The sequence below is a fragment of the Lycorma delicatula genome, chromosome 1 (genome assembly GCF_047948215.1).
Source record: "Lycorma delicatula isolate Av1 chromosome 1, ASM4794821v1, whole genome shotgun sequence".
In the NCBI taxonomy this organism is placed as follows: Eukaryota; Metazoa; Arthropoda; class Insecta; order Hemiptera; family Fulgoridae; genus Lycorma; species Lycorma delicatula.
In genome coordinates, this window is record NC_134455.1 from 95,793,313 (window position 1) to 95,865,401 (window position 72,089).

Consider the following 72,089-nt stretch of genomic DNA (forward strand, 5'->3'; position numbering starts at 1 on the left):
AATCATTTATATCCAGTTTATACTAAATGTGAATTATTGGTCCTGCCAATTTCCAGACCAGAAAAGGGAAATATTTTATCACTATTACCTCAGACATTTATGAGCAACATTTTTGCGTTGTAATGTTTCTGAAAATTTAGTTTTTAGAATTTTATGAATTCTTTTCGGGATTATATCTGTGATTGTAATTAATAAGGAATTTAATGAAAATTACAAAAATATATTTTTATCTTTCTAAACGTATTCGTTCGCAACACGCAGTATCCTTATAAATATATGCTTTTGACCTTGGAAAATATTTAGATGATAAAGTATAAAACTGGTACAATGAATACGGTATTATCTGAATAAAAACGCACTAATCTATTTTAAATGTATAATCTACTGTTCATACGGTTATCATCCTTTACATAAGTTTTTTCATAGAAAGCCACTTCTACGTTCTATCTCACGATGAGATGGGCATTTTATTTCTAGAATTATGTTGTGACAAGCTTACCCTCAGAATGGTGTAAGTAAATAATATTTTGTAAGTAAATAATATTTTTTAATGTAGTGCAATAATAAATAGTTCATCCATCTCAAGTCGTTGTCTAAATTCTATCTTTATATAGTTTACGTTTTTATATTAATAAATAAATTAAATATAACTACTAGTCATGTTGCACCAGAACTTTATAACCTTCTATTCGAAGTTGATTGAGTATCTTTGTTATTGCAAGACCACTCTGTACTTTTCAACAATTACCTGGTTTACATTAAAGGATTGTTGATTTTTTATGTAGAAAATATTTTTACATAGGATAGCTAATATTTAACTAAATTATCATATAAGTAAGCAGATATAAGTAATTTATTAAATAATACTCATTATAATACATTAATGAGTAATCTGTTAAAATAATTAAATTTATAATTTTGTTCCATTAAAGTAAACGAGCTTTTACTATTATCAGTTTAAAAAAAATAAATTCTCATGTGTCTATTTTACGTAGATGTAATGCCGATATTGTTAATTTCCGTTTTTTCACATTTCTTTTTTCATAATTCGTTAATTTCACGTATACGTCAAAACTCAAAATATATCTCCACTTTTTGTTACATAAAAATAGATCAATTAATTTTAAAAATAATTTTTAAATTAACTAAAATTACTATCAAAGTCTTAGTGAAATACAGGTCGTTTCTTAATACTAATATAAACAAATTTTATTCATGTTTTTAATGCAATTTTAGTGCTTTTTTATGTTTTTACAGTTATTACGAATATTATTCTATTTTATTTTATTAAAATATTTATTTATCAATATTTGCCTATTTATTATTAAAATGCTTTTAACATTTTAAAAGCAATTCAGTAACAGCGTATAAAATTAATCAAATTAGATGGTGATGAATTAAATACGACACCGTTAGTTATTAAAGCGGGAAAAAAATATAAAAATTTAAAAACATATTTTATAACTGTCAGATTTAAGTATAAAAATGTATTTTTGTCGTAAAAGTCCCCTTTTGAGAAAGGAACAAGTAAAAAGAATAGAACAGGAAAACGGAGGGATTTCCGTAGTTACTGGTTGTTTGTTGGTAGTTCCGTTTACAACCCATTTGGTGGAAGGAATGAACGGAGAGGCGAGGTACCGATGAGTAGTAGTAGTATACCATTGAAAGGAGAAATTATAGAGAGGGGGGAGATAGGATCAAAACAATAATTGAAACGTTATGACGTATTGGCAGGAGAGAAGAGGAGATTTATCAAGGAGAGCCAGTCGGACAGATGTTCAGGGTGCCCGCGCCACAGTGGGCCTCGGCCCTCTATTTGCCCTAGCAGGACAAAGGAATCACTGGTGCGGCTAATGCGATGAAATGTGACGCCCCGTCCTCGATACAACGCGCGATTTATCGATCGGCAGATATCGGAATTAACCCGCCACGCCGCTCTGGGATATGCAAGATTTGCACTGTTCCACTTTGGCTCATTTTTTTAAGTAATGCATTTTGTCGGTACTGGCGAATCAAATTCCACCTGCCAATTCTGCAACGATTAATCCAGGATTAATCGATCTGGATTAAATTCTACCTGAATTATATAGAAAACAAGAATGGACCATTAATACCTCTTTTCCTGTACGAACATAAACACAATACATAACGCAGTTTTCAACTAAACATTAAGCCATACATTTGCTTATGAGATAAGTTTTATTTTATCATACTCCATATAAAGGCAATTTTTAAAAAAAAATTATAGGATCACACTAGAGCGTTAATTTTGGATAATGAATTGAATAGGTTTTGCAAAAAAAAAAAATTATCTAATATTAAATATTTATATACTAATCGAGGAAGATCATCGTTTTTGACTTCCCTGCACGAAGTAAAAAAAGTATTTCGGTTTCAGATTTCAACGGAAATATCTATTTTGACCATCCCTGAATCCATTTTGACTAGTTTCAGCGAGACATCTGTATCTCATATAACTCAAAAACGATTAGCCGTAGGATATTGAAATTTTGTATTTGGAACTGTTTTAACGTCTAGTTGTGCATTTTCCTTTTTGATTGCAGTCGACTGGACCAAAACTGTCCAAAATAGTTTGGATTTTTTACTTTTTCTTAACTGTAGTAATAAGCCTTTAATAAGAGCTTTTCAGCGATATATAATGGTACTTATTTTCATTGGTTCCAGAGTTATAGCCAAATGAAATCTTAGGGTTTTAAAAGGGGAAGGCACATCGGTTCGAATCAGACTTCATCTCATTTTTCTTTTTTAACTTTTTTTTTAAATTTAAATTTATTAATAATTATTAACCTCTTATTGTAAAACAAGTTTACGATAAATAATAATTCAATAACAATAAAAAAAATACCAGAAGTTATTAACGAAATAAAATTTTGTACTTTTCATTTTTAAAAAATGTGCAAATGTAATTTAATAGGCGTACAAGGAAGTCATGTGCATGACTTCCTTGTCAAAAAAAAAACATAATTTTTCTGATGTTTTACAAGTAAAAGATTTGTTTACTTCAAAACAGGTCCACCAATTACCATAAAGTCGGTCTCAGATTTGATTTTAAAAGGTTCGTCACATAGTTGTGACATTTAATTTTATTTGACGATATAATTTTCTGTAATTCATAAAACCACTGTTTTTCGAAATATAAAATATTAAATCATAAAACTGGGTAAAGCAGTCAACAGATAACAGATTAGATGTCCACATGTCTGTTCTGTAATTCAGAGAAACTTCAGTAAATTGAAGTAAATTTAAGATCTTTAATATGAAAATTGTGTGAGTTTTATTTAAAATGAGTTTATATTGAAATACTGAATACTTTTTATGAAAACAAAGCCAAATATGTACTAAAAAAAATTAAATTTTATAAATTTAAATAAGAAATATGGTTTGAACATTTATTTTAAAAATCTGAATTTTCATTAATAAGATACTCCATCAAATGCTTCATTAAGATCCTTTAATTACCATTCGTATATAATTTTCAGTGAACAAGTTTGAAAAAAAAAACTTTAAAATATTACGACTAATTAATGTTTTTGAAGAACGTATGGTGGTTTTCGTTCCAGAGTCATCCGTCAGCAGAAATCACATATTTACTTATTTTGTATGTAACTCGGTTATAATATGAAGTTTTTTCAGGGACAAACTTTAAAAAAAAGTTGTATTACATTTTTTAAATCTATAACTAAACAATTTATGAAAAAAAAAGAATTGAAGATTATTATAATTTTATTTTAGAAATTATATAATTGTAACTATCTTTAAAGTTTATGGTAATTAAATTAACAACACTGAATCAAAAACGTCCAATTGCGGTTACATAAGATCAAATAATGAACTAATGAGGTTGGTCTTTGTTTTCAAGAATATAATATAGACTAAATAAAAGTTTTCTGGTAAGATAGAGGATCGTTAAATTTTATTTTAAACGTCAGGGGATTAATAGCTTTTATAAAAACATTAGTGTTGTGTAAAATTCTTTCTTTATTTACTTTCAGTCAAGTGAATAAATATTAAAGAGCTGGAACTTTAGTTTTAGAAATATGATATCCTGATTACCATACATAGAACCAAATACTATAATTACACATGTTATTAGGAATTAATAAATTAATAATAGCATATGGAATTAAGAATATTAATAATTATCTATATGAATAATCCTTTACTAATACGCGTAATCTGATCAGATTAGGACTATTAGTTAATCATAATTATTTATGTTGATTTTATTGAATAATAGTTTTTCTTTTGGTAGCAACAAACCTCCAGTATAACGCGGCAAAGTTTAATACCATTGAAATGAGTTGTTAATGTAATTTTATTCAAATTAGTGCAGGTTGGCTGATCGGTATAGCGGTCAGTTACTGATTTCTTCTTCAACTGCTCTTTGGTTCAATTCCCAGTAAAAAACTAGGCTTTTTGTCTTATCAAAAACAAGATGTAATTAAAGGAATTTATGTTAAGTAAGAAATAAATAAAAATATATTAATATTAGATAAATTAACATGCCGGCCTCCGTGAGGGGAGTGGTTTCGTCTCGGTCTTTCATCCGGAGATCCCGGGTTCGAATCCCGAGTAGGCATGACATTTTCACTTGCTACAAAAATTGTCATTTCATCTCATTCTCTGAAGCAATATTTAACGGTGATCCCGGAAGCTAAAAAATATATATCAATTTTAATTATATTGTTAATATGTATCATAAAGGTAAAGTTAAATAAAAATATGGAAAGTATTAACAAAATAATAAGTAAGCCACATTTTTATCAATAATAGAAGAAAATTACTAGCATATACCAAATAATGAGTACGAATGTAACTTAAAATATAAATAATTTAAGTAAATCTTAAATAATTACGTCAACTACTGAATAGAATCTAATGGATTAAAGTAATGAATTTTAAGCCGGGTAAAGTAATTAGCCATTTTTTTTATATAAATCATTTATTTATCTACATATTTTATTTTTATAAATAATTAATATACTTTAATATGCATTCCGTACAGTTACAAAATTTTCTTTTACGTTAAAGAAAATTAGTTTTTTCACATTCTATATAGTTCACAATATACATAACTTTAAATAATTAATGTAACAAAATTAGTATCTTTTAATGGATATTTTTGTTTAATGAAGTAAAATTAAAGTTTGAACCTTTTTTATATTTGTTAAAATGTTAAGGCTGCAACGTTATGGTAGCATAATAACTTCATCCATAAATATTAATTTACATGTAATAATTTTTTTCTTATTTAAAACTTATCCATTACCTCAATTACATTAAAATTATTGGGTAATAGTTATAATTACTACGGTTAATACAGAAAAAATTATGAAGTAGATGGTTAGAATTTTGAAAAAAAAGGAAATAAAATCTTTGACAAATCTTTCCATCTCTAAACTACACAGAAAATACACCGACTTAAGAGATTTTTCTCTAAGTACACGGAGATTAGTTTTATAAATAATTGTATTTTATTTCACTGGAATCAATCTGTTAAGACTATTTATTAATTTATTTAGACTTAGGTTTATGTATGAAAAAATATATTAATCAATAAAAATAAATTAATGATTTCTTACGGAAGATGTTTGCCATTATATGAAACTGCATAAATAGTAAAGAAAAAAAAAATAAACCAAAATTAATTATTTAGTATAAATAATAATTCTTCATATTAATAAACATATAAAATATTAATTGTTAGCTAGCTTTATAGGCCTGTCAAAGGACTGGGACTGAAACTATGAATAAATTATATCAATTAAAAAAATCTGTAGGTGTAGGAAGTAAGGATAAAGAGAAAATATATTAAAGATTTTGGCTTCTGAATTTTTTTTATAATTTTAAAAAATTATCTAATTTAGAAGTCATTATCAAACTAAATTAAAAATCTGTTTTATGCACTTTTTTTAATTGAATTTGATAGTTTCAGGATTAACAATTGAGAAAATAGTTTTTATTTGCCAGCCAGCCGGAAACTGATATCGCTGCATAATTTTTATAGTACACTGATTTCAGCACATAAAATATGTTAAATCCTATTTCATTTGACATATTCTTCAACAGTAAAGAAAAAATTTGTCAAATTTTTCATATTTTGAAACCATAATATTCCTTCTGTTTTTATGAGAAAAAGTAAATTAAATTGTCAAACTTTTAAACACATAACTGTTTACAGAACTGTTTTAATAGAACTCACACTTATGTATACATATATTTCTTTCAGGTTTTATTTACTTATAAATACATTGATAAACTAATTAAGCCACATACGTACTGGATTGTGTACTGCTCTGCAGTTTTACCAATTCACTTCTTGCTAGTCAAGATTCTTTGATCTAATCTTAAGGGAACACAAAATTACGTGAAAAATAATTATTCCCCACAGTAATATATTTAATTAATGAAAAAATGAATTATCATGTTAAATTAAGATAAAACACTGAAAAATTAAAATAAATTTACAATTTCAATCGATACAAAATTTTATATTCATTTTATTATTTTTGAAGAAATTGTAAACATCCCTCATGAATTTTAATTTTTTGGCATTTAATCTACACATACAATTGTTTACGTTCTTAGAAGAAATTTTTGCGACTATGAAAAAAAAGAAAAACAAAAAGCAGTAAGTACTCGAAGATTAGTTTTATAAATAATTATATTTTATTTCACTGGAAGCAATCAGTTAAGACTATTTATTAATTTATTTAGACTTAGGTTTATGTATGAAAAAATAAATTAATCAATAAAAATAAATTAATGATTTCTCACGGAAGTTTGCCATTGTATCAAACTGCATAAATAGTAAAGTAATTTCAGCGTTCAAAAATCACTCAACGATGATTTCATTGTTTCGTATCGGTATAGTACTCTGATAACACCTTTTGAATGTATTGTGTAGTATACAATAATATTTTTTAAGAATTATATTAAAGCTAAATGTGCCGTTTGCTCTAGTAATTAATTCGGTTTTCAAATTAGAAATGATAAGAGTGCAATTACATTACTAATCAAATTGCTCGTTTTAATAAATTTATTATGTAACAAACTTAACGACCTTTCATTAAACATTTGGAATAAGCTTAATGAAATTTCAGTAACTTACTATATTTTTACATACCTAATATTTATTATTTTTAAAAACTTTAAAAAAAATGATTCAAGGTCTACTGAATTTAAAATTAAAAGTACATTTTTAAATTTAGTTTTGACACTACATCTTGCAAACTCATTTTGCAAACAAAACAATTTTTACATAATTTTTTTGTAAGATACCCCTTTTTGTACAGATTATACTTACGATTAATCTGTACAAAATTAATCGTATATATTAGATCTTATTGTATATTAGATTAATCTTATGATTATTTATGTATATTTATGAAGTATATTTATTAAATTTCTTCTATTCTGAAGAGATCAATATTTTTAATTATAAATAATAGAAAATTAAGAAAAAATCAAAATAAATTCATAAAAAATTCAATACATTAATAAACGGATGTTTACAACATATTTACCAGAATAAAACTGATTAACTCTTTTAGTAATATTTCTTATTAGAGTAATATTTTTATAATTATTATACTTTTTATATTATCTTTAATTATTACTGTGCATCGTAAATTTAAGTGTCCATTCGTCACAAGACGATTTCTTCTGCTGTTGGAGATAGCATATACAAATACAATAAAGAGATGATTTAGATTGTATTAAGATATATAAAACATAAAAATAAATTATATTTTTTCAGGTTATCTATCTCCTAAAATAAACATTAAAAAAAGAATTTAGAATAATATAATTTGTTATAACCTGTTATAAATAACAATGCTAAATATTATAAAGTAAAAAAAAAAAAAATTGTTAATTATTAGCTTTATACAGGATTTTAGAAAACAGATGAACAATATGTGATAGAATTATATACATAAAAATAAATATAACCTTCGCACGTAAACGAAGCAATATATGAACATTGGCTGCAATTATTCTCTACTAAAAAAAAAATTAAAAGGGTTTACCTTATTAATTTTTAAAAAATGTTGAACTTATTAAAAATAAATGTTTAAATATTTTTTCCTAATTGTAAGAGTTAAAAAAAAGATAACCAAATTAAAAATTAAAACTAGGTAATTTGTTAGGAATTACTGTAGTAGAAATGCATATTAGTATAAAATATATTTGATTAACAAACAGTTTATATCACGTGAAATGACTGCCCTAAAATATCTATAAATTTATAACTTAATATACCTTCTTTATTCATTCATTTTTTAAAAACATTTCATACATTATCTTATACAATTTATACATCGAATACTCATTTTGTAATATTATTATAGCTATTTCTTTTTTTGTTTTATTTACAACATATTAATGTACAATTTAGTATATTTAAATAATAAATAAGCTCTTTATATTTACAAAATTTACATAGAATACACAGTTCGATATATATATTGTAAAATACGCTTTTACACTTGTATATATGCGATTCCACAATAACGTAGGTCACGAAAAAATGTTACATCATTTAATAAATTGTCACACTTTAACTATTTATTATTCGTCTACTAACAAATTTTTTTTTTTGTTACATTTATTCCACTAAAAACCACAAAACAACTTTTTACACCGTATTTATAGAGAGCTAAGCTTAGATTAAACAGTGGAAAGTAAGCTGCTTCAGTTGATTTCTTAAAGATATTTTTTTAAGTTTATTTTTTTTCAAGAATAAGTAATTTTCCAGTTTATTACAAAATAAAAAATTATTCCAGTATAGCCATTGAAGATTTATAAAAACATTCCCGAGTATTTTCAAATTAAATATCCAAATTTTCTAGTTCTTTATAACCACAACAATAGTAAGGATTACTTACTATTTTTCTGGTTATAAATAGTGATTACTTTTTATTAACAACTGAAATAACAATCTGGTGTTACAATATTTGCGGACAAATAATTTTTAGTTTCTGTTACGAAGAGTTTACAAAGTATAAAATAAAGAACAGATTTATTAACAGAAAAAAATTTCGATGTTAAACTAGTTTATTTAATTTTTACTCTAAAACAAAATTTACAGCCGGTTTCTCGTGACGAAACCATAAATAAATAATATGTTAAAAATATTACACTGAGGACAGTGACCCAATCGTATTCGTTCGTCAGGAATTCTGAAATACATAAATACCTGGGGGTCCCGTTTATTCAGGATGAGATTGTCTGTTTCAGTTCTAAACACATGGTGAGACTAAATAAACATGTAAATCCCCTTGCTTTGAACCTACTAGACAACGGTGTTGACATCAGACGATTGAAAAGTTGGATGGAGACGATCATGCGTTGGATTTTAGTGATGTTCGTTGAAGACGCTGTATTTTCCGGTACTATTTTTAAAAAATTTTACTTACTATTGTCTATTGTTTAATGCTTATTTTTGTTGTTTAAAGGCTATTACCGTTTAACGCTGTTTTTATTGGTTCGTTTATATACTTATTATTTTCTTTTTGATAAAAAACATTGCGTGCGAACTGAATGTGTTGGACACATGTCGGTCCATAAATTGGACAAGTTATTTAAAACCCAGTGATATAAGGCCTTTGACGTAATGAGTGTTTATTGGATCTTACTTGTGACTATAAATATGTTTATTAACCTAACGTTTCTGTTATAAACTACCTTATGAAAAAATATTTTTTTCTTTCCTTATATTCAAATAAAAATATAAATATTACAACCAGTTCAGGTTTTCAGGTCACTATTTATTTATACCCCAGAAAACAAATCGAGAATATTCCACGTAATACCGATTAAAATACTTAAAATATTAAGTATAAGGTAATAATAATAAGTATAGTAAGTAATAATAAGTATAATACTTATAGGGTAATAAGGTAATAGGGTTATTACTTACAGGATAATAAGTATAAGATATAGGGTAATATTAAGTTAAGGATTTAGAGATGAATCGGCTAATTATTTTCAATAATGTTTTACAATAACCTAGAAAATAACGCTTGCGTTGACTAGGATAATTGCCCACGATCTTGTTCAAAATATTTGTTTAAATTTGAAATCAAGTATCTTAAGTAAATTCTTGTTGTAACAATGCAACGGTCATTTTAATATTGCACAATAAAGGTTTCTAAATATTTTATTTTTTAATAATGACCAGTACTGAAATTAATTTTTTTACTAGATTTACCTGAACCCATTAAACGAGATAAAATTAATCTGAAACAATAAATCTTTTTTTACGATTGTCAAAGTATATCAAAATAACTGAAATTTGATTCTTAAATTTTTATTGTTTCTGGTTTTTCCTCTAACATTATTTAGTTGTATTGTAAATACATATAATTATCAAAAAACATTCTGTCGCAGTTAGTAAAATGTATTACAGTAGTGTTACAAATATTTATTTGTACATGTAAGTATATTTAGTAAATAAAAATTAATACAATTATTTAATTGACTAATTAATTAAATAAATAAGCTGATGAAATTGGTTATGGTTCTATCCGTAACTCAACCATATAATAATAAAAATTGTTTGGAATTTGAAACCATATAACATAAAATGTTAGTAAGGTTCCTAAATAATTTTGTGAAATTTTTTAAAGAATTTTTAAACCGAGTGGTTTGACCGACAAGAAGGAGTAAAGAAGTTCATTTCATACATATTAGCCTGTTTAATATGTAATTTGAAGATACGATAAAAAATAGTCTAGAGGATGAAGGAATAAATATTGGAAGAATATATAAATAAATTGTGTTAAGGATCGCCGATGACTGAATTTTTAGAAGGTGTACACAGGATATTTTGATAGAACAAGGAAAGAAAATTAATGTAAAAAATACAAAATTAATGAATGTAGAAGGTAATCACAAAAAGAAATATATATATATACATAAAAGAAGGAAGAATTAAACAGGAAAAACACTTAACTACCTCGGTACCATTTTATTACAAAATATTGTAAAAATTAAAATTATACACAAAAATTAGAATTTCAGTGGCTATAGTGGAATTTAAGAAAGCAATAGACACATTTTAATGGAGTTACTTGCCTAAGGGAAGATAACCATGTGATGATGTAGATAAAGTTTAAAGAATGCAGGTTGTAACTCATACATCTACTAGAATAAAAAATCAAACTCACTAAAATAGAAATTACAAGATTAAGTTGTTTGAAATCTTCATTAATGGAATCGATTAATCGATGGAATATACTTATCAAATAGGAGCGCGTCTATCTTGTTTTCCGAATTCTATACGCCGAGTCATTGTACTGTACTGTAGTAAATGATACAATATTAATAAACAACTATTTCTTAAATTTTCTAATATTTGTAGCTTTTTTTATCTCGACAGGCCAAATTAAAAATGTTTTAAAATTGTAAATGATTAATATTTGAATGTTAGGTAAAATAGTACATATATAAGTAAAGATTATGAGTGTTCATTATTATTCTTTTAACAACGATAGAATTAACGGGGTGGTTGCTAGCCACCACGTCCGATATTATTCCAGATTTTATCTTGTAAAACATTTTAAATCAATGGCTACCCTGATACTTATATAAATATAATATCTATTTTCCGAAGTGGGCTTATGTTATTATGAAAAACAGAGACGTATAAAAATAATTCAATATGATTTTTAAACATTTACGGACATATATAAATATACCGGCACGTAGGCGGCTTATACCGGTACTATTTAGATATCACACACATGTAAGATATTCACAAAAATATTCGTTTGAAATAATTGTTTTCTATTTTTATCATAAGAACATTAATGACACTGGGATATTATATGCAACAAAATTAATAGACCAGAATTACAGTCTTTTTAGATACATATTTATCCAATACCACCATAATTTTTAGTAACTGTTCTTTTTTATTTTATTTACGTAAGTCTGTTTGAACTAGGCACTGAGTAACTCTTTGGTATGTTAAGCTCAGGTCAAATCGTATCGTAGTGAAATAACGTGAAAACGTTAGTGTCCAGACCGATCGCTAATACACTTACTTCTCAACAGGCTGCGCACTGTTCTCACTTATAATCGTTTGCGACTAGTTGAAAATTTAACAAAGGATGTCGATTAGAAAACAGCGCATTGATTATACATGACCTAGAGACCTATAATATACCTGTTCACACTTATTATTGTTACGCTACATCGTCTTTATTTATTTATTTTAATAAGGTCTCCATACGAGACTTTTGTTTTGTTGATGAGCTGGTTTAACTGCAACTTTTCCTGTCGTAGATTTAGTTATAACGTTTGTTGGACTCGAGGTTGTTGTTATTGTTTCTTTATTAACATCTGTTTCATCGGTGGGTGCGGGTGATGTGACGTTGATTTCGGGACTGGGTGATCTTTTTAACGTGATCGGGCGGACCTGTTGAAACGCCGATCGTACTTTAGGACTAGGTGTACTTGATGGGAGTTCTTCACTTTCACTGTTATCTGTCGTACTCAGAGGAGGTGAATGTTTTTGCGGAGGCGAACCAATCGGTAATGCTGGTGACGTCGTAAGTAAATCTGCTACTGTTGTAGGCGGGTAATGTAACAACGTATGGGGATATATCGGTGTTAATCCCAGACCAGGTGGAGGAAACAAAAATTCTGGAGGTCCTGGGCTCGTCGTACTTCCTGAAAAAAAAATAAAGAAAAGATGTACAAAAATTATAATAGTTACAACTAAGATAAAATATTTGTGAGAGTAAAAAATCAAAAAGATAAAAGTAAGTGATTTTACGTTTGAAGTAAAATTCTTTGATTACCCCAAAAACCTCGCATAGCCGTTTTGCAGATTTTGAAATTTTTTACACACTCATCCTTAATTTACCTCCGTGTGGGGTGATGTTTGCAAAAGTAATGGTTGAATATTATATTGTTACCCGACCTTAATAACTGCACAAAATTTCATCAATCGGTAATGTCAGGAAGTTTGTTAAATAAAGGATGCAAGATTTGAGGAAAACATAAAAAAAAACCAAAAAAAACACTGAGTTAAAGAAAAGTAAAGTAAGCTAATAATAAAAGATAAAACAGGCCACAGAAGTTTTGGCAAAATCGATTATAAACGGGCATCACATATGCTGGATTTTAATTAACACATTATAATTATGGTTTACAATTAATCACATTATAATCACTTTTTTACAACTAAAATAAAGGAAATTTAAATATGTCATAAAACTACCTACTTGTAATTTTATTTGTTGTAAATATTACATGAAAATAGGAGTAAAAAAATTGTTATATAAATAAATTAGCAAAAAATAATAGAAATACACAAAGAAAACTAGATTAAATTGATGGAATGTTCATTATTTATATAAGGTAATAAAATTAATTTACTATTTTAATAAACAAATAATAACGACATGAAAATCATATATCCAGTCTGCATTTTTAATTCCTTTTTCGAAGTAAAGGAGTATTGTGATCCCAAAAATTTTCGGTTTTCAAATTTCAACCGTAGTATCCATTTTGACTAGTTTCGGGTGACGTCTGTACGTACGTATGTATCTCGCATAACTCAAAAACAGTTAAACCGCAGGATGTGGAAATTTTGGGTTTAGGACTTGTATATCCAGTTATGGACTTCCCCTTTAGATTGCAATCGACTGAATCAAGTGTCCAAAAAAGCACAAAATCCCAAAAATTGGTTTTGGACTTTTTTTAACTGCAGTAATAAGATCTAATTATGAGCTCTTCAACGATATATCATAAGTGGTACTTATTTTCATTGGTTCCAGAGTTATAGCCAAATGAAATTTTAATTAATGAAATATTTGGATCTTATAAGGGGAAGGCACATTGGTTCAAATCATATTTCATCTAATTTTTTTAAACTTTTTATTTATTTAAATATATATATATTTTTCCTCTATGAAACATGAGACCTTGCCGTTGGTGAGGGGGCTTGAGTACTCAGTGATACAGAGTAGCTGGACCGAAGGTGCAACCATATCGGAGAGGTATCTGTTGAGAGCCAGACTAAGGAATGATTCCTGAAAGAGGGCAGCAGCTCTTTCAGTAGTTGTTAGGGGCGTGAGTCAGGACGACTTAAACGGCCATATCAACATCACTCTGTCCCCTGAGTACTGCGCAGCTGAAAGCAATGGAAAACTACAGCTGATTTTTTTCCAAGAAAATGTGGCTTTCTGCATTTTCGTATAGCAATGATGGAGGCGCCGTCCTTGGTAAAATATTCCGGAGGTAAACTAGTCCACCATTTGAATCTCCGGGTGGGGACTACTAAGGAGGGGGTCACCAGAAAATTAAAAAATAACATTCTACAAGTCGGAGCGTGGAATGTTAGAAGTTTAAAAAAGGTTGGTAGGCTGGAAAGTTTAAAAAGAGAAATGGATAGGATAAATGTGGATGCAGTAGGAATTAGTGAGGTTCGGTGGGAAGAGGAAGGCGACTTTTGGTCAGGTGATTTTAGAATAATAAACTCAGCTTCAAATAATGGGCAGGTAGGTTTCATAATGAACAAGAAGATAGGGAAGAGTGTAGAATATTTCAAAACGCATAGCAATAGAATCATTGTAATAAGATAATATCAAAACCTAAACCGACAACGATTGTTAACGTCTATATACTTACAAGCGCCCATGATGATGATGAGGTAGAGTGTGTATACGAAGAGATTGATGAACCAATTAAACACGTAAAAGGAGATGAAAATTTAATAATAGTTGGAGATTGGAATGCAAGCATTGGAAAGGGCAAGGAAGGAAATATAGTAGGTGAATACGGGCTGTGCAAAAGGAATGAAAGAGGGGACAGACTTATAGAGTTTTGCACAAAGTATAATTTAGTAATTGCCAACACCCAATTTAAAAATCATAATAGAAGAATATACCCTTGGAAAAAGCCAGGCGATACTGCAAGGTATCAGAGAGATTATATCATGGTTAAGCAAAGATTTAGGAATCAACTCGTTGACTGCAAAACTTACCCTGGAGCAGACATTGATAGCGACCATAATTTGGTGATAATTAAATGTAAATTGGGATTTAAAAACCTGAAGAAAAGGTGTCAGATGAATCGGTGGAATTTAGAGAAGCTTGAGGAAGAGGAGGTAAAGAAGATTTTTGAGGAGGACATCGCAAGAGGTCTGAGTAAAAAAGATAAGGTAGAAAATGTAGAAGAAGAATGGGAGAATGTTAAAAAGGAAATTATTAAATCAGCAGAAACGAACTTAGGCGGAACAAAGAGAACTGGTAGAAAACCTTGGGTTTCAGACGATATTTTGCAGCTGATGGATGAACGTAGAAAATATAAGAATGATAGTGATGAAGAAAATAAAAGGAACTACCGACAATTAAGAAATGCTATAAACAGGAAATGCAAACTAGCGAAAGAAGAGTGGATTAAAGAAAAGTGTTCAGAAGTGGAAAGAGAAATGAACATTGGTAAAATACACGGAGCATACAGTTAACGAAAATTTTGGGGTACATAAATTAAAATCTAATAATGTGTTAAACAAAGATGGTACACCAATATGTAATACGAAAGGAATATATTGAAGAGTTATACGGAGGAAATTAATTAGAAAATGGTGTTATAGAGGAAGAAGAGGAAGTTGAGGAGGATGAAATGGGAGAAAAAATACTGAGATCTGAATTTAAGAGAGCATTAAAAGATTTAAATGGCAGAAAGGCTCCTGGAATAGACGGAATACCTGTAGAATTACTGGGCAGTGCAGGTGAGGAAGCGATTGATAGATTTTACAGGCTGGTGTGTAATATTTATGAAAAAGGGGAATTTCCGTCAGACTTCAAAAAAATTGTTATAGTCATGATACCAAAGAAAGCAGGGTCAGATAAATGTGAAGAATACAGAACAATTACTTTAACTAGTCATGCATCAAATATCTTAACTAGAATTCTATACAGAAGAACTGAGAGGAGAGTGGAAGAAGTGTTAGGAGAAGACCAATTTTGTTTCAGGAAAAGTATAGGGACAAGGGAAGCAATTTTATACCTCAGATTAATAGTAGAAGAAAGATTAAAGAAAAACAAACCAACATACTTGGCGTTTATAGACCTAGAAAAGGCATTCGATAACGTAGACTGGAATAAAATGTTCAGCATTTTAAAAAAATTTAGGGTTCAAATACAGAGATAGAAGAACAATTGCTAACATGTACAGGAACCAAACAGCAACAGTAATAATTGAAGAACATAAGAAAGGGAGTCCGACAAGGATGTTCCCTATCACCGTTACTTTTTAATATTTATATGGAACTAGCAGTTAATGATGTTAAAGAACAATTTAGATTCGGAGTAACAGTACAAGGTGAAAAGATAAAGATGCTACGATTTGCTGATGATATAGTAATTCTAGCCGAGAGTAAAAAGGATTTAGAAGAAACAATGAATGGCATAGATGAAATCCTACGCACGAACTATCGCATGAAAATAAAAAAATACAAAACAAAAGTAATGAAATGTATTAGAAATAACAAAGATGGACCAATGAATGTGAAAATAGGAGGAGAAAAGATTATGGAGGTAGAAGAATTTTGTTATTTGGGAAGTAGAATTACTAAAGATGGACGAAGCAGGAGCGATATAAAATGCCGAATAGCACAAGCTAAACGAGCCTTCAGTAAGAAATATAAGTTCTTTACATCAAAAATTAATTTAAATGTCAGGAAAAAATTTTTGTAAGTATATGTTTGGAATGTCGCTTTATATGAAAGTGAAGCTTGGACAATCGGAGTATCTGAGAAGAAAAGATTAGAAGCTTTTGAAATGTGGTGCTATAGGAGAATGTTAAAAATCAGATGGGTGGATAAAGTGACAAATGAAGAGGTATTGCGGCAAATAGATGAAGAAAGAAGCATTTGGAAAAATATAGTTAAAAGAAGAGACAGACTTATAGGCCACATACTAAGCCATCCTGGAATAGTCGCTTTAATATTGGAAAGACAGGTAGAAGGAAAAAATTGTGTAGGCTGGCCACGTTTGGAATAATAAAACAAATTGTTAGGGATGTAGGATGTAGGGGGTATACTGAAATGAAACGACTAGCACTAGATAGGGAATCTTTGAGAGCTGCATCAAACCAGTCAAATGACTGAAGACAAAAAAAAATTATATATTAATAACTATTAACCTCAGATTTCAAAAGAAAAATTACGATAAATAATAATTCAATAATAACAACAAAAAAAAAAAAAAAACAGAATATGAAAAAATATCAGAAATTATTAATGAAATAAAGTTTCATGTACTTTTCATTTTAAAAGAATGTCTATATGTAATTTAATACAAGGAAGTCATGTGGATTCCACATTATTTTTTACTTAATATTAAACTATTTATTCCAAAGAAATGAGCGGAACTAAGGAATACTTTAGTAATGAAAGTTTCTAAGCAGAAAGCAATTGCCAATTTCTTCCGTCATTACTATCGAAGCACAGCAATCCCTTGTTTGGCACGGTTTCATTATACTCCATTTTGGTTTTACGTGGTCATGTAATTACAGCAGACAACTTAATATAAACGGATAGAGTTAGCTATAAGCGGTCTAAACTGAGATCATTTTAACACATTACTGAAGTTTCACAACATTTTCCAAACACGCTTAATCGAACGCTGTTCCTGCATAAATTTGATTTAAGTTAAAGAAAAAATTCCGCAGATTTCATTAATTAAATTAATAGGAAACTAGTAAAGAGTAGCCCTTTGAGTTTTTGTTTTTAATAAATTGTAAGCTGTGCAAATTGTGATTGTGACTTACCTACTGTAAGAAGAGAGTTAATTTAAGACACGTAAAAATATTTGCTTTTATGAATATATTTCCAATGTTTGATTTTATTAGGTATTTTCTTATGAACATTTTATTTTGAAACCTGCTAGTTATAACAAATTAAAAAAAGTTAACGAACACTTTAGATTTCTAATCGAATTACATTTTTTCTAATCGTTAAATAAGATTGCCATTGTATTTTAAGAAACACAAAACTTAAAATATTAAGGTATTTATGACTATCATGATAGAATTTTAAGATATAATTATTTATTGTTGTTACTATTACATAAAACCAGAATATTCGCTCTATTTAATTGCTAAAAAAATAAATAATAAGAAATAACATAAATTTTAAGATCAGTTGTAAGAAATTTATGTAGGTTACACATTTAATCCAAAAAATTAAGAAGAGCATTTCTAAAATAATTACTCAAAGTAAAAATAGCACTGAAAGGCAAAATTTTGAAATTATTCCAGTTTTAATTAATCCTTTCGCTAGACCAGTCCCTTTGTTTGAATACGCCGCGTTAACAAGGAAACCTGCAATGTTTGATGACACAAGCAACGGAAAGTGCGAGGAAGAGGAGAATATCTGATTTATTTATGCACGGTTTGTGGAGAAGGTTGTAAGGGGGTTGATGAACACATTGAGTGACGGATGACGGAGAATAGAGGGAGTCATGATAAACATTAGACACTGCACACAAGGATTTAAAAGGTGGGAGGCCCACCCCGCGTGGGAGACCCCTCCGACTTCCCCATGTGTGTATGTGAGGGGTGTAAGCTCCTCTGAAATCGGATTATCGCAGGGGATGATTCTCAAACGATGACGGCTAATTCAACAAAACCCTCGTCTAGCTACTGCCAACCATCCGACCATCAAGCCTTAGGGCTTGCCTTAGCTTTATTCTACATAGAGAGGGCTACTCTGCCCTAAAGCTCATTCGATAATAGAAGGAAGACGCTTTTATCCTACAAATATACAAATAATTGTAACACTAAACCTAATGGGATTCCCTTATTTAAATATATACATTAATATAAAAATATAACCGTTAAATTTACTTTTTATTACTAGAAAATCTAAAATGATTTTCCTAACTTTCAAGTTTTACGCAAATTATTTACGATGAAAAAGGTAGCTTTTATGTATTAAAAATTACGAACAAGTTAGCCAGATAAATATTTAAAGAGATTTAAAAGTATTTGAAAGCAAATTAAAAGTGTCTACTTTACACTTTCAACATAAGCATTAAGAGGACTTCCATTTCACAAAATTCAACACTAAAACTAAGAAAACTTAACATTATATTTACTAACTGTACAGACAATCGAAAAATCCGACACAAGTTTTGACCTCATTCCAAATACGTAACTACTTAACTAAAAAAAAACTGCCTGCTATAAAATCAGTTGACGCCAGGTTTAGGATATCTTCACCAACCGTAAAAGACAACAGGAATAGGGACTTAAAATGTATTGAAATTTAAGAAGTTTTAAAAACTCTATATTAAATTTCATTCAGTTTGTTTAAAAATCTTTAAAATAATTTTAAAACAATCATATTATAATAGCAATTAATATTAATAGTTTTGTCGCAGAAAAATGTAGAGAAGTTACATTTTAAATATTACAACATTAAACTTAGATAAAACAATAATAGGTTATATTATACCGCAGTTGTTCTGCTGTGATTTTTCAGTCAGCTATGTATCATTCATTCTCTTACATAGATCTGTCTAATGAATAAACATGAACACTTTTTATTTTACGCAAATAAGAACAATACATTTATCTGTGATCGGTGAAATATTTACTGTTGATTATGAAATAATCAAAGTAATTGGAGTGAGTATAAGATTTTACAAAACACAAAAAGATATTGTTATTTTTTTAGGTCTAAAACTACATTTAAAACAGAAATATAATATCTGTGAAGGTAATAATGTGGAGTAAATTTTCTTTTTAATAACACCGTTTATCTATTGCCTTAACATTTATTTATTTGTATAATATACTGAAAAAAAAACATGTGAAACAAAAACGAGATTGTTGAATCTCACAATAATTATAACACTGATATTATATGAATCCGTAAAATATGTGTAAAAGATTTAAAATTTTTAAATCTCAATGTTAAATGGATGCTTTTTTAAATGTTTGAACTTATTGATGTTAAAAGCGGAGCTAAATAAAAATACTTTCCGAAACCAGTAATTCGGAATTTAATTCACAGAAAAAGAAAAACTTTACATATTAAGCGATATTACCTGGTAAAGAAACAACAAACAAAAAAGCGTTTTCATAATGAAAAAATAATATCCACGTATAGATGAAGTTAAATATAAAATCCTATTTTAATAAATAAAAATTTACTCATTTTTTATTATAAAAATTTAAACCTTATGAGGGTTTTGACAAATTTAGAATTTTCACACCCCAAAGGAGTGCAGAAAAAATACAACATTTTTGATATCAGTGTCGCATTGCGTTTCACTAAATCTCTTCAGATTGGATAAACTGATTTCGTTCAAACTCGGTCAGGATGTATTTACGTAGGGTATTTATGGTGTTAATTTTATGAAAATTTTCCCAGTAGTGGCGGAAATTTGCAAAATTTTAATTTTTTATTTTTTATTTCCTGTTTTAAAAATAATTTTCTTAGCAAAAGGATGTAACAGTTTTATAAGATAAACTTACAAAAATATTTTACCTCTACCTAAGAAAATTAAATTATAAGATTATATATTTTTTTTAGACATCATCACCGGAAGTAATAATACGTTTAAAATAGTTATACAAGGACCTTCCAAGTATATGCGAACAATAAATTACTATTAAATAGATTTTTAATTTATTTTCTTAAAATGAAAAAAGCTGTAAAAAAAATTCTGAAAACGTTCAAGAAACCAGTTTCTAAAATGCAACTTTAGTTTTTTAGTTCCGGGAAAATATGGAAATATGGTAACTCTACTGCCAGGAGGTCCTTTTTTATAAATTCTACTTTGCAATTAAGTTTTTACATTATTACTTATTATTTTTACATCAACTAAATCAATAAAAATTTGATTATAACTTTGAAAAATATTCAATACCACAGCTTTTTTTCCTATGAGCAATACAACCGTAGATGTGATCACTTGGATAATAATAATAATACTCAAAGAACAATGAGAAATAGGATCAATATAGTTTAGTTTCCCTTACAAGTAGTGTGCGGTGGAGAACCGAGCAACCCCTCTGCGGGCCATTATTCAGTGGGCTTTGTCTAGAAATCTGCCTACCACTTCATCATCTCCCCCTGTATGAGTCATTGTACCACAATGGCGGCCAAGATGGCGGTCAGCCACTGGGACACCCTGCCTTCCTTCTGATTTATATACACCCCAGGGCTTGTACTTAACAGAAACGATACAAAGAAGGGTATGTTGCACACGCTTCAAACAACGTGTGGAAAGAACTGTTAATTCGGGAAGAGACTCTTACCAGAATTAACTAAGACTTACTTAACCATCAGAAAAGATGAAACAGAACTTGTATCAAATGTCATACGTATGGACTTTATTTTAATAAAGTTAAAGAAATAAACTATTTCTTCTTTTATGAAGGTTTACCTTGGTACCCATTTTCGTAGATTAAATTTGGCATAATAATCTTAGCTTTCAATACATATTTTTAGTCAAAGTTAAAAACAAAGAACTACGCATTATCAATCAATTGACGATTACTGTAAACCATTTTTAGTAGGCATCATTACTTCCTCGAAGTAAAGGAGTGAATTAAATTGTTGTAAAGAGAACTACCCGTAGCTTCTCTACAAAGTGTTTATAAATAAATACGAGTACGTTCATTCGTACAAATGAATGCAAGGATCCAATCGCATTGTAGAGTACTTATATCAATCACACACACACACACACACACACACACACATTACTTTAATTAAGTTTTTTGCAACTATGTGAAAGTTATTCCAAACCTGATTCTGATTCTAAACATGTAATCAGGTTCCAATCTGATTTTATAAAATGGCTCGAAAATGTGACAGAATTAAACTGAAACAAGTCATTTTTTATTTACCAGTAATTTCGTGGAAATTATTTAAAAGTGCCTGAAATATGAGCCAAGATTTTACTATCAAAAAGAAAACAAACCTACAATAAAAAAAGTTGTATTTGTATTTAGGGTCAAAATGGTTCAATTATATTTAACAATTATACCACAAGTATAAAAAATTATCACTTTTATTTTGTATGCTAGATTGCATAGTAATTTCACTTTTTCTACAAATAAATTCACTTTAAAATTTCCTTTAAACAAACTATTAAAGAAAATATAAGTTTTTGTTTTATATTTATATTTCGGGTATATCAACATTTTAATTTTATGTATAATCAATCATTTCTGTAGAAACTCGATTAAAAATTGTTAAGTAGGATTTATTGCCTTCTATAAAGAAATACTCAGTTAATTGAACTGTTATTTTGAAATTTAAGTAACAGTTTTAATAACTGAATTTACGATAAATTACAACATAAATGTTGCAGTTGAGTATTTATCTTTTAACAAAATTATTTATTAATTCAAATTTTTTTACTATTTTGGATATATAAAATTATATAAATACACACGACTACATTATATTTTTTCATTACACTGCAACATAAAGAAAGTTATAAAACACAGACAAGAGAAAAAAACAATAAAGTAGCATTCTAAGAATTAAAACTTTAAATAACATTTTTAATGAACTAACCTTTTACAGCAGCAGTAGCTGCTGGTGGTGCAGGAGGTGGAGGAGGTAACTTGCATAGATCATGAGGTCGACGGAAGTATTCAGGCCAAGCATAACTTAAATATGTTGCGTCTAGCCATTGTGAAGGTAACATTGCAAATGGACCAAAACCTGGATGCTGGTTCGCCAAATAATGAAAATCTGTAACAAAAATAAAATAAATCAAATAAAAATGAAGTTTAATCATTATAAACAAACTGCGATATAGATCAATTAAACTTGTTGGAGCTAAAATATCTAATCTGAAATTTTTTCATACGCGTAATTTTCAGTTTAACAGATAACTAAGTTTATAAGCTTCAGTGTCTTATCTTGTGGTGTATTTGTAAATAAATCTCGAAAAATGGTTGAGCGAAATATAATTAAAATTTAATATCTTATTTTAGGTCAAGGAAGGAATCAAATATATTATTCAAAATTTTCTTTTAACCATCTCTTACAGTAAATATGTGTCTTTTTATGTGTTTCTCAATCACAATATATTAAGTCCTGAAAATAATTTTAACCTATAGAATTCATTCAATTTTAATAACTTTTTAAAAACTTAAATTGGGTTCTCCGTCCATTTTTTTTTAAAACACGTTTACAGTTTTCTTCCTAAGATGAGATATATCAAATGTTAACATTTGATATAATCGAATTAAAAAAAGGACACAAAAACATCAATTCTACAATTAGATGGGAAATTCACTGTTTCTTTTTTATGACAGTATTCGAAAAAAACTCACTTATTTAAGCAATATTTTCATATTTGAACTAACGAGTTAATTTCGAAGATCCACTTCTGTAAGCTATAAGAAAAAGCATATGAAAGAAAAAACAGATTAAAGGAAAAAATAGTCTTCAACCATTCATATCATTATTTCTTTTTATTTATATCAATTAATCCAGAATAAAATATCAAATAGGTACCAGAATTGTTTCACAGAATGACAATTTTTTAGCGTGTAAAAATTGAAAATCACATGCCTGACCGGGATTCGAACCCGGGACCTCCAAATGAAAGGAAGAGACGCTAGCTACTACTCGCACCACGGAGGCCGGCTAATAAAAATAACTGAGACAAGCAAAATTTCTTTCTAAATCGAGTGAAAACAGTTATTTAATGTTTCTATTTTCGATAATTTAGAACCAAAGTATAATTTTAATATATTACACTAACATTATTCAAGCACAGAAAACAGATGAATCACCAGTTTACATATAATTTTACCAGGAAAGAACTATTGATTACACAACACAGTTGTTACAAGCGGTTCATAAAATGACAGAAAACTATTTACACGACTGCCCAAAAAAGGACTGTAACGTAGTTAGGATGTATGTATGTATGTTTCTTCCATCGTAGCAACTCAACTACGGTTGAAACAATTGAGATGTATGATCCCGCGTTGGAATCCTTACTTTACCGGAAGCATCACATACTCTGTGTGTAAATATATATTATATATATACAAGTAAAAAATAAAAAATAAATTAAAAGAAGTATTATACCATATACGAATATTATACGCAAAATTTTCCCCTGCATGCTTTCTAATTATCCTTTATCAACAGAAATACTTTTTTTGGCAGTCGTATTTTTTAATTTTTAATATTAAAGTTTTCTTTTAATTTTATCTTTATAATTTGATTTTGCAATAATTAATTTAGTAAATTCTAAAATCTAGTTATTTTTTTCTAATAAATTAATATTATACATTAAGTAAAATATATACAAAAATAGTGCTTATTGTAGCAGTAATAAAAGTCATTGTTTATTTTTTGTTCCACAATTAACCAAAAACACAATTTTGATACAAATTTTATAAAAATTTGATACAATTTTTATAAAGTAGGTTACATAATAATTATTACAGATAACTTTTTTAATAAATTAAAAGTAATTTGTTTTTCAAAATAAAAGATAAGAATTTTTCTATTTGATGAGCAACAAAACAAAGGATATAGATTAATATACTCATAGATTAGTCAAACGTTATGAATTAGAAAAATTTAATATTTTAACAGAAAAGTCTTTTGTGAATAACTACTGAAACGAGCTTACACAAAATCTACATTTAGTACATTTAACTATTTGAAGTATTAATCTGTAATTTTCATTGGGAGTTAAAATTAGATTCTTTTTGGTAGGTTTTATAACACGTATATTGAATTACGTTTAGTTATAAGAAAGCGAAGTTTTACTTAATAATGTGTTTCAGATATAAATTTAAAACTACCTTTTATTAAATGTATAATCTAAAAAGTAGATGGGAAAGTATTATGACTGAACAAAGAAGAGCTAAGAAGATTTTACGAAGGCATTTAAAAAGGACAAAGGGGCATGAATGGGAGGCGTGGTTATAAGAATCTCCCATCTTAAACGAAGAGAGCAGCAACCCTTTTTATTCGGTTCTTTTATATTTTGGACTCTGGTTTACCTCTGCCTATACCACAGCTTCCCCATAATATCTTTTGTAAACAACCATCGAAATATTTATAAATAGCTCTTCTGACAGCCGCACAATTCTAACTGCTACTGACAAAGCCTGAAGATTTTTTAGATTTACTATACCAGGTTATATGAATTAATTTACTACCCTTGCAGTTGAGTAACCTTTGTGCAAAAATCACTGAATCGTATTATTTTTTTTAAGCAGGAGGATTAAAAAAAGATCACCAAAATATTATGTGTTTGTTTGGGCAAAAGGTTATCATTTACTTTCCCGTGCAGAGAGTTGGCAGTTCGAGGACGGGCCGATCAGATACTATATTAACCTAGACTTCGATGCTACATTAACGTAGCTTTTTACGCCGAATGAAGGAAAAAAAGTAAGCTGTAAGAAGCTTTTGGATAAACTATCCAAAAAATTCAAAAAAGTCATAAAAGTTAATCAATAAAGCCTACATATTAAATGAGAATAATTAATTATATTTAAATAATCAATCATAGCAGTAATACGACTCTAGAGTGTCAAGAATATTCTACATCTGAGATTAGAAAAAGATCATTTGCAACAGATTGTTTATTAACTTATAATAATAATTATATAATAATAGTAATTGTAATTAACTTCTCCGTACTTTTCTGAAAAAAAATTTAAAGTATTAATCAATTAATTAATTTTTAAACAAAATATTTTAAACGACATCCTTGAAATACCTTACACGAACCTTCTTATATTTGCCTTATATTACAGAAAATTATGCTCATTTAATTTCCTAATATTAATTCTAAATGAGGTTAAATGTAAGTTCACAAAATTATTTATTTTTCAAGATTCTAGAATTAACTTCTGCCACCAATTTGTTTCAAAACCATTTAATTTCAAGCTATATAAACTTAATTTTTTTAACAAAATTCTCATTTCAATAGTTTGTATTCTTTGCATTCCTGGATTTCCATTCTTTCAATGAATTGTTTCCATACAATGTCACACTCTAACGTATATAATATGCACAATGTGATTGACACACACACACATATATATATGAAAGACTTAAATCTACATGGTACAATAACAATATCTCTTCTGCACATTACTCAATTTATGATAACTAAATACATAAGTTTTATTTTCTTTATTTCTTTTAACTATTATGTTACTCCTAAATATCATAAGTATTCTAAAATTCTTTTTAACCAGTGCATACAGCTTGATATTTCTACTAAAACTAGATAATTATTTTCCAGCTGAAATAATATCACAGGGAATATAAACGCCCCTATATTCTCTTCTACGATTGTAAATCCACCTTCAAATCTCTTTAACAACTGTTATTCCATATCTTGATTCATCTTTTCTGGAATGGAACTTTCTACATTTAATATTTTTTCACATATTCAGTAATCGTCTTTATTAACGTGTAGATTAAAATAAATAAAATATAATATTATCTAAAACTGCTTTTCCTTAATATAAACTTAATAAAAAACAAGTTTTCTTATTTAAACAGTTATTACTTTTTAAACGTTTTCTTTTACTTAAAAAAAAAATGTAGCCGTTAGTTAAAAAAAAAACCTTAATCATTTTCATGTTATCAAATTTTAGTCTGTTTTTGTATTGATCATATTTCACTGTGAGACTGGATTGCTTTTCCACGGTTACTTTAATCTCACAAGGAGAATAAAGGAATTATATGTGGAGCAGCACACCTACTCTACCTGGCAATAACCTATACAAACTATCTTATATCATAATGCACTTATAAAAATAAAATATTTATTATGTTTATTAACAATGTCAAACGGTTTAATTTTGTAAAATTGTAAATCTACAAACTCTGAATGATTTTAATTAAGATTTACTTCTTATGAGTGCTGAAGCAACAAAATATCACTTTTTCTAAGAGATTTTATTTTAATATATTGTAGCGCTAACGCTACTTTATTTTGAATATGTTATGACAACAGAAAATATAGACAATAAATCCAAATAAGTACATGAATTATTATAGTTAGTTTTATTTAGATGTAACTTAAATAAAAAAACTTATTTTGATTTGCATAATGATAAAAAAAATAATAAATTAATTAAAAAAATATCAGCGACTATAATGAATTAATTCAACTGAAATTTTCCAAACGATCAGTAGACTAATTACTTGATGAAGCTACTATGGTAGGAGAGGGGAAAAAGGCCTAATGCATAATTGTTATTGAACCTTTAATAAATGATTTTAAAATAGGTTTTTACAGATTGATAAAAAGAGAGTAATTTTACTAGTGATATACATACACAAATAGGGGTAAAACGGATGAAAAAACCACGAATTTAATTGGTACATTAACTAATTTACATTCAATTGAAATGTTTGATTCATTCAGTCTAACAATTAAAATTAAATTCTTAATTAAAATAACGCTTTACATTAATGAGTTCATAAATTCTTCAATACTCGTTACTACCTCTCCCCCCCCATTTTAAATCAGAATAATAATAAAATTACATTAATACGATTAATTCTTTGTTTGAAAATTGAGTAAATTTAAATAATTATTTAAATTATACAAAACATTATGAGCGTGTTGCTCATGATGGTAGTAAAATAAAATGAAATAGGCTAAATTTTATTCGTTTAAAAGTACAGTAATGTTCTTTAAAAAGCAAATTGACAGGATTTGTCATCATGGCATTTGATGAACTAGTTTTAACACCTGTAACATATTTATACTAGTATCTTTTCAATTAAAAAATTCCTTTTTCAAAGAGGTGGTCCGACTTCACGCAAATCTATTTTAATTAATTTTGTTCTGTTTGAAACTGCACCAGCAAACAAGGCCGGTTATTGACGTTTGTTTGGCTGCGCTTTCATTGGGATGAAATGTAATGAACTTTGATCTCTTTCTGCCTCTACCAATGCTGCTACTAGTAGTATTGCTGCTGTTCTACCTCTACCGATGTTTAACAGCAACTGATCCTTTCTAAGTGTGAGAGTGTGTGTGTGTGTGTATATATATATATACATATATAAAACATCACATTGGCTTCTGTTGTTAACTGTGCTCATTCAAAAACCTTACAATTATAAATCAATAGATACAACGCTACTACTTTTTGATTGCTGTACACCGCTGAGCTAAGTGGTTTACTAACTGAATAACTGTTCCATGAAGTAATGTGGATATCTAATTGGTATCTCAATTTTAACGATAAACTAAAATTATTGTGCTTCTCTACAAATAGTATTTATAAGCAAAAATAAAAGATACAGAACACAAAGGACCCGAACAATAGAATATTAACCTTACAACTTAGAATTTTACTGCTTTTTCAAACTGAATTTAATGTTCGATCATTTGTTTAATGTACACAATTTTAATAAATACTATATTATATTTATTTCATTATGGATTATGGGAAATAATAGATTTATATTTCAAGTAATTAATTCTAAGAAAGCCATAATTATTAAAATCCTGAAATTACCATTGTTGACATTATGGATTAGGCCGACTATACAAACATCACCATTTTGTAAATGGAAGGTGAAATTTTTATAGGGTTTTCTTTGCAGATTAGTACTTAAATGGTATTCCTTAAAACTTAACTTATAGTTTCCTAAGATACGAGGTTTGAACATAAATGTGAAAAACGGTGAGTGGTATTATCCGTGGGATTTAAAGTCAACCGATTCTTCATCATAAGCAATAGATTATAGTCTTTCACTTGCCGTCGTCCAATGGGCATTTAAGTTGCAAGTTGTAATAAGATAATGGACGTTGCTAAAATGATGAAATTTGAGTAGGATAGCTTTTCAGAATTTAAAACGTGATACACCTTACTTTTTCCTGTTTAGCTTCTGGGAATCACCGTCAGGTATTACTTCAGAGAATGAACGAGGATGATGTGTATGAGTGAAAGTGAATTGTAGTCTTGTACAGTCTCAGGTCAACCATTTCTGAGATGTGTGGGTATTTGAAACCCAACCACCAAAGAACACCGGTATCCACGATATAGTATTCAAATTCATATAAAAGTAACTGCCTTCACTAGGACTTGAACGATGGAACTGTCGACTTCGAAATCAGCTAATTTACGAAGACAAGTTCACCAATAGACCAATCCGGTAGGTTTACAACGTGATAGCCACTAAAATCTATTGCAGCCCCTTCCTGTATACGACGTTTTTGCGATAAATCTAAACATGAACCAAAATGATGTGAATTTTTAGAACAATAAAATGGATGTACATGATGAAGAGTATTCGGACAAATAAAAGGAAGTTAATGTTGATATGATACGTTCTTATGGAGTCATTTTAGTGCCTAGTTGGTAAACCTCTTGTGAATAGAAAACATTGTTACTGTACCGAAGTCAATTGTGAAACGTTTCAAAAATAACGTCACGTTTAAAAAATTGATGTTGAAACGAATGACAAAGTAGTGAAACCTCACACATTCTGTCTTTGTACATGTCCTATTTGCTAGGTAAATTCTGATGGAACGTTTTCAATCACTCGAACAATCCGGTAATACTTCCAAGCGACTTTCATAAATAAATAATAAAGAAAATATACTGTGTTTGTATATATGCACGTTATTTAATGTCAAAATTGAATACACGTGTGTAAATATGATGCACGTGTTTATGTACACACACAAACACACTTTATTGTAAATGTAGCATAGTTGTTGCAAATGTTATAGAAACTGTAAATGTAGCTTCAGAAAATAATTTTCCTGAATAATAATTATTTAATTCTCAATGAATAGTTTATATTGGTAAAACTTTACACTCAAAAGTAATGTGTTACTGGTTTAAATTATTATAGCGGTGTTAAAATTTTTGTATACAGCTGAATTGTTTGTTTACATTACAATAAGCCGGCAGTTGGCAGTAGTGACGACTCTTTGAACCGCTAGCAGCAGGCCCACAGATCAAGTAAACATTCTGCAACCTAAACAGATGTGGGTGGTGAGGCGTTCAGAAGACAGGTCTACAACTTGTGTTCTCATTAACGACTTTAAAATCTAATTCTGTGCCAAGATTTTGAATCTCTAGGAATTTCCCGATAAACTGATATTAAAAAAAAATATTTTGCATTATGTTGTAAATATTTATGTGCTGAGAAGATTTGTCATTTTGAATCATCATTTTCTTTACATATTATCTTAAATTAGAAATCTTCAGTTTTTCCCACTGCTTTTATAAGGTATAATTTAGCTTATATTACCACTTCTTTTGTTCCAGTAACACTAAAACACTATATTTAAAGTTAAAATTTTTTGTTACAATCTGTGCCGATTTATAATTGTTGATAATTATTAATTTTAACTCACAGAGAATTATTTTGTTTTACTGTGGTACCACAGAATTACAGATTCTAGTTTCATTATTTTCAGATCATTTTAATATAAATTTATAAAGTACTGACAGTTTAATTAGTTATCTTTGAAAAATTATGTGGTCTTTCTTATTTCTTTACATGAGAAACTCTTAATTTTTTTTTCTGATAGAAAATAAGAATCTAAATAAAAATTAAAAAGACTTTAAAATCTTTACTCTTTATTAAAATTATAAAGACGAGTATGAATATTAAACATGCATCTGTATTACCCCAATGTAACATTAATGCTACTGACACGCTTTAGACACATCTACTAATATGACTGTTGCATTTCCTCTCGCTAGCTTTATAAGCACCGCTTAAAATGTAAAACAAATTTACTTCTTGTGTTTACTGATAATTTTGCCAATTTCGTATAATCCACAGATATTTAATTTATTTTTTATACTCTACTTCCTAGAATCATTATTTCTCACGTAACTTTATGTCTACCTCTAATTCATAGTCGGATGTCTATATTTATTTTTTGTAGGGGAATCTATTTTACTATTTATTTAGCAACAATTTCAAACAAGCTTATCGTAGATAAATCCGTATTAAAAAAATAAACTAAAACGAATAAGAACTTATATAGAGCAGTTGATGTTCTTCGCTTTACGTCACGGAATTCTCATAGGTAACTTTAATAATTCCTTCGTTTACGTCGGGTATTGGATTTACTGGCATTTCTCCCGCCACCACCCCGTTCGGTCGCTTTAAAGCATGAAACCGAATGTCCGTGCCTCAAAGGGCTACTGTACCTTGAAACAGTTTAAGCGACGTCGTTCCTAACAGCTCCTGGAGTTAACCTAATTGCGTGAACGGTATAAACACGGTCTACTAGACCAGTTGCTTGTTTGTCTAGCTGTTCATATGCCATATATTTTCTAAAAATAGGTAGGCGCACCCTGTCTTATAATAAAATATATGAGCGTCATAAATTAAAAATTTATCTCGTCGATTTAAATAAATAACGACAGCAATTCGCTGCCGCGTCTTGGTTGTCGTATGCCAGCAGCAAGTACCTGTCCATCTTGTATAGCTCCTTGGAGTTATAGATCGATACAGCTCATCAGTTGCCAGGCGGAACCCGAACAAATATTGTTTCAAATTTACGTGGTTGGTGAGCACTTGGGTCTCCGTTGCCCTTAAAAATGATCTTGAGGCGATCATCCCCACAAGTCTTGTATAAAATTATACAAATACCTTCCCTTAGTCGTGGTGTTCCATTCACGCTGCCATGCTTCCATCACGAGGCTCTGAAGCCTCTTCCGCAAGTGGGAGATAACAACTGTATGAAATTTATATTCGGAGCAATGTGATTGCTGTTCCTTTTCGATACACGGCCGGCTGGAAACCGCATCCAAAATACCTCGGTCTCCGACCTCTTTGCAAGTTCCACATGGCTGCCCGAATTTTCACCACCAAATCGATTGGGAGGATTTTTCCCAATACGGTAGTAGCCTCGTAGGAGGTTGTTTTAAAAGCTATTAAAAACAATAAATCAATGGCATACAATGAGAGCTCTACGAAGTGCTCTATTTCTTTCCAAACTGTGCGCCCATACGGATGCCGCATAAATGGTCATACTTTCAAAGACTCCTCGGTACGTCATATACAATTGTCAGCTCAATAACCCGTAGTCTTTCAGAGTAATTCCGCTAAGCTTGCGCATCATAGAGTCGGCGACCGCCGCTGCTTGCTTGATGTGGTTGCCTAACAGTAACTTTTAATCAAACAGTGCACCTAGGTACTTGTGAAATCTTACTCGGCTGATTGCACAACCTTTATACTTAATGTGGGAGTTAAGACTATATTATAATTTGTCTGAGCCCTTCAGAAGAATATACTTCGTCTTGGGCACAGAAAAGTTTAAATCTTAACTGTCCATCCAAGCCCACTGCAGCTGACAAGACTGCTTGTGCTCTTTCTTCTAGCTGCGGTAGTGGATTACCTCAAACTAATAGGAGACAGTCATCGACGAAAGTCTTGAGCCGTGACCCCTTCTCGTAATGTCAATCCCAGAAATCCGTCAAAAGCAACCCCAGCTAAGGTACCCCGAGTATACTCTGCCAAGTCGTTCTTTTATGGCAGTCAGCAGATGGATAAAAATATCCGGGTCAAGTTGGTCAATCTCCCGTGCCTTTTTCAGTGCCATTCAAGAAACCAACCGGTCAATGTCTACGGGATCCACAGCCCGCACGCAAGGGAATGGTGTTACCCATGCCTGACCGCCAACTTTGCTTCCTCCGAAGCATCTGGAAACAAAGTGTCAAGGAATGCCTGGTAAGTCATCACAGATGTTAAACTGTGCTCTCGACTACCAAACCTGCACAGGACGTGCAATTGTTTCGGCTGGTAACATGATTTTGCGAGCTTCCAGTTTTTCCTGCATCTCGCGCATAGAGTTCCGCCAGCATTTGAACTTGGCTTCCTTGATGGGAAAATCATATTTTTCACGAACGCGCCGATAGTTCTGGAGATTTTTAAGATGATGCGTGTGCGCATTATCGGTGCTATTGCAAACTATACAATAGCATCGATCTATATTCTACGAAACGATGCTATTGTTTCCTAGAAGATCTAACTCTTGCGCGCAGCACACTAAGGTCAGCGAATCATCTCTTTTTTCCGAATTTCCGCCTGCGATTAACACACCGTCCCTCAGAAGGGAGTCATGAGGCTCCAAGCACTGTTTGATCAGAGAACTGGCCAGTGCACAAGACTCCGTCCATTGGGCTAGGTTGCCATAGGAGTCTATCGCAGCCAGTCATGATGGCCCAGCCACCAATTCCACCTGCTCGCTGCGCTCCATGCTTCACTCCAATCCCTAATGCAGCTGTGCACTCGCGTCGCCGCCTGCCTTGATCCAGTTTCCTTAGGATACACCGCGACCTGAATCTGGTGCTCTGAGGTCGCCTCCGTAAGCGATTTCATAGGTTATAAGCCTATGTTCAGTTACACTGAATTCGGGCCAGACAGTCCAACTACTGGTACTACTAAGCAAATCGGCCGTTACCAAGGTGAAGTCGATGTAACTTCCCCCAGTACGAAAGAGAAAGTCGGCCGTTGTTCTATCTTATTGACCAAGCAGAGGTTCCTGGCTTCTACGAACTGTTTGAGACCAGTGCCTCTGGGGTCAGTGATCCTCAGGAGGAAGACTTGGCATTAGCATCCAAAGCAAACAGCACTCTGTTGAGTGGGGACAGTCCAGAAACCTCCCAAACTTTGCCAGCAAGTCGTCGATATTCCATCCACCCCAACTGCTGATCCACCTTGGGCACCTTTAAGAAGTCCCTGACTGTCATATCCAACTCTAGATTTTGACAGGGAATGGCTCTGAGGATTTCGGACTCTTTGTGCCTTGTTGCCCTTGGCAAATCATACACCAATATCTGTGGCCTCCGTTCGGCCAGCAACTGAACATTCCGTCCGTTATTTTTCAGAACGTCAGCCTCCAGCAGTTGTTTTGCCTGCTGCTCATTAACTACCTCTAGCACGACGCTATTGTCCCTTGTTTTCGTGATCTGGGAGATCTGGAACTTTTCACTTCGCGGGTCCAGGATCTTTTTGAGGGTTAGCTCCGTCGCAGCATATGAAGCTCCCGGACTAGGCTTAACCGGTATCACCTAGATAGTGAGTGGTCCGCTTAATTTTGCAGGCCGGTTTATTGGCTGGCGGTGGGGAATTAACCTGCTTAGGCCCAGGAGCGGCTATTACAGCAGCGAAGGAGACAGGCTTACCTTCTCCTCCACCAGTTTTAAAGACGTGTCGATCTCGCCAAGGACTTTGCCGGCTTAAAGTCCCTGACTCCTTCCATAACCTTGTCCTACTTGCCCGATAGTCAAGTAACGACTGTATATAGGGCATGGTTTACGCCCTGGAGGTATTCACACTTTAAAACCACCTCGACGACCATCATACTACATTCAGAAAGATATAAAATCAACTGTCGGAACTCAACTGATACCCTTGTCTCTTTCTTTGAGGAGATTTTGACCCATACGGACTGCATCTCCTCAATCCGCCCGAAACCTTTGGATCTAGAACTAGACCTCTCTAAAGAAGTCTTCGACTCGGAGACCTCAGGTTCAGGGCCGAGTACCACATACATTGTTATCCTCAGCTACCCATGACTTCGCGAGGAGACGCCCTTCAGACCTTCCTCGCCCGCCACAAATTTTCCCTCCCTGCACGGCTCCAGCAACCGCATTTACTACACAGTTTGAAGCTGAGAGTTCAACAGGACTTGTGTGCAATGCCGCTTTTTCACGAGGGGGTAGGAGTACCTCCCGCAGGATACTTACAAGAAGGTTGCGGCCTCAGCGGCGACCTGCGATTGACCTTCTAGGTTGGAAGGGGTCAGTAACTTTTTCTTTCGCAAGACCCATTAGGTCCTCCAAGCAATCTTTACGTCGGGTAATTTTGCGTAGACATGACTTTATCAGAAGCAAACTGCTAATCTGTAATTTCATGTTTGCATTAGAATTTCATAAATGTTTAACTCGAATTTCAAAACATTGTGGTTTACAGTAAATAAACACAGCTCCTGGGTAAAGAATAATATTTTAATTTGAAATTTATATAACCAAAAAATTTAAAGTAAAGAAATTTGTTGCGGGTAAATTTTAAGTCCAGTAGAAAGTTAACGTAACGGGAACATTATCTGCATCAGTAAGGCGGGTTTCACTAATTGAGAATAGATGTTATCACCTTTGCATATATATATATATATATTGTTATCTGAAATAAATTATTAAGTTTGTTCGTTTTGCAGATCTTTTGATTTAGCTAATTAAACATTATAATACTGTTAGATAAGGTGTCCCAAAATGAGTTGATATTTTTGAATTATTAGAATGTTGTGATATGGAGGTTATGTGTCTAAAACATTTGACAAATGTGCGTCCCAGCCTTTGTAGCGTGTTCATTCTTTGGACCAAATTTACCAAAAACATGTTGATATAATTCCTGGGAAATGTCGGCAATGCTGTTTCGAATTTCTTCTTTGAGGTTCTCAATTATTTTGTTAATGGTTTATTAATATACATTTTATCGTTAAGATAACCGAAAAGAAAAAACTTCAACAGTGTCAAGTCACATGACCTTGACCGACAACTTACATCACCTCGCTGCAAGATAACAGGACCATTAAATTTTTCTTGCAATAATTGAATGGTTTCATTTGCAGTGTAGCATGTTGCACCATCCTGTTGAAGCTACATGTCTTTCAAATCCGCACTAATTTCAGGCCATAAAATGTCCGAAATCATCATTTCACGATATTGAACATGACTGTAACGGCATCTCCATTTTGATTTTCGTCCAGAAGTAAGGTCCATTCAATCCTTCAGCCCAAAATTCGCACCAAACCATGGTCCGTCCAGGATGGATTGGAACTTCAGTATTTTTTGAAACATCGATCTCCGAATATGACAATTTTTTTTATTAACAAAGCCGGTAAGAAGGAAATATGCCTCATCGCTAAAGATAATTTTTTTCGAAAACTCGTTGCATGTTATTTTTAAAATTTCTACGCCTAGTTCAAGTTTGTACTTTTCCATAATTTTATCCTTGATGTTTACTGATAATAGTATGTAAAATTCTCTACTCTTGTTTTACCGCGAAAATATGGAGGCAATTTTAAAATATAAGTTCATTTTGGGGACACCCTTAGATATTAATTCTATTACAGTAAAATCTTTATTATTTAAATGTTTTTCGCACAAAATTAGGTGCCGTCAACAACCGAAATTTATTTATTAATCATATGTGGAATCACTGGATAGAATATAATTAATGGATATGAAAGGAGTAATATTTTGATTATAGTAAAATGTACCAGTTTATTTTTATTTAAACTATTTTATTATATAACAAAAACAAAGTTGTTAGATTTTTTAGACCAATTAATGGTTCTATATCACGGTGTGATGAAGATCGCATCGCGTACTGATATAATTCCCTTGTCTTTATTTACTTATAGAAACTTCGATTTCTAAGAAACAGTAATTGTTTAGTTTACCTCGTCAGGGATAAATAATCGATCGTGTAAATATTTTTAACTAGAAAAACCGAACTACGCGCACTAGTTTTAATAGTTTCAATTTCATAAACTAGAAAATTGTTTTTATCTAATCTTATTTTTATTATGAAAGTGGAAATGTAAAGAAACAGACATAAAAATAAAGATTGAAAGAGTTTAAATGGGCCGGGGGGAGGTAACGATGAGGATATGGAGATGAGCTAACGAGTGTGTTGTGGACATCACAACAGAGAGGCGAGCGTGGCGTAATTGCTCCATAGCAACGCAACAGTGCAGCAGCAGGACAGAACAGCAGCGCTGTGCTCTACTCTGCTCCCTGATTAGCCCTACATGCAATCAACCCTCGGTCCTCTTTGATACCGCCAGGATTTGCATAAAACACTACTACCCTTCCATTCCTTTCACAGGACACCGACCACCCTATCCTCCCTAATGATACACCCTCTTCTACCTGCCGACTCACCACCTAACCTATCCTACTACCTACCGACCGAACTGCCTATCCTTTTTATCTTCCTTTCTTGTAGCTCAAATGACACTCAGATTCCTGTTTGAATACAAAACAGTGATCGCGTATATTATCAAATCCATGCCATCACGATACACAGCGCTTCTTCTGTCGGGTACTCTGTATATTGACTAAATAAATATATATGTTTCTCTTCTTCGTTTCTACAGACTGAATCCGTAACCTTTTCAATATTTAACTCCGATTCACAACCAAACATTACTTATTTCTGGAATAATATCTGTGAAATAGTTTTGGTGAATTTATTTTAAATCAAAATTTAACGACTTCTACGTCTTCAAATTGACAGTATTTCAAAATATACATACATATATATATATATATATATAATACTACATTCTACATAAACGTATAATTGGGCATATTCATGAGTTTTTTTTCGTTTAGTAGAATATTTAATCTCTGTAGGATTTGCAATTTTCATTAAAATAAATATTTGTAAAATGTATCTATCTTACATATAATTACTAGTATTTGTAGACTCAAAGAAGAGCATTTCTTGAAGTCATAAACAATTTTAATTTGGATATCTATTAACGAATATGTGGTGAAAAAATAAATACTTAAGTAAATTGGATAGCAGATACAAAAAATTAACAACTTTCAGTATATTTATTTTAGGTACGAATGTATTTTTTAGTGTTTAAATTAAAAATGAATTTATATGGACAAAAAAATGGATAAACAAAAGAAGTTATTGTTTCTCTTTCTTTTAATTATTAAATTGACTATATAAAAAGTCTAGAGTTGTTACATTTTGCTTTTCAATTTTATGTTTTAAATGTTTTATGCAACAATAATAAAAAAACTTCTATTCAGTTCAGATAAAAATGATTTTAATATTCAACATTCATTAAAAGAAAAAGTTAAATTTTATAAAAAATATTAGTTAAATTAATAATTATTAATTGATTCTATAAAAAATAATCTTTTTTTATGTAACTATATTAATTATAAAAATTTTCGTTCAGTTATTCTTCTCTGGTCGATTTTAATTGAGAAAGCTAAATATTTGTGTCAATTTTAAACAGGAGAAGTTTTATTAATTTTTTATTTTGGTAATAATTGCAATGCATATTTTTAATAATTATATCCTATTTCTATTTTTGGAAATAAAAAAAATCTTCAAACTTTTACAAGTAATTTGGGAAAATAATTTTTCGGCATAAGAAATGAACATTTTCGATCCATTTAAAATATCGATTGATGACTATTTAACTTATTTAGATAATTTTATTATTTATCCTTTAAACGATTAATTTTAATTTTTTTTTTTTTCTAATAAATTAAAGCCAAAAAATTGAGATCGGTAGGTTTAACAAATACAGCAATTTGATATATTCACAAATGAAAACTATCTCGACTGGTGGTAGTTTTGGAAAAATTTAATACGAAATAAAATTAAAATCTCCTAAAATTACACAGGTGGTTATTGAATATTTAATTTAAAAATATATATATTGATATAACTGAATCACAAACTTTATAAAAGTTAGTCTACAATTAAGAAAAATTTAGGATTTTGTAAAAATTATCCCTTTCGACATCTGCTGTTCAAAAAAATAAATAAATTAAATACAGAACCGTACAAACTAAGTTTATTCACAACTTACCTTGTAATTTTAAAATTAATTTTTGTAAATATTAAAATTAAATAATCTATAATGTGGTCTACAGATGAAGTAAAATTTTTAATGTTGTGTTCTATGGAATCTTAAATATAGGACTAAAATTCAAAATTTACCATCCAATAAACCATAAATTAATTGGCACTTTCCGAACACAGAAACCGATATACAAAAAAATGTCGGAAAGATATAGAAATGAAGAAGCCAGTTTTTATTCGAATATCCTTTCTATATATAGGCCCTAAAATTCTAGAAGTACATTGTTTCCTTCTATCACCGTAAGCAGTAGTAAAAATTCTCGATATTTTGGCAACCTCCACCATTCCGTTGTTTGATTGTAATTAATAATGAATATTTGCTTATCGATTGAAGGATGTAAAAAGTAAAAGCTTAAATATTTTTACGCCCGTAGTACGTGATCAAGGGTTATAGATGCCTACATTTTTCGACTTAATAACATTACAAAAAATATTTAAGAGAGAGTTTAGAATATCATAAAAAATCGATCAATAAAGGAGCTTCATAAATTGTATTAATACTGAACGCGTGCAACATAACTGCAAAAGACTAAACATGATGATTTAAAAATTTACTTAAAAATTCTTCAGTTTCACTGATTTTTTAAGAGTTATTTAAATGCGAAATAAAGATAAAACAATGTAACACAGGATAGTGAAGAATATAAATATGCGGGTTGTATTAATACACTGACCGTTAATAAAATAATATTAAGGAAGCAAAAAATAGTTAGTTTAATTTACAACAAAATAGTCAAATTGTTATATGTATTTATTTGTATATTAAATAAACTTATTATTATTCTAGACCATTTGTGTTAGTAAAATTAGTTTTGTAGAAGATTGGTGGGAAGTTAAGCGATATTTTATTTCTAAATAGAATAAGTGGGGAGGTATACTTACTAGATTTAGAGCGAGGCTCGCGTGGGCCATCAACTGTCACTTTAATGGCTTTGGTGTAGGACGCCACTTGGAAGGGTGAGGAGCTTATAACGATGGTCAAAGAGAAACTCTTGCCTGAAACAAAAATTAAATGTTATATTATTATAAATAGACATTTATTATTATGAACAGCGAACAAAATTTTCTTTTAATCAGTACAATACTTCAAATATGTAATTACTATTAATGAAAATCTTAATAGTTGTAGGCAAACCTATTTTTACACATTATAAAATTATTATTTTTGAAAAACAAAATCTGATGTGGACACCACATGACTTCCTTGTACGCCTATTAAATTATATATACACTTGTTTTTTTAAAAAAATGAAAAGTACAAACAATTTTATTTCATCAATAACTTCTGATATTTTTTCATAATTTTTTTTATTGTTATTGTTGAATTATTATTTATCTTAAAATGTTTTTACAGTCAGAGGGGAATAATTATTAATAAATCAATATATTAAAGTTAAAAAGAAGGGATGAATCTGATCCGAACCGATGTGCCTTACTCTTGTAAGATTAAAATATTTCATTAATTAAAATTCTATTAGGCTATAACTCTGGAATCAATGGAAATAAGTACCAATTATGCATGATATATATTTCAAAAGCTTTCAATGAGGGGCTTATTACTGCAGTTAAGATAAAGTCAAAAATCCAATTTTTTGGGGATTTTGTGCTTTTTTGGACACTTTTGGTTTAGCCGATTGCAATCAAAAGGGAAGGTACCCAACTAGATATTACAACAGTCATAAATCCAAAATTTCAACATCCTACGGCTAACTGTTTTTGAGTTATGCGAGATGTATACGTACGTACGTACAAATGTCACGCCGAATGTAGTCAAAATGGAATCAGGGATGGTCAAAATAGATATTTCTGTTGAAATCTGAAACCGAAATTTTTCGCGATCACAATACTATCTTCGCACAAGAAAGTAAAAATTAAAAGTTGTATTATAATTGAGATAGAAGGATTAAAATAAATAAATATTATAAAAAAGTAAATAATATTTTATTATTATTATTAAATAAAAATACTAATTTTTGATTATTTTTTTACTTGAGATCAAACAATTCGTATTTTTAATATTTCGATTAATATTTTAAATTTTCACATATTTTTAACAATTCTGAATTATTTTTAATCTTTAATAAACCTTTTGAAGACTTTTTGTTGAAAGCCTTAAATACGAGCAACTAAGTATGTACCAGTTTGGAGATTTCTTATATTTCGTCTTTGTTAATAGTAGGATAGAAATATCTTATTCCTAAAAGTAAAAGAACTGTTGAATTAATAAAAATCAGCGTCGAACACATTTTTATAAACTCAAGATTCTCCAACAGATTTTCGTACTTTGGCAGACGGTAAAAATCAGAGTCTGAGTACATTTTGTAGAATAAACTTAAATATATATTTATAAATTTTGCTACTATATTAAAATCAGAACTAATCAATCCTTAAAATAAAAATTAATTTAAAAAATAATCTTATAAGATAATGTAATGTTAAATTAGAATGTGGTGTTTCTTTATTTTTCATTTATATGTTTAAAAGTAGTATAGTTATATTTTATAATAGTATAAAGAAAAATTATGGTCACATATCTTGTTACATTTGTAATCTAACAGATTTGATGTACTTTCCACAATAGTTTCATTATTATGCTAAAAATTTACCCAAATTTTACCTTGAAATTAATACACGAATCACTATAATACAAATATCCGAATAACACTATAATACACTATAAATTATACTTTACTCCATTTTACTAGTATATGTCGTTTTATATTCGTATTTTCGGGTTTGTTTTGATTCTATTATTTTTAATTTTCCCAATTAAAGAAAAACTTTTTTCGATAAGAATAGTAAACACTAAAACAATTGTAAAAAAAAAATTGATATGGCTTGTAAAATGTATTATTAAAAAAAAAAAAAAGTAACGAAAACTATGAAAAGATTGACATTTTATCACAATATTATAAAAAGCAAACCTTTTACGAGTTTGAAAAGAGAATTTTCCATTCATTGGAAGAATAATTTTATGAGTGACGTTTGTAAAATAGTTTTTAATGATTTTGCAACAAAAAAATTAATCCTATTTCTGGAACTACCGCAAATAAAAAATGAGAAAATAATAAATTTTATAACTCCTTAATTAAAATTAACGCAACAAATAAAATCAGATTATAAAAAGTGTTTATATTTATTATTTTTTAAACCGACATGAAGGCAGAGATTTTTTTGGAGGGAGTTTTTAATATTCTTTTTTTGTAGTATGATGCCTAATACGACAAAAATTCATTTTAGTTCTTTTTTAATACAAAAAAAAAACGAAACCATATAGGTTACTTTTTTTTTATTGGAAAGCATAGAAACATCAGCAGTAATTTTCCACTATATGAGGGACATTAATGTATCCGATGCTTTTAGCTGGCGGCTTGGAACCACTTCCTCCTGGGAGATGTTAGCTATATATTTCCCCCCCTTTAAAAACATGTTACCGTATTTAAATTTGTTTATCTACCACTCACTATATATTATATATATTTTGTCCGTACGTGCGTATATAGATATGTGTGTGTGAAAGGAAAATGAGTTGATGTGTGCGTTCGTACTTGAGGGAATATTAAGGGTTTTATATGATACCGCTTCAACCCATCCGGTAACATTCATTAACATTAATAGAAACAATTTAATGAATTTAAAAATTTAAGATTTCTCTTCATTGTTAGTTCTATTTATTTGTCAATGATAAATGTTTTGATAAAAATAATCAAATAAAATCTCAAATGTAAATCTAATAAAACGACAAATAAATCAAATATAAAAATTCAATGTTAATACGTTAATTTTTAAAACAGCCTACTTGATAGAAGCAGTACACACTGATTATCTTTCATTACCAGACTTTTGAGTTATCCTGTTGTCCCAGACAAACATTAAAAAAAAAATAAAAAAAATAAGACTCGTTTTATAATTAAAACATTTATTGTCCTTGAGTTATTAGAACATCAGTTCTGAGGTGCTGAAATAACCGATACAAATCCACTTAGATAAGGCTTAGAAATTTATAATCTTTGAATTTCAGTAAATATAAGTATTATTAAAAAATTTTCTGTTAAAAACAGAGATTTCACAACTAGTTAGCCCGAAATCAGAACAAACCGGTTGATGAGCTGTAACCAGCTTACAGAGTACTCTGAAGTAGAATAATATCACTAAAAAAATTTACTGAAATAGCAAGTTTTTTGAAAACTGGCAATTAATAAAACATATGTAATTAATACCGTCTAAAATACAGCGTGGTATCGGAAAGGATTAACTTTTAAAAATCGGAAATAATTTTTTTACGTTTTACTCAAGCGTAGAACTGTTACTGCGTTATAACTGATTAAAATAGAAATTTTTCAGAATTTTAATTTAAAAAATATTTTTATTATTTTCCAATGCTATTTTAACTACTAGTATTTGAGTTATGAAGCAAACACAGTATTTCAATAAAAAATAGCCTATTTGAAGAAGTTCATGATCATTGGATAAAATTATATCTTTCAGTCTACCAATGTAAGCTTTGCTGTTACCGTATACAAAGAAAAGAAACTTAAAACTGACTAACTAAATTTTTCATTTCATATTTTTCAGAAATTTGTAAAACCAATTAATGTATTATTACTATCTACAAAAGCAGATCATCCAAAACTTAGGTTTTTAAGAAATTATTTTTTTAAGTTCTATGTTTATGTTAATGTAATATAATTATTGAAGAATATAAAAAGGTATGTCAGTTTTTCAATTGATATTCACATTTTTTCACATTAATATGGTGAATGATTTAATAGGCGTGAAAGATGCAAAAAAAAAAATTATAAAAATTCCGATTTCTAACGTCAGAGTATCAAGGCGAATCGATGACATGGCTACCGATGTTCGAGATCTTATTTTGATCTCGAGATTATTTATAACATGAAGATACATTTGCGTAAGCAAAAAACTCAGTTGGCGGAGTATTTCCCGGAAGATAAAAATTATTTCTGAAAGAAGAGACGAGAATGGAAGAGCGAATCCATTTAGAGAAAATGTGGTTGCAGCTACTAAGTTACCAGTTTAGTTTCACGGCCAGCTCTTCGAAATGTCTGCCGATAACGCGTTACAACTACAATTCACATCTGAAAATTTAGATACGATTTGGCTTGTTCGTCGAAGTGAATATGGAAATTTAGTCGCAGAAGCATTGAAAATATGCTTTTCAATGTTCTTTTGCTATGTGTTATTATCTCTCTGAAAAGGGTTTTTCGTTTATGGTTGTGTTAAAATCTAAATATAGAAAACGTCATTTGAAAACAATTTGCTTTTGTGTGTTTCTGAATAGAACCATGTACGGAGAAGCTTTGAAATGAAAAACAAACGCAACCATTTCATTAATTTACTTTCTTTGCATGTATATTTATAAATTTAAGTAAAATGTTTATAATAAATGATTATTTTTGCCTACAGAAAGATTTCATTATTGTTTACGAAAAATTTTTTTTGTGAAAGATTTCATTATTGAAATTACCCTACAACGTTGTAGGGTAATTTCACGAACCCCGTTTCATACCTCCGCGATTTCCAGGTTGAAAGACGCTGCATATACTTATAAAAAAGTACGCATACATTTACAGAATGTTTTACATTTTTCTTCAGTACAATAAGATTAACCTGTTTATATACAGATGCAAATTGTATAAGACGACAAAGAAAAATTTTAACTAAAATTAAAAGTTTCATTTATTAATTTCTTCTTAAAATAAAATAAATTATATGTATTTCTTAAATATTGATTAGGAAAGTATATATACATAATTTTGAATGCGAGGGGAATAAAAAAAAGTACTAGATAACCAGAACAAATGAAGGTGGAAATAGTTCACGCCTAATTCAACTATGTGCTCCAAATAATTTTTTTGAAAATGCATAAATTTTCTACTATATATTTAATATTTGAGTTCAGTATAAGTAAAATTAAAGATCTATTTTGGTAAATATTTAGAAATATACGGACACTGGTAAGAAAAACCCAAATATTAATTATGTTTTAACGGGAAAGAATGTAATGTGGTTGTTTAATATGATGTGAGATGCCGGAATATTTTTAATTTTGTAGGAATAAATTTTATAACTTTTATTCATAAAGAATCTAAAAAATGTTTATCTTTTGATATAAAAGCCAAAAAGTCAATATTAAAAATCAGAAACGGGTAACAATATGTAAAAAATTGTTTATCTATAACAGTTTATCTAATAATATACATAAGTAGATTATTAATATTTATTTTTGCATCAAAAACATTTGAGTTCGAAATAACTGGCTGTTACACGATATTGTTTAATATTAAATTTTAAATAATTGATAAGCCTTTGTTAATTATTTCAATATTAACAAGAACTAAGTTCTATATATCTATAATTTTTTCAATTTTAATAATGTTTTCATTCAAATAATAAATGAAAAATTTGTAATTGAATTTTTTTCACAGTTATTCTTTCGTAAAATTTCAATGATGTGTCAGTGCATGTTATAAAATAAACAATAATAAAATGGTTCACGTAAATTATACATAATGTTATCTATGATCCATTTTTCAAAACGATCTGCATTCCGTCATAATAGACAGTGTTTGACATTTTGGCCAGGAAAACTAAATTACCGCTTTCAAAAAATCCTTCCTTTCCTCCAGCATGGCCTGCAACAAATCGAGGTCCTTTGGAAACTTTTCAGTCATGGCGATAATTCTGCTGAAAAAACAACTTTCGTTGTTTTAATCGTGACATCTTGCCGTACTTTACTACAAGTTTGACTTACATTCATCCAAGTTTCATCCAAATACACTACTCTTCTTACCTCTTTCCTATATTTTTTAATGTATCTTAAATACGAATGCCGCCTGCAAAATATGTCATCGCGTTCAGTCATCATAGGTGTTCGATTTCTTTTTTCCGAGAACAAATCCATTATCTTTCACTAATCGAAATAATGTCCTTGAACTGAAGTTAGGAAGATTACTGTCATCATTTACTTACTACTAAAACACTACATACTACATAGGTTACTTTTAGAACCTATGAAATGGTGGAGGTTTGTTTTTCATAAAATAATTGGGAAATGTCATTCTTGTGGCACTTATTACAAAGTTATTGCGTTTAACTTTACAGCTAGTTTTATAAAAAAAAATTCTCTTCGTTTTTTCGCGGCATGATAACATTGTACGTTTTTCGCTCTTTAGAATTTTACAAACAGTAACCCAGCTAGATTAAGTTGCTTTACAGATTTTCTCAGATACAGACTTAACACTGTCCTGAGGGTTTCTTTGTAAGAAATTATCATGAATATTAGCAACAGTTAACCTTTTTTTCCCACTCATTGGCTTTCCTTTTTTATGAATCTTCTTCTGGCTGAACTCATTTTGGGTAAAAATAAATTAAAAACTAAATATACGGCATAAATGGTTTAAACAATTTTTAAAGAACAGTATACGCGATAAACTTGCCGTGGAGTATCTGAAATCACAGTCGTGAAATTAATAATGAATATGTAAACTTTATGACACGTCCGGTTTTCCGCGAATGCGGAAATACAATACGTGACTAAATATTATTAAGAAACGGATAAATTATTGTTATGATCCACTGCCTATGCAGTAGCTACAATTTAATAACATGTATAAAAAGATATCGATTAAGGAGGTTTAAATGTAAACGGAAGACTTCTCTAAGAACCAGAACATTACAATTAGTCATTAATCGCGATTAATTGTCGAAATTTGCCAACGGATTTATAAATACATACGTACTAAAACGAATGATATATATTACGTGTTAATGATAAAAATAAATGCACAAAAAATGTTAATATGAGACATCAAATGCAAACTTTTCATTTCCTTTTTCTACGGCTGACCGAGAATTGTATTGGCTGAGTATTGTAATTGTAAAAGAATAATACCTCAACTCACCTTCATTTAAACAACAGTATCAACTAAACGTGTCAATTTAGAATACCTAATGATATTTTCCTACGTCTAGAACTATCAGGAAAAAGACTCTTTTGCACATACATTTCTTGCACTGATAAAGTAGCAAAAATTTAATAAACCCCTGTTCTCAAGTATTATGAATAAAATGTTAGATATAACTTTTTTTTTTAATTTCAGTTATTACTACAAATGAGACAACCTGGGTATATAATAGAAATTATTTAATTTAAAAAGAACAGATATTAAAAGCATCTACAGTGTTAACTCATTCCGGTTCTTATTTTTGACATATAAAACTGATAAACACTTCTGAAATTTCCGATTTTTATTTCCAAAGATCTTCAGTGTTAATAAAATTGAAGCAGTTCTGATTTTAATTTTTTAAGGAGCGATAACTCCTTGATTATTTTTTTGAATATTCAAGGATTTCTCTATTGTGGCTGTGAACCTCCTAATTTGAATATAAGTAGTTAAAAGAATGATTAGTTTTAACTTTTCTTTTTTAAGACAATCTAATTTTAATGGTATGGGTGGGTTTTTTTTTATTACAAAAGAAATATTTAATAAAAGTAATAAATAAATTATTGTATTGTATAAAAACTCATTTTTATATTTTTACATAAAATATTTCTGTTTATTATGACGTATTAATACTGATAACATAAATTTAGGTTATTAAACTGATTATATTAATTTAATAAACGGTACACTTTCAATAAATTTTTGTGACTTGAAGACTTTAAAATAAAAAACTGAGATAAGATAAATCTGTTACCAAAAATAAAAAGTATTGTAAATAAAATTTCTCAAATTTTTTGAGGTATGTAATAAATTTATTTAAAAAAAACTAATTATGTTAAAAGGAAATTTTGTTATTCTTATTAAAATCGTATAAATAACTTTGAAATTACGTTATCATAAATTAAAAGTTTGAAGATTGGAAAGCATTGTGTAAAAAAACATTTATGATACTACTGAAATCATTATGTATGCATACATATCACTCTGATCACAGTATAATAAAATAAAGCAGAAATCCCTGGTTCTATCGCAATAATTATTTTACAAACTTCATTATTCTAGAGATTTTAAAATCACTAATGAAAGTATAATCAGAATAGAGTAATAAATAACTTAACCTAATAGAAGTGAAAAAATATATAGTCAAGTTTTAGCGCAATCGATCGTTTGAAATGGTATCTTTATGACTATAGGTATAACTTACAATTTTATTAATTATGAATCAACTTTTTCAGTTAAAACAGAGAAAAAATGATGAGCTGTCAATTTAATTTTAATTTTTTTATTTTGCATATATGTATGCATATTTTCTTTTACATAAAATACGGAAATTTTCTTTTTACCGCTCAACACAGAAAAAGAATAATGGTCGTTTATCGTATGGCGGTGAGTAGGAATAAAGAGTATATTATTTTTTACGTACAATATTAAAATTAGTAACATTATGTGCAACGAACAATACAGCATGAAAAAATACGACAAAATAAAAATTAAACCGCATATACTGCATAGTGAATAATGTTTTAACGGATGTGGTATGTATTTTCTTAATCCGAAAAGGTTACTTTTGAGAACTATACATATACGATTTTATAAGCTGCCTAATAGTAGCGGTTAGAAACAAGCTATGTTATGTGGTCGTATGTTAAGATGAAGGAAGGTAGGCGAGGAAGCTATCAAGGATTATTTTCGGCACTATATACTGGTTACGAGTCGTCGTGTTGAATGGTCTTTCTCTGCGGTGGACCATTAGTTCCCGAAATAGTGACGAAGAGTCGAGTTCGGCTTGACGCCATTCATCACCAACTACTTCCCCACACCATAGCGTGCCATATACCGTACCATACCATTTACAGATTCAAAACAATTTTAACTAACCGTTAAATAATGTCTTTAAAACCACTTTACTATACTTTTAAATAAAAAAGAAAATAATCATTTACAAATACTTTTGTGTAACATTTTTTTACACACGTTAACATTTGTTTAACACACAAAAAAATAGTATATTCATCAATGCTTGTATTTAAAAAAAATACATAATACTTAGTAACAAAAATAGGATTGTAAAAAATAAAACCTAATAATCAGCAACTTTACGAAAAGGTTAAGAGATATGTTTTGTAGGCTAGATAATTAGGTTACTATTATTAATAATAATAATTCTATTTTTTTAAATAACAGTTTTAAAGTTCATGGCAAATATTTTTCTTACAATGAAATTTTCACGTGATTTTTTTTAAATTTATTATAACGACAGCAACTTAATAATCTATTAAGCAAGATCATTGAACAATAAATAAATAAGTCTATATTTCAACTTACATTAGTAATCACAGACCCGGCGGCTGGCGACTTCACGATAACGAGATGAAATAGAAGATTACCGTGACCGTATAAAGTCACCTAATTGAAACGATAAGGCAAACCAATGATAATATTTTTCCTTAATCTTGAAAATCACTGATCGTATTATCCGATAAATTGACCGCCAAATAATTCGAGTGCCGATCCAAACGATTTTGATACCGTAGGCTAACCAAAGAGATTTCCTACCGAAAGTATACTAAGGAAAAAATCTACAACCTCAAAGAAATTAAATAATCTAAACGTGAAAATCGACTCAATAGTCAACGAAATTAATACTGTCAAAAATTCACATAACAGTTTAATATGTTTGAGTTTCAGAGGAAAGTTTAGTATTTATTTAGAAACTTAACTTATTAGTTTTTATTCTTTAATTGTGTTATTAGAAAATATAACATCTAAGAAATTATTTACTCTTACTTTAAATGTAGGCCTAGATGACTAAATCTTACGAGTGTTTATTATAACTTCAACACAAAGATTACTCGAGTCTTTGCAGTTCTATTAAGTAGAACCAGTAACTAGCTGCAGAAGACAACTCTATTATTTATAAGTTTATATACGTGAATAAAATAAGACATAAAATAAATCTTTATTGGTCATATTTTACAATTAAATGAAGATACAAGTTTATCCTGAACATATATGTAAGTAATGGGAAATGTAAATATGAATGTTTATCCTATACTTTATCTCAAAAATGTCATGTTCCTTTTAATTATGAAATACGGTCTGGTTTTTTTTAAGATAAAAATAAATATTGTTCACACACACATAATATATATATTAAAATTTGTAATTTTGATTAACTGTTTTTAATCTGGGCCCTATAGTCACAAAACACCTGTAATAATAACTAATTAGTAAAACTGCCAAACTAACCAGCTACTCAAGTTTATTGTAATAAAATAAGTTGTATTAAAACATACCTAATTAATCACAATATCGAAATTGTTAAATTGAAAAAAAATTAATGGTAAAAACCGATTCATACTGTTTGCATACATGTGACTATCAAATTTACAAATTTATTTTTGTTAACCGTAATGCTTATTTGTAGCTGGTATGTACTAGTAAGAAGTTTGATATAGGACGTAACCAATTGAAATAATGTGGTCGAAAGAATTATTAACTGATTGGCGGTTCAGAGCTATTATGTAATAAACAAGTTGGTGGTTGGGTTCTTTTGTTTAAAATATTTTATTAGCTTCTTTTATTAACCTCCTTTTTAGCTTACTAGAACTGAAACGTGATGGTCAGTCCTAATATTCTAACGTTTCTCGGCCCTTTCACCCCACAGCTGCCAACTGTTATTATAATAACAGTTGGGCAATTAAGACTTATTTACTTCCATTTATTGTCTGCATTAATATATTATAACGCTAATATTTTTAATACATTTAGAATAAGGATTATATTAAAAATAATTAATGCTGATGAATTTGGTATTATTTATAATTATTTATTTTGTTGATTTACAATGTAAATATGAGCGAAAGAAAATTAATAAATCGATACACTTATAACGATAATAAAAATAATTCGAGCTAATTAACTATGAAAGCTTTTTTCAAATCTCTTGCTTCAGTTTCATCTACTTATATGGATTGTATTGGACGTTCTGAATTAAAAAATAAATTGAGAATTTAGCCGTATTATTTTAATACGTATGTAAATATTTATTAACGTGAATATAGATTAATGAATAGAACAAAATTAATCTGATAAGCACTTATAGTCCATATAGTTAGTGTAAACCACTAAAGCGTTTAGTTTTAGTACAAAATATCACAGGTAGAAGTGAATATTAATAACCTACAAAGTGAATTTTGTCCAACAAAACCCAATAACATAATTAAGAATAATATCTTTTACTTTTGCAACATTCTTATATATATTTTGTGTACAGAAATATGCTATACTAATAGTTTCAATAATTTTATTTCCTAGAGGAATTTAATATTTCTAAGTGTGATTTCTGATTTGTTTTAAAAAATAGAATAATATTCCCGCATGCAAATTTTAACCTTTTGAAATGAAAGAAAATGTTAATTAAAAAAAAAAATACTTTAATTACCTTCAGTATTAATTACAAATATTTATTTATTTATTTTGTTGATTTAGGATCTAGTATTCACCGAAAGGAAATTCCATATTCACTGTCAAACAATTGAACTTTTTATTAAATAATCTTTTTTAATGAAAAAAGTAGATAGAGGATGACAGCATGATTTAACAAATAATTATTGTTTTCTATTAGTAACTTAACTCTTTTTTTTAATCTACTAATGGTTATTCATTTTCTGATGATTCCAATTATTTAATTACAATAGCTTTCTTTAGAGTCTGTTAGTTTACCCAAAGCTGTATTTTTCATCAAAAAAGTGGTTGAAAGATTAAAAAAAAGGTTAGTTGTAAAAGTGCTATATTAAAAACAAAACGTAATAGACTCTTATATTATCTGTTAAACAAAGATAAAATGACTAAGCTCTTCTTTTTAATAATTATTAGATCTTTCAAAACAACACAATATTATCAATAAGAAAACTGAAAAGACATTTATAATTAACAAAATTAAAAACTTTCGAAATATTTTGTCGCAGAAAAAGTTTGAAATGGTGATGAAATTTGAAGTTAAGAAATTTTAAGATGAATAGAAAAATATGAAACTTGTAACAAATAATTAACTAGCAGGCTTGGTTGCCTTGATGAAACACTGGCTCTTCATTTTCGCTTTATATTTTCTTGTCTTTCTTCTTTCTGTTTGAATGTCATCTAAAGTTAGATTAATAACGCAAGTTATTAATCTAACATTGGATGACTTAACCTAAGGATCTATCTATTCCAGTAATTTCTTACTGCAATCTATTTTGTTGTAGAACAATATCGTTACATTAAGGGACCCAGTGTTGGTTATTGAACTACGGAAGAAGCTGCAGAGGATGAAAACGGTTATGAATAGAAAAACTAAAGCAAGAAATCAAAACTTTAGGGCTTGATCAATAGGAGAGATAAAGATTTAACGAAAATATAAGATTAAAAATAAATACAAATAAAAACGGGGTGGGGGCAAGAGGCCTATTCTAACTAGTCTGTTGTCTAAATAAAAATGTTTGTTCTCAGACTAACCAACATACAAACTGTAACTTAAAGCAAAATTTCGTTAATGTTTTCCAATATTAGGACGTGATAATACACTGTGTTTATTTGAAAATAATAAAATAATCCTTAAGATATTCAAATCAAATTGAAAAGTCCAACATTTAAAGAGATTTTTATACGGATTTCTCTTAAGATTTTATATAGCATGACTGTATAATAGTTATAAAGTGTTTTTGATTAAGGTTTCAAAAATAGGAAGCTCAGAGAAATTAGAAAAGCTTAAACATTTTGATTAATTTTTGTTGTAGAAGGTTCATACCAAATTTACAGCTATATTTTAAAAATAAACGTAATAAAAATGCATGGAAATCTGGAAAAAGGTAACTGTAAACTATACAAATTATGAACTTTATAATCTAGGATTATTTTGAGAAACTGTTTTTTAATAATGGGCTGAGTAATGATTTCAGTGAAAATTTTTTTTTTTAATTAAAAATATAATATTTGCATTTTGCTTGAATTTAGATTATGCACATAACGAAAAACAGTCATTATTACGTCTGAGAGTAATTTTTTTCCATAAAAATTTGATTTAAATTTTGTAGCAGTGTGGGATATACTTGCATGAAAATGAATAGTTTATTCATTTTCACTGCTTGATCGTTACAATAATTTTTCCTTTCCACAACGCTAAATATCACCAGGTCACCAGGTTATAACCAGGTCATAATAGTGGTTGCTTTTAATTATTTTTAAATTCGTTACTTTATTAAAATTCATTAAAAAATAACCTTTTTTTTACTTATATAGCGAGGTATTATTTAGGAAATGGGCGGTAATAGGATAATAATTATTCCAGACATCACCATTTGACAAGAAAATTGAGAAAATACGTATTAGAGTTATGATGCAGATGAAAGGACATATTTTATATAATATTTGAGCGTTTAATACTGGTGCGAAATGTTTTAATTGATCAAAAAGTAGTTATAAAAAATTATTTTTAAATACTTTTCCTTCAGTCTTTTGAATACGATTTTCATAATAGAATAGATTGGTTGAAAAACAAATACATTTTTTAATGCTATTCAAAGCTCGTTTTTAATTTTAAGGTTTAACTCATCGGCAAAATAGTAATAGGACTAGTATAACTGCTGTCACCTTGTGGTTTATTTGACAGTTTACGGGTTTGAACATTATAAAATGAAATATTCATTAAAATATAGAGCAAAAATTTTAAAATGAATTAATAAACTTCTTTTTATAACTACAAATTAAGTTTAAATTTAATAATTGGAATATTATTTATGAACGTTTGATAATCTGAGATTATTTTCAGGATTTTTTTAAATTCAAAATACTGAAATATTAAACAAAAAAGTTAGTTTATTTAGTGAAGATTTATTAATATATGTGGAATTTTTAGTCTACAGCTAAATAATTATTTAAAAAGTAGCAGTAGCAGTTTATTGAATAGCCTTTGTTAATAAAAAAAAATATATAATATTAACTTGAAGAATTTATAATGGAATTTCCATAAAAAAAGAAAATTATTAATTTTTTTTTAATAATACACAAAATAAAATTAATTGATTTTGCTGAAGACATCATTTTTATTTTTAATGAAAAAAATATAATTCAGTTTCATTTTTATAAGATAAATTTTACTGAATGCTACATCAATGATAATTTAGCAATTAAAAGCTTAGCATAACTGTAAATTTCACACAATTTAAGTAAAAATACCAGTTTTATTCCCTAAATACAATTTATTAATTCATTCAATATAATTGTATAAAATATCTGAAAATTATAATTTATAAAATCCTTTCATAAAAAGTTTTAGCTTTGTTATTTTTAACTATTCAATTGAGAATTCCATAGATTCTATTATTCATAGATTCATATATTTTTCATAAATTTATTTATAATTTACCTCGTTAACTTTGTTATTTGTAGAGTATTCAATAAGTATTTTTGTCATTTTTTTCATTAAGTAATTACCTTTTATTTAAACAGTCATCTTATAAATGTTCAAATACTAAGCCGAGAATGAAAAAGCTGAAATTTTCTATACAGTTTTATACTTACTACGAGACTACTACTATTTGACAAAATTTAACAGGATTCTTATTACGTACATTAGAGCCTAGTCAAACTTCAAGTAATCTGGAGAGTAAAGTAAAAAATATAACTTATGATCATCAAACTGTACAAAATTACTTATCTATTTCTTAAATTAATTTGTTTAATAAAGTATTTACATACTTATTAAATTGTGTATTTAATTATAGATTACTATTATGGGGAAAGACATTAGTAAATCATATTAATTGTATTTGTATCCCAAAATTATTCAAAACTACTTACTCAAAAACTTTTTATTCTATTTTAGTGTAAATCTAAATTATTAACTAACAATTAAATTTTTACACATACGTTTGTAAGTGCAAACTACTTTCACAAAATTAATTAAATGAACCATTTTTTTTCAATATAATTACTTTTCTGATTTAATTTTTAGAAACAGGGTACTGTTGACAGATATACAATATGGCATACATATGAATATAGGCAAGAGTGAATTTAAAGGGAAAGTTCCGGAACACCTGTAACTACTTTATTCTAATGAAAACATACAATTTCCACAACGCTTAATTTTCGTAATTCCAAAAGAAAATTAATGGCCAGTTTTTGGGTTAAGTACATAAAATTTAGAAATTTTTATAATACATATATATATATTTCTTGTAAGATAGCATTAAGCTGTGTTAAAAATATTCATCATTATGTAATAATGCATAGTTAAAATACGTAATAAATACTTAATATAATAATAACTTAATGTAATTATAATATTTATTAAATAAATATTTATGTATTTGAGTAAATGTTATTTTTGACTAAAAAAAAGGAATAATACTTGTAATTTTATTCTTTTTGTTATAAAAATAATATTCCAAAATAATTTTAAGTTTATTCTTAGATTAGTGTGATTAAACTAAAAGTTTATTATAAATCTTAAAATTTTAAATATTTTGAGGTAAAATATAAAGAGGAAATACATGGGAAGAATTATAATTTTTTTTTTTTTTTACAAATTACTTTTTTATAATTTTTTAGTTTACCTTTTAATTATTCACAGCATGTACTTGTAAATAGTGATCGTAGATATAGTATAGCGTATAATTTAATAATAAAAACGAAATAAAAATTTAGGCCGAAGTTCTGATGGGGTTAACAGAAAAAATGACTAGTATTAGATTATTTGATAGTTTTTACTGATTTAATGTGTGAATTTCAGAAAACTATGTACTAATAACTTTACGTACATTTTATACATTTCTAACGTACGGTATGTAACAAATAAAAACAACTTATGTAAGTGCATGTTTTTGCAAATTTACAGAATACAATAAAATATTAAAATATACTAACGGATATTTGTTTTATGATTAAGAAATTTATAAAAAATATTCCATTTATTAAGTAACAAACGATAAGATAAAATATATAAAATTTTATTCTGTTGCGAGTTTTTTATTGTTATAAATAATTTATGATAAGGGATTTTAGAAGGATTTTTAACGTAAGAAATTATCTGTCTTCATTTAATAAAATGAGAAAACAATTTTCTTCATTTGAGAAAATTTATAGTTAAAGCTACTATGGAATAGTTAAGATAGTAAAATACGAATGTGCAAGTTTCAAAGTGGTTGGTAACTAAAAGATCTAGATATAAATAAAAAAAATAATAAAAATAAATAAACAATTATATATATATTAAATAAATGTTTCTAAAATTATACAATTCTGAATTATAATCTATTTGCATTATCACATTTTCCCTCAGATGTAGTAATTATTTACACTTCTAATTTTTATGGATCATAGTCTTTCATTCAGACTAAAAGTTTTTGTTATATCTACAAGCCAGTTGCATAGCGGCGTATGTATCGTTTAAGGAAAATATTTTTATGGAATAGTCAAAAAAGTAAATATAGAAATTCAGTCAAAATGGTCTCACAAACAAAATCTTATAAGAATTACTAATAGGTAAATGTAATAATTTTTAAAATGTAGGCAGTAGATTCGCATCGATATCTAATCATATTTTTAGCGTAAGGAGTTAAAAATGCTGCGATTTAAAAAAAAAACTATGACAATGAGTACGAAACGGAAGTCTTTCTTAAATAAACAAACCAGTTTTAACAATGGACAGAATAATCTTTTCCTCTCTGGTTACAGAACGTATTCCAAGCAAAGAAAAGAATGTTAAAAGTAAAAAACTCAAAACATTCCATAATAAAGTGCTTCCGAAAACTTATAAAACTTTCCTGGAAAAAGTTTCGTTAATTTCTACATTCTTAAATATTATGCAATTTTTAGTTTATGAACAGTATGGACTTAAAACAATTTATAATTTATCCATAGAGTAATGCATTCAATAAAATAAAATGGACTAAATGAACGAGTAATTGTTTAATCGTGATGTAATGATTTAGAACGGAGGGGGATTGTGTAGGCGAGATGGGTTCGGGAGGCAGTTTGGAGGCGGGCGTCAGTAGCACTACCTACATCTACCTATCGGAGTCATTCGTTGTTATACCGCTCTCGTTCAAATCTGTTCGCACAAATCAAACTTATATAACAACTCTTGCGCTGAAATCAAATAATTATTAACTTAAACAATGTTATAATTCTATAAAACTAATTCGGAAATAATATTCCACGAAACATTTTATATTCGAAATTATAGTTTCTTGTTTGTTAATTTTGTATCTATGTAACGATTAATAAATCATTTAAAGCTTCTAATTAAAAGTAAAGGTAAGTCTATCGAAGAAAGAAATTGTTTAAAAATTTGAACATTGATAATGAAAAGAGTAAATAATAAAATTAATAAAAAGTAAGAAGGTGTACTAAAAAACAGATTATACAGTGTAAAATTGTACGGCATTACCTCGTCCACTTCTACCGACGAATCTGAGGTCGTTAAATTTTGCAACTTGGTTTTTCATGATGGCAGTGCAGTTGCGTAGTTCGGCGCAGTAATTTTCATCGTTACCGGCTCTGACGGTGACCACAGTACCGTCGACGATATCATCTAAAGCTACTACTTTAAATGCGACCGGGAGAGATTTATTAGAGCGCCAGTGAGAAGGAAGAGCGGAACATAAAATAGCTGGGCTTCCGGTTTGTACCAGTTCTCCGTGGTATTCTTGTAGTGCCTCCTGAATACTTGCGTACAAATCGGAGGTCATGGCTCTGCCGTCCAATTCCGAACGAGGGAGATGCATCACTTTCCACTGGACGGACTACAACACCGCAGCAGTCTTCATAACCTCGGTAAACAGCAGATGACGTAGGCCTATCTCGCGCTGTGTTAAATTAAACGGCGAGAGATCGATCGATAGATAAAGTTTGAAACAAAGTTAAAGTCGCGGGAAGCCACGTGAGACGCGCGAGGTGCGCCGGTTTCTCCCGAGCGTTACGGAACGGTCCTACGTTGTCGCCAATCTCGGCTCTACTGCGAGTTGTCGCTCAAAAACAAGTCAGAATCGCCACTTTTTTTTCCCGGCACCGCACACCCACCCCGTCCGCCCCTCAATGCCTCTCCTTTTTCGTCAATATTCTTTCTCCCCCTCCACCAGTTTTTTTCACCGGGTGTGAGCGAGACGGCGCTAGTCTCCCCTCCAATCCGCGCCCCGTGGTTGTGTCCGTGGCCACCCGCCCGCGTTTTGCGGCCAACCGGCGAACTAAAACCTTTTTCCCTCTCCCCCTGCGCTTCGTATCCGGCAGAAAGAAAGCGCAAAGAGGGAGAAGTCCCCTCCCATCATTAGCCCCCTCCTCATCCCTTCAACATCGCCCTACCGACCCGACAAGTCAGATATTAATCTGGTAGACGTACACTGTTGATAGCAGTTTGTCACCTGGCGGGGCTGTTCTGTTTCCACTCGTTCTCTTCGACTTCATTTTAAATTAACAACCTCATTCCGGCACCGATTTACAACTTTTTTTTTAACAGTAAACTGACAGGATACAGGGAAATGATTACTTAACCTTACGGGATTTGTGATTTACACTATATATAAAAATGAAAGCATTTTAAATTTTATTTCTTATTAATTTAAATTTCTTTTAAAATATTTGACAATTAAAAAGAGGAAATCTTCAAGTTTCCGTTTTAGTTATTAGTCCATTTTACGTATATTTATTTAATTCAGCAGTATATTTAACGTACCGCTGATTTATAACTTGTTATGCACTCCATCGTAATTAGTTACAAAATCAAAAAGGCTACACTCTGCTTACAAAAATACGTTTCATACAATTCTTTCGTGTAGCCATTATACACTGATGTACAAGTCGATTTATTTTTTATCTATATTCGTCTTATCTACAACAGAAATATAGTAACGCCGAAGCAATTGTTTACTGCAGTATTAATACTTAATTACTATCTCTACATTCTAAACTCGTTCTTAAGAAAACATTTCTTTCAATCAATTTGTAAAAGAAGTTGAATGACTATCTGTTAAGTAAAACAATACTAGCAAAAACTGAATATTTCTAATTAAATTTTATAATGCTGTCCACTTGCTACCACAATACACGTACACTAAATGTTCTAAAAAATTTGTCACTTGTAAGTCTTAAAACAAATAATTTTTCTCCTTTTAAAATAAGGTTTTTAAATATTTGTTCTTACGTATAATCAATAGCATTACAACCTATAAAGAAACGAGTAGTTTACATATTAAATGAATGAAAAAAAATCATAATAGTAAACATGTGATATACTGTACAAAAGTAACCATCCCGATTTTAAACTAATAAAGCTTTCTTAAAATACGATAATTTACTTATAAGATGAAAATAAGAATTAGGTTATTAAAATATGTGATTATATGCAAGATAACTTTCTAGCAGTTGTTACAGTATTTACACGTTTACATCTTTTATCAATCTAAACGAAGAAACTATTCTAACGTATTTTTGAAGAAAAATCTTGACCAACTTATATATTAATATGCAGCATATTCTAATAAATTTTAAATTAAAAAATATGCCTATTCAATTTGTCCCAGTATCAAAGCTCTAGTTATAAATTATTGGTACAAAAAAATAATCTCACAAACGTTCAATTTTAGAAAAGAAAAATATTCTATTCCTGTTACTTTTTAGTACTGTGACAAAAAGTGAAGTAAATTTAGCCCACGATTTAAGTAGTGTGTAAAAGAATAATTTTCTCAGACTATAATTGAATAGTGTACTTTAGTTACTAAAAGATAGAATGCTCCACATTTATTAAAAAACAAAAACGTTTAATTTAAATTAAATTGCGTTCATCTCACAACTGTTATAAAGTCCCTTGATTATAAATAAAAAATAAACATTTATGCCATCAAATGTCAAAGAAATAGCAATTCGAAATATATTGACTTCAAAAATGTTTTTAACTTCTAGGAGATAGAACATTATATATTTCAAAAAATAAAACTGAATTTCAACGAAAAATAGAAATTATAATAATCAGTTTATGTTATTTGCCTTTCGTAAACTATTTACAACATTTTTCAGACCACAAACCTATTATAATTATCATATCTCTCAAATAGTTCCATTCTAAATCATTACACTCGTTGTAGCAGTTTCTTTTAGTAATCCAAATTGTTCGTGCTCAAAATATAGTCTTTTTTTTTCCAATTTATAATTCATAGTTTGATACTCATAATATTTATCGTATAAAAACTATTAAATATTTTAAAGGTTTAAAATCGATCTCTGTTTATTTTATAACTAGAGTTATATTCAAGTCACAAAATGCATTATCTGAAGAAATCATTGGAAGTAATGATAGATTTTTGTGATATTATCATAATTGTAATTTATACATATTATCGCATTTATTATTTTTGTGGGTTTAATATATTTCCTTCTCCATTTTGCTCTATGATAATCAATTTTATATAAATATATTAAAAAAAAAAAATTATTATAGATTTTCAATTATTTAATTTAAGATACCATCAAATCTTTTTTTACAGCTTTTACAACTTTTATTTTTTTCCATTACCAAATAATCTTTACTTACTTTATAATTTTCCCTATTTTAAATTTATACTCAAATTTTTCTCGACTTAACTTAAAAACTATCATTTCTAACTTCATTGTTGGATATTTTTATTAGAATAATCAAAGCACATATCAAACCTTGTCATATAAGTTAAAAAACCAATTCTTTAATTTTTTATACACTCCAAAATACCAATTATGGAATCCATTTTTCTTCCTAAATCTACACCTTAAGCTATTAATTTTTTTTTTGCAATATATCTCAGGATTTGAAATAATTACAGTAGTACTTTTGTCTTACCCCTTCTTTTTTGTTTAACCTCCGGGACCACCGTTAGGTATTGCTTCAGGGGATGAGATGAATTATTTGTAGCATGTGTGAAAATGTCATGCCTGATCGGGGTTCGAACCCGGGACCTCCGGATGAAAGGCAGACACGCTATCACTCGCGCCATAGAGACCACCAACCTCTCTTTATCTTAAAATTTAATAACCCCAGCCACCTAAGTAATGCGGCAGTACCAGTCAGAATTTCATGTAAGTCTCCTCAGATTTTCTAAACAAAAAAAATAAGTAAACAGTAATTGTTAAAAACATATATTTTTTTTAACTTACTACATTCTATAATCTTTCTTTTAATTTCTTATTTTTATTCGCACGTTATCAAAAATGAGAATAAATTACAAGAAAATTCTTGCCTTATTATGAATATATATTGCTTTGCAGCATGGTCTATTATTTATTAATCGTATTATATTTATTTTGGGCATTAATCTTGTAAAGTCCAATCGACCTCATTGAAAGAGAAGCAGCGTTTTCAGTTTTCATATGGAAGATTCTGACTCAGATATGGCGTTTTTACATTGACAAATTTCTACACACCATTCTGTTTTTTTATTGGTATGATATAGGGTAAAAAAAAAAAAAAACTTCTGTCAAATTCTTTCGCCTAATCTCAGACAAACTCTCTAATTAAGCTCAAAGAAAAACCAAATTTTATATTCATGTTGTAATATAGTTATTGTATATACTTACTATAATTATTTGTATATAGTTGTATATAGTTATGTTATATGTATATTGTATATATTTACAATTCTATAACTGCTTCCTGTCTACTTTAATCACTAGCTTAACTGTTTCATATATAAAGTAACAATGCTTAGAATATGTGTAACATTGATAGTTTTTTCTAGTATTTGATCAGTTTTATCAACCCACTACTAATATCATGATAGAAGTTGCATATATTTTCTCTTAATTAATATTTGTTGGCTTCTCCAATCTATGTTTTTTCACTCTCATCCTCAATGTGTAAGTCAGTTAATTAATTTTTTGTTTATTTTCTATTTATTTTTGTTGTTTGTATTGCTTTATTTAAAATCAGTTTTCAGAACAATGAAACAATAAGTAAATTGTATCCTGTAATAATGACGTGAAAGGGAGGCATCCTTTAAAACTTTCCAGGACTATTTAAAAGTTAAAACATAGTACAATAAAAAATATAACGAATAAAAATATAACTACTCGTAACAAACTATAAACAATTTACAATTAATTGTTAAGAACATAAAAAAGCTAAGTGGTAACATATCTAAGTTATACATGAGAAAAAATGAAGTCATATAATGAATTAACACTCGTCACATATAACAAACAAAATCAAAACCATGAAACTTAAACAATTCATAAACAACAAAGAAAAAAAGAATTCATATTACTAAATTAAAATAATTCATAAATATTATCAGCAAAGTTTTAGTAAAAAAAGAATGATATTCCACGCACAATAGCCTCTTCAATCGTCTCACATCTTCACTATTATTCGAGAGGTTAACGGCCAGATGCTTTTCGTGCGCGTCAAGCTTAAGGACATACTTTGAACTTAGCCGGTGGATTTCTTCACTAATAGATACTATTTTTTTGAGATCATTTTAAGTTTCTGTCTAGTTGCTGTACAAATTTTTGTTTGTGATTTATTATTTCCCATTCTGTATCATATATTTTACTTTAGTGAAGGATAACTTCTTCAGTTGTTTTATTTTAAGGTTTCTTTATTTTTGGTCTCTTTCATCAAAAATCGATTTCTACAGTTTTTGTATTTCCTTTAATAATCAATATTAATTACTTTAAGAATATCCTTTCTTTTATCAGCTTCAGTATTTATTTTTCAGCCATTTTTTTTAATAGCCCAATAGTTGAAATTCATTTCAATTTTCCTTTTTTAAGACTTCTATTTATATTTTCCGTTAACTTAATATTTAAAAAAAATATATATATATATATTTTAAAGGAATTTATTACAGATTGTTATTAAATTTTCCGTTTAAACTCCGGAACCGCGGTTAGGTATTGCAACAGAAGATGAGATGAAATGAGTTGTAGCGTGAGAAAATCCATGCCTGACCGGGATACGAACGCGGGACCTCCTAATGAAAGGTCGCGATGCTACCACTCGCACCACGGAGGCCAGCAGCTTATTATTACCTAGCGGAAGTAAAATAATATATGATTGCCATAAAGAATTACTACTAGGAACATTATTAGCTTTAATTATTAGTAATTTGTAAAATTTTAATCTATTTTCATCAGTAAACAAAAACTTAAAAATCAATTTTTAAGTTTATTTCAATTATACGCTTAATAGGGTTCAAATACAGAGGTAGAAGAACGATTTCTAACATTTACAGGAACCAAACAGCAATACTAATAAATGAAAAACATAAGAAAGAAACCGTAATAAGAAAGGGAGTCTGACAAGGATGTTTCCTATCCCTGTTACTTTTTAATCTTTGCATGGAAGCAGTTAATGATGTTAAAGAACAATTTAAATCCGGATTAAGAGTACAAGGTGAAAAGATAAAGATGCTACGATTTTCTGCTGACAGTAATTCTAGTTGACGGTAAAAAATATTTAGAAGAAACAATGAACAGCATGGGTGAAGTGTTACGCAAGAACTACCGCATAAAAATAAACAAGAACAAACAAAAGTAATAAAATGTAGTAGAAATAACAAAGGTGGACTACTGAATGTAAAAATAGGAGGAGAAAAGATTATGGAGGTAGAAGAATTTTGTTATTTGGGAAGTAAAATTACTAAAGATGGACGAAGCAGGAGCGATATAAAATGCCGAATAGCACAAGCTAAACGAGCCTTCAGTAAGAAATATAATTTGTTTACATCAAAAATGAATTTAAATGTCAGGAAAAGATTTTTGAAAGTGTATGTTTGGAGTGTCGCTTTATATGGAAGTGAAACTTGGACAATCGGAGTATCTGAGAAGAAAAGATTAGAAGTTTTTGAAATGTGGTGCTATAGGAGAATGTTAAAAATCAGATGGGTGGATAAAGTGAAGAGGTGTTGCGGCAAATCGATGAAGAAAGAAGCATTTGGAAAAATATAGTTAAAAGAAGAGTCAGACTTATAGGCCACATATTAAGGCATCCTGGAATAGTCGCTTTGATATTGGAAGGACAGGTAGAAGGAAAAAATTGTGTAGGCAGGCCACGTTTGGAATATGTAAAACAAATTGTTAGGGATGTAGGATGTAGAGGGTATACTGAAATGAATCGACTAGCACTAGATAGGGAATCTTGGAGAGCTGCATCAAACCAGTCAAATGACTGAAGACAAAAAAAAAATTCAATTAAAAATTCAAAACATTCGCAGACGGAGAACGACATTCAATCATTCATTTTCGTACGTTTGAAAGAAAAGTTTCCCATCGGGAGAAAACTGAGTGTTTTTACAAAGACTAGTACTACCGATAAAACTTTAAAAACCATGCCTACTTCAATTGAAGTAGGCATCTACAAATGTTGTAGATTTAAATCTTGAAGTAAGATTCTAAAAATCAGAAGTAGGCATCTTCAATTGAAGACAGGGTTAATAAAATGTACTTAAAATTAAAAAAAAAACTAAAACTGCTGAGGACAGTGACATTCTTGAAGTAAGCAAAAGATTCGACATAATTATAATTAACCAACATAATATGAAAATCGTTATTGAAACTAAATTTCAGGAGACTAGCCTAAAAAATGAACGCAATTAACTCAAAATGATTACAAAAGATACTCTTGAACAACTTTATCATGGATACTTAAAGATAAATTCTGTATTTGAACTTCTTACACTAAAAAGTATGTTGTACACTGGAATTGCATTCAGTAAGCTATATTCATTCAACAAGAAGTATGAGTGTGACATTTCAGTCTCCGCTGTCTGGTGAAGAAGCAGAGAAACACCGTCTAAAGAGAGGCTACTTACGTGCACCACGGAAAAAAACGATTATTCACAAAAAATTGTAAATATTGCGTTAATTGTGTAATTATATGTATTTTTAAACTCGTTTCTATTATTAATAGATGTTTGTACATTTATCCAGAGTATTCATATAATTATTGCAGATTTTTTTGGATGATTTATGTTTTAATCTCGATATATATTTGCATAGGATTGTTTTTAGATTGTACAGTTTAACTATTTTGTAAGTATACAATCGACATTGTGTTGTATATCAGAACTGTCCTATTAATTTGAATATATTAAAAAAAAAAAAAAACATTTAAAAACACTTAACAATTAATAGATATTGGAAATAAAGTATATTCTTTTCTTAGTTTTTGCACTGTTGTTTTTCTTTAAATTTTATAATATTACTTTTAGTGGATTTTACATATTTAAATTAAAGTTTGAGCTAAACGTTGGCGATTTATCGTTTTCTAGGTAATCATAAATTATCAGAATACAGTACTGAGGATTTACGGAAGACGAAATCAACAAGATTATAAGTATAATTACTGTATCTGCGTGTGAGAAAAAAATAACATTAACGTCATTACGATAATAAAAATTCTATTTTTAATTTGCTAACTGAATATGAGTTGTTTAATTATTTCGGTGAAGAGATGAGTAATCGAGCCAACCATTCTTTATTCTAAGCTGATTTTAAAACGTACGATATTTACGGACAGGTTCATAATATTAAAATGCAAATTGAACACAAATCTTTCATGTACCTACATAATTCTAAAAATTTAGCTTAAACATTGACGATTAATACAGTGTTGCTAAAATAAATGTCCCAATTTTCTTTTTGAAAAGAAAAACGTGTATTTCACTTTATATAGACGTTTTTTAACATTCATTAGTCAGAATCGGTTTGATAACATTTGCATAGATGCATTCCGAGTCAATATTTTATTGTCTCCGTAACAAAAACAACGTACTTTATTTTTTCTAAATTATGAGTAAAAATCAGAAGAAATACTTACAAATCGCTTTTCATGTTGATTTTACTACCCAAGTTCAAAATTTACTTACGTACCATGAAAAATTTATTACATTTCAAAAACTATTCAAAGTAATGATATCGATTCAGTCAGAGATAAAGTTACAAAATATGATCTTTTAAGTTCTCATGCGACTAAGATTGGATTAAATGAGTTATTGAAAACACGTATTAAAAACAGTATGAAATATTTAAAATCACAAATATTTTACAAATTTACTAGTACTGGAGTTAAATATTATTGAACCTAAATTTCCTGATAAAACCTAATGATGAAATATTTGACTTGGGTAATGTTAACGATCTACTAAAAAAATTTAAAACAAAACAGCAATGTATATTTGGGCACTTCCTGGAAATATTTGTAAAAATGTTTTGTTTATAAAATATTTGTAAATGAAATCCTGGACACATCTTGGAATAGGTACGAAAAGCCACGTTCTAAAATTTACGACAGTGATTCCCGTAATCTATCCAGTTTTTACTAAACTTATATAAAAATTTTCAAAACTAAAGCATTGTCGATAAGATTTAATGACCTTTTTATATGAATAAAAATATATATATATATATATTTACATTTCTGGAGAAGTGTAGATTAAAATTGATTTTTTTTTGTTTTGAACAGCGGTCATCGAAGTCATTCATATTGTATTAGCTGTTATAAAAAAAGTAATACCTTTTCCTTTCCTGCATCCTACCCTAAAAATATGAATTCATAAAAGAGTGTCCGTGACCTAAAATGATAACCGATAACAATATGTTAGCTTCAAAGGAAGTTTTAACATAATGTTTAATGAACGTTTTACAAGAATGTTTGATAAACCTTTTAATCATATAATCATACCGTCTAATGATAATCAACTCGACCATGCAGCGTGTTGATTAAATGAGTAATAAATAGATAAAATATATTTGAAATTATTTATTCTTTATCTACGAGTGACTAACAAACCTTTAACCATAACGTCTAATGGGCGTTAAATGAGCGTCTAAGGAAGGTAACGACTAAAGAATGTTTAAATATTACGTTTAATAATAACGACAATTGACTTGACTTTTACCGGCGTGCTAATTAAATGAACAAATAAATGGTACAAAAATAATCTTTGAAATTATGTGTTTATAAAATTTTTAACAAATGTATGATAAAAATCATGTTTTTATTCGATGAAACAAAGTCTATTAAATAACGACTTGAATTTGATTTTTCGGACAAACAATGGATTTAACAATGGACAGTTAGAAGTGTTAGAAAAAAGAGATGGAATACAAAAGAGTGCAGTTAAAAGAACATTATAAGTAGTAGTACCTTCCTTTTAAAAAGAAACTTGCTAAATTGGGGAAAATGAAGATAAATTATACTATGACGGAGCGTTCGTTGATAGAACAAAAATTTGAAGATAATGAATAAGAAGAAAGAAATTCAGATGAATAAGTCTTGTATCAATAAAGACCTGAAGGTGAAATAAAAAGAATATTTGAGAAATATAAGATAAATATAAAGAAAAAATAATTAAAAAACTACAAAAAATACATGTGGTGTGATTGAATAGAAAAAGATTTGTTTTTCTTGACAAAACAAGAAGAGATAAACATAAAGATAATTCTAGAGATAATTTTAAAATGTATTAGGATATTTTTCAAAAGGATTATGTCTTGAACTTTGATTGATTTAAAAAAAATATGTGGTACAGATGTAATTTAATAATAATGTTCTTCTATGAATGTTGTTGAACGGTATATCTTGTCATTAATCAAAATAGCACATTTCTTGGTCTCCAAAAACTATCGGTTTTAAACCCGTTATAAAACATTCTGTGTTTTCATTCAGTTCATAGAATTTTGGTCATTTAGAAAGTCTAACATCATGTACATCTTGATTTATTCCCTTTTGTTGTTTTTCGATTAGATTTTGAGCTTGTTTTACTTCAGCACACTAAATAGAAAATCCTATACTCAATCTTATCGGTTTATGATAAACGTAGTTAAACTCAACACTACCGTTCAAATCTTCGGCAATAGAAAAAAAACGAACCATTCTCTATCATTTTGTAATTTGAGATAATTCAGACCTCATCTTTTAAGCGCGTTTATTTTTTAACTTTATGTCTTTCTACCAGCATAAACAAAATCAAATAATATTGTTTTACATATGAATCTTAATCCTAAGAAACAAATTCAAATCAATTTTATGATCATCCTGATTTTTACACACGATACCTTGTACATAACTTTTATGTTAATTTGTATCAGATTTAACGACTTTATATGTTATAAAGTTATAATTTCTTTATATTTTTTGATCTGGTCTCTATGTTTCATTCGAAATTCTTGTTTTGATATCTGATCTTCTAGTTCTCTGATATTTCTCTTTCTAGTGAAATCAGGTATTACGTTGGAAGGTATTTGTGCAATTACACCGTGACTGGTCTTGAATTTACAGCTTGTATTTTTCAAAAACACTCAGTTCACAAACGTCTGCCTCAACAAGACCGTAATCGGCAAAATTTACATGTTTCTCTAGACGTTCAGAAAAGAAGCTATTAGAAAAATATAGTTTACCATCTTTTAAAATGCAAGATTTTTTATAACTAAATTTATCTTATTTATACGGTTTAATTAATTACAAGAATCGGTAGACTTCTGAAACCAAAGCACTCTATCGTATATCTTTTCACTCTTTCAATTTCACTCGGCGTCTTTTTTTAATCTCGCCGTTTCTACATTTAGTTTTTAAAGATAAATTTTTACCAGTAAGAGCATTACACCAATATAAGATCGAAAAATTTCTTTATTTGTTATCATAAAACAATTATTTTTCATACGAGATATTAATTTGGAAAATAGCCCAGAAAAAGACTTTATAAAACAGCGTTTCTTTTAAAACTTCAACCCACTTGTTTACTTATTTTAACAAGTTCTCATCGGTTCTTTCATTTCTAAGAATAGAGAAAGTCAATTCTAGTTTTGTCATACCTTCTTTTCAAGCTACCTCATTTTTGAAGGTGTAATACAGTCGTTTCTCTTTTGTTTGAATCATCTCAATTATGTGGTGCGTGTAGTTTTTTCTTACACTTCTACTTGTTATTAGACACACAAACTTATTATATATTTTCGTTCTGATGTTCTCATAGTACGGTGTAACACAATATTTAACGACATGATAGTTTTCTGCGATCTGGTATTTTGAATTTTCTACTTCATCGAAATAACACCTCATATTAGGTGGTGGTTGTAATTTAAAAATCTGAAATGTACGTAATTTCATACTTATCAAAGATCCTCGAATAGTCGATAGTGATATCAATATCGTAAAGATATAAAAATTTTTCTTCGAGCTTGGATCTACTTTTTTTCATTAAAGGGCGATTTTAAATATACAATTAATTAATGGCACCTTGTAATGCATTTATAATTTTTTAATTAATTTTTTACCTAAGGTCTTTCTGTTGTTTATTCTAGTTTCATAAGCTTACCTTCTAAGCAGTATGGTCTCAAAGCGATATCCGCTTTAAGAATCTTTCTATAAAAATAACAAGACAATACAGGTTGTATTTCTTGTCTGTACAGCTTTAAAAATTTCTGTTTGATCAAAAGTGTGTTTTTGTGTTCCACTTTATATTATCATGTTACCACAAAATAGACCGGTAATTTTATGACCCATCCCCTTCAGTTTTCCTTCGCAATATTTAACTAGTAAAACGTCTGAAAGTATTTTTGATTTTTCTACTTTATTTCACAGAAACCATTCTTTTACGTCACTTATTTTTTGTATAGTTTTAGACTCTCTTGGTATTTAATATAGACTTGGTCGTAGCTTAAAACTTTTTCGATTTTATTATTTGCTTTTACAGCAACTATTTTATCCATTTATAAAAGATGAAAAACTAAAAAAAAAAATAAAAATAAAAAATCGACAGATTTCAGCACCCGACAACGAAAATCTATTTCAAACTTGTAATCTTTCTTTTTTCTTTAATCTTGAAGTGAAAATTGAGTGAAATCTCTGTTAAAAAATTTAGCCGAAATTCAGGACTTAAGAAGGATTTATCAGAAATAGTATTAGAAACTCAGCAACCGATGGGATTTTTGCCTATCGTGTGAACAACTATCTTTTGTACTACCTAAATATGAACACGAATATAATAAACAGCTCCCTCCTAACTGTTTCTTATACTTAAAAAAAAGTTACTAGAAGTATGTTGTCTATTAGGTATATCAATCTGTACCATGCTTATGATGAAGCTATTGATAAATTTTATTTCAAATTCTATCTAACGTTTGATGATCTAAAGAATAAATGGAAATGAAAGAATTCATTCTATTGTTGTGTGCAGAATTTACTGCATTCTTAAAACATTTAGGATTGAAGTGTTCTCTTGTTGATTTTAAAATAAACCATAAACATATAACTATTTGCAGAAAAGTGATTAACAAAATCGGTTGGGAAAATATTTTTCCTAAGTACAACAAAAATAAAATGAAAGATTTGATTAAAATATTTGTAAGGCAATTAAATGATTTGAATGAGGGAAATCTTCTGAAAGTTAGCAAGAATGAACTTACCCCTTATGCTATCGGAAAATAAAACACATTTGATGTAGTTTGAGAATGTAAATATGTGTTTTAAAAGGTTCTAAAAGAGATTAAATGTGTAGTGTAAAAATTAAAACTGATAACGATATAAGTATATAAAAAAAATAGAAGTCGTGAAATAGAAAAATGTGTAGATAATAATGGTTTGTTAATAGTTGTTGAAACACAGTATGTAAGCGACCTATTTATTAAATTATTGATTGCTAAATGAAGCTATTTTTAATGAAAAGATGTAGTCAAAAATTTTTCAAATATTTTTAATTAATTAACTTAAATAAATAATATTAAAACTACTTACTTTTCAATGAAAACTTCTCACAGTTACCGTTTTAACAAAACAAGAAGTATACAGTGACGATTTTTTTAATGTTATGCAGTTGTGCGTATGCGCAACTTGCTTTTTTTACTGAGAACATCTTCAATGTCAGCAAATCACTTATGTCTTATAACGATTAGTCATAGCTATTTGACAATGGGTGTTGCTGATCTGAATGCGTGAGGCTACCTACGGATCGTTTAACAAAACTCTCTCTCCTCCTTTCTCACCGACTCCCTTCACCAAAAAAATTAGTACCACAACTAACGCCTCTATTTCTGTGGTAGAGTCGTGCAGTTTGAAAGTAGAAATCCACAGCAATAGATCGCAAAGTGCGATCATGATGAGTGGTGTCTCTGCCAAAGAGTAGTTGATTGATGCATTGGAGTACTTGGTTAACAAACTGTTTTCATCTATCCCTTTCCTAAATTTTCCTTTTACATAATAAAGGAGACATGAATTTGGTAAAAAAATATTAATGTTACAAGTAAACTTTACAGTAAAATTTCGAAAATTCAAAACAACACAAACATTTTTTACGGACCGTTAGGGATGGAATTGTTTTGGATGTTGATCTATGGACTGAATTTTATATACTAATTAATACTATTAACACAAAATATTATAGACTGTTGAAGTATTAATGATGTCAAACTAAAATTGAGTTTGTGTGTTATGGTGAGAGTGATGAAGTAAAGATTTTAATAGGCTGCGGTCCATTGAAATTATTTTAAGAGAAATATAAGTAGAGATGTGAACATTAAATTCAAAATTATTTTGAGAGAAATTTAAGTGACAATTACTTTCAGAGAATTCAAAGACAAATTAAAAAAAAATTCAAAATCATCTTCAACTTTACGACCCACACACACACACACACACAAGTTGCAAAAATATATTCAAAGGAATAAGAGGAATTCAAACTTTACAAAAAAAATTTTTCTTTCATATTCATTAAATCTTAATAAAGTCATATTAATCAAAACCCATTTTTTAAAATTAACCTCAGATCATATGATAATAAAAGGAAATTAAATAATAAAATTTAATTTCTCTTTTCCTAAAATTATATTCCTTTTAGAAGCAAAAAAAGTTAGGAAAAATATGGAAGTCGAAATCTTTTCAAAATAAAATTCTATTAAATATTTAAGTAGAATCTTGTGAAGTGTATAAAGCCGAAAGAAAGAGATTCTCTTTTCTTATAAATTTAAAAATATCCGGCAGATCCTTTAGTAGAATTTTTTCTATTTATAATTTTTCAAGTTTTATTTAATAATTTACATCAGGTCTTTTAAACGTATCTGTTATTTGTAGGTATTTATTTACTTCTAAAAATTTTCTTTACATTTTTCCAAAAGAAAGTGTTTTTTACTTTAATCTTTGTCCTGCTAATTTATATTTAGAAAATTTAGCTCTACAAATACTAAATATATAAACTATTATATAACTACAACGATTAAAGAGAACGCTTTAGAAAATTTTGATGACAAGAAATTTATTGTGGAAGGTGGTATCCATACACTTCCTTGGGCGGCATTAATAAATTAGGAATTGAAAGAGAAAATTTCTCAGAACATTTAGATATTATAAAACAACAAAATCTATAAGAAAGGAATATTTAAAAAAAATTATACAAATATAAATAATTCTGTTTTATAATTATATATTTCATTCAAATCAAGATGAGAAAAAACAC

General features: G+C 28.9%; 1 protein-coding gene across 1 annotated transcript; it reads right to left on the reverse strand.

The window, feature by feature from the left end:
- Positions 1 to 12,241: 12,241 nt before the first annotated feature.
- Positions 12,242 to 57,407, reverse strand: LOC142317573 (uncharacterized). Its single transcript, XM_075354131.1, has 4 exons — positions 57,071 to 57,407; positions 39,554 to 39,667; positions 22,580 to 22,759; positions 12,242 to 12,699 (listed from the first exon to the last, which is right to left on the reverse strand). The coding sequence occupies exons 1-4, from the start codon at positions 57,405 to 57,407 to the stop codon at positions 12,242 to 12,244; spliced, it is 1,089 nt and encodes a 362-aa protein (XP_075210246.1).
- Between the last annotated feature and the right edge of the window lie 14,682 nt (positions 57,408 to 72,089).

Coding starts and splice junctions, on each gene's coding strand:
- LOC142317573 (XM_075354131.1), bottom strand. CDS start 57,407: ATGCATCTCCCTCGTTCGGAATTGGACGGCAGAGCCATGACCTCCGAT. Junction 39,668..57,070: donor CGTCGGTAGAAGTGGACGAG/GTAATGCCGTAC, acceptor TTTTTGTTTCAG/GCAAGAGTTTCTCTTTGACC. Junction 12,700..22,579: donor AGCTACTGCTGCTGTAAAAG/GTTAGTTCATTA, acceptor TTTTTTTTTCAG/GAAGTACGACGAGCCCAGGA.